Here is a 72,089-nt window from a genome sequence, read left to right as displayed (position 1 = left end):
TGATATGCTACAAATTAATTAAAAAATATATAAACATTTAAAATTCATACTTTTCAAAATTTCACAGTCAATATATATTCCTAAGACATCTATATGTACTCTATATTGCTACCTGCAAGACATCATTTTCATTGCATGGTTGGTGGAAGATGTCATTTGATCCTGGTAAATATATTTATGTATGGGTGTTACACCACATTAATCAATACGACTTACCGAGGGCAAAGAAAACAATACAAATTAGCGATGTATCGGGCCAATGGTTCTTCTTCATAGTAGAGAGATGCGCTATCTGATCTCTGCCATGAAGGCGGTGGCAATAGTCGTAAATGTCACCCGTGTTGAGTGTGTGTTACTTGTGCTTTTGCACCACCGCCAATGCAGTATCAAAAACATTTTTGGTGGGTTTTAATAAAAATAATGTATCGCATACCATAAACAATGAAGATTTCTTGAAATTCCTTTGCAGGATCAACATGTATAATGAGGTAATTATTTTCAATTTTGGTTAAGCATCTAAAGAACCAACTTTAAGGGTGGTTATTAGAGTAGTCATAATATTAATGCTTGGAAGCTTAGGGTCCCGTGCCCACATTGAGATCTGGTACTGCACCTCTGATCCTGGGTTCAAGCCCTAGGGCAGACAAGAGGATTAAGAAGAAAAAAAAAACTCTACCAATCTCCAAGAGATTTTCATGATCTCACATCAGTCAAACACGTGTGTGTTTGCCGCAAGCCATATTCAGCTCACAGAGTTCAAATAGAAACTCACAGAGAACAAATGGTGAAGGTCAAACAAAAAATGCCAAGAGAGTCTTGTGGGCAAGTGTACTCTGGAGTTCAGAGTTGGTGAACATCCATTGATTACGTAAAAGCCCCTTGACCGGCTGATGCACAACCCAGCCACGATTTGCGTTGCTGGCTTATGCAAAAATATTTTAAACATCAACATTTTATTATTATTCATTATCATCAATAACCCCTATTGCCAATCCACTGCTGGATGAAGGCCTCCGCAATCCACCACAAGATTCGGCGACAGTCAGTTAATTACCAGCCAGGTGGCTCAGTGGCAGAACGAGTGGCTTGCAATCATAAGGTTGCGAGTTCAAATCCTGGTTGGGGGTGGACGTAGCCCATTGCGCCTCTCGTGCTGATAAAATGATTTCCACTTTGCAGGGGATATCAACGCTTGTTTTACTACGGATAAACTTTCCATTGTCATAGGGATGAGCAATTTCCACCAGTGGCTCAGGATTGTAAACAGTAGTGCTCGTTTGAGCAATAAATCACCGTAGCTTTGAAAACAGCAAATATAAATTACTAAATAGAAAACTCCAGTAAATTATCAAACACCACACAGCAAGTAAGTGGCCAATTGTAGGGATGCTGAGATTAAGTTTAATTACACTCTACTCGTTTAAAGTCTTGGCAGTAGCAATTAGCATACTTTCCTGATAATTAAGAAGTGAGTCTATTATTGGTCGTGGCCCAGCCTCATTCTCCTTTAGTGAGCAAGGAAGGTTAGAGGGCGAGAGAGAGATTAAGGGGAAGCTATACAAAGCAAATCTTGCTGTTTGCCCGTTTAAATAGTTGTTAGTCAAGCAGTGTTATTACACACATCATTAAATAATTGGACACAGTTTAACGTCTATTCTACATCACGTTTAAATCGTGTGGTATTCATGAAACCAATGAATGTGCTTATTTATTATTGCAGCGGATTTGCAATTGGATAAATTCCAAAACAAATACAGGGATCAAATGTACATTTCTACCAACTTCCTGCACCTTTGTCAATCCATTTCTGGATGAAGACCTCCCAATGCCGTTTTACTCATGGGGGGGGGGGGGGGGGGGTTGTTTGATCATAATTCACCGTGCTGGTCAATGTGGCTCAGTAAGTTGGTGGGGGGTGGGCAGGAGCAGTTCAGGTAGATCACCCGCTCGCTACTGACGTTATCTGCGGCCGGGAATCGAGCTCGGGTCGCCGGGTTCATGGCGCGTTGCGTCAACCACTGTGTGCCACAGCTCCACTGCTGCCCAACGATCAGGATTTTAGACGCAAGCACGCGCAGTTTCAGTCACTGTGCTGGTTCAACCGCAATGCTCAGATAACTTGGGACGACTGCATTGTTCTTAGAATTGAAATGCATGCATTGTTTATGTACAACACCAAAGGGAAGTGCCCCTAGCCACGAGGAACGGTGCTGTTCAGCTGCTCGCATGCTAGTGCTTCTGTAGGTCCGGGCATTTCTCTTGTTTACATTATGCAGCTCTTGCGAGACTGTGGGTTACTGTGTTTCTTAAACAAGCCATTGGACATGCGATTATGATCGTCTTCATCGCATCGTTTAGTTTTAAATACATGGCCGTTTTTATACGATTCACCATGACGTTGCTGCACACGACAATTATGTACTCGAACCCATTGACATTGTGTCACAATGCGCATCATTAAAACGTACATTTCTTAAAGTTGGCATCGCTCTCAACTGACATTCACAATCCTGTAGCTCATACGGTGGTTTGCACGCTGCCCTCTGAACCTGGTGACCCGAGTTCAATTCCCTGCCACAGCTGACATCATTGCCGGGCTGAACCGGCTCTGGCTCCCCTTTCGCCAACCTGCACAAACCAGCATGGTGAAGTATGGTCAAGCAACCCCAGCAGTAGATTAACAAAGTGGATTTATATAATTGTTAAAATTTAAATGTACCGAATCATTTTTTAAGGTTTTTTTTCTCCTTTTTTTCTTGGGGCAGAACTGCCACTGGAGTGTTGGCACCACCTCACCGAAAATGAGAGCTACCATTCGCCAACTGCTTGTTTCGTTTCCAATAAATTGGCTCAGGGGCAGTGATCCCGCCCACCCCACCCTGCCTTGCCCCGCCCACCCCGCCTCGCCCCACCCACCCCACCCTGCCTTGCCCCGCCTCACCCCGCCTCGCCCCGCCCACCCCGCCTTGCCCCACCCCGCCTCGCCCCGCCCACCCCACCCCGCCTCGCCCCGCCCACCCCACCCCGCCTTGCCCCGCCCACCCCACCCCACCGTGCCTTGCCCCGCCCACCCCGCCTGGCCCCGCCCACCGTGCCTTGCCCCGCCCACCCCGCCTCGCCCCGCCCACCCCCACCCCGCCTCGCCCCGCCTACCCCCACCCAGCCTTGCCCCGCCCACCCCCACCCTGCCTTGCCCCGCCCACCCCGCCTCACCCCGCCCACCCCCACCCTGCCTTGCCCCGCCCACCCCCACCCTGCCTTGCCCCGCCCACCCCGCCTCGCCCCGCCTACCCCCACCCTGCCTTGCCCCGCCCACCCCGCCTCACCCCGCCCACCCCCACCCTGCCTTGCCCCGCCCACCCCCACCGTGACTTGCCCCACCCACCCCACCGTGACTTGCCCCAGCCCACCCCACCGTGCCTTGCTCCACTCAGCCCACATGAAATGAATCGTGATAAAAAGGGTCATGACAACTGAATCCTAGGGGGTAGGGTCTGGAGAAGCCAGTAAGTTGCTACTTCGTCATATTCTCTGGATTATAAGGTGCTACAAAAAGTAAGACTCATACAAACGGGTGCCCGGTGTCGATAAGTTCATGCAAAAATATGGTCACACACCTATCGGACTATCTTCTTTTGTCTGGCTGATGTAGACGCAGAACAACTACTACGATTTTACGGCGTCAGGAGCAGCGGAGTGTGTTGCTGTGATGTCTCCTTCATATTTGTGGATCAGGTATCCGCGTCGTTATATGTTCTACGGTATGTTCTGGATGACCACAGTAGCATACTGGAGAGTTTGACGTTTTTTATTTGGGCATCTGCCATGGTTTGTACGGATGCAGTTTAGGACCAAACCCAGGCATCTTCTGCGTTGGGTCTTTCACAAGATGTTGCGTGACTTCAAGCGATGATGAGGGATATTTGGAAACAATTGTAAGGTCCAGGTTGTAGTCGCGTTGCCAGCGAACAGGATGGAAAGCTGCAGATCTTCGACGGAGATCCAGTCGGTGGGGTCTATGCCGTTGGCCTGATCTACTGCATAGCCCCACATTGTACGGTGGCTGTTAAAGTCACCAACGTATAGGGCTGGGATTGGTACACTTGGGGAGTGTTGGCTTTGGCCATTTGAAATTAGGGGCTTTGTCAACGTTGGTTATGTGCAGCTCTATCTTGATGCTGGTGGTGCAGGTGGCTTCTTGTTCAGTTGATTGGAAGGCGTAGAACTCTGTGATGGTGTTCTTCATGTATATGGCCAAGCCATGTTTCGGGTGGTAATGGCTCGTCATGAGGTTGTATCCATGGATGTGGCAGCGACTGGCATGCAGGGCATCCAAGACGAGGGTTTCTTGCAACATCAGGACATCGGTTTTGTGCGTGTTCATTATGTTTGCGAGATACTCGCATTTCGCCCGGGGGAATCACTCAATGTACAGTTGGAGGATCCTTGTCCCAGGGCTTGTTTGGCACGCCATTGTTTGGAACTAGAAGAGGACCCTTGGCGTGGCTTGTGTTGTTGCTCTGGAGACCGGGAGATTGATGATCGGTCACCGCATTGATTGGATTCGTCGTGATTTCTCACTCAACAGAGTGGGCCGCGTGAAGGCGGCCATCTTTCACTGCTATCGGACTATAAGACGTAGTCCACAAATTATGCTTTTTAAAAACTACAGGGAAAAGTGCGTCTTACAATGCAGAGACTACGGTGTATATATGTAGTTTCATATACCTGTGTGTGTGTGTGTGGATATATATATGATCTTGTGCGGCGTTTCACAAATTGGACCATTCCTTTCCAGAGCAAATACCAGAGGGTTAAAACAAATTGGATCTCCTACCCCCTGCTGGCAGAAACAACATCGGCTGCCACAGCAGAACCCGACGCCAATGCGCTTGAAACGTGAAGCACTCGGCCTGACAGTCCATTGAGTTTTTAGCAAAAAAAAATAATATTCCCCCGCTTTGATTTTGACAGACTAAACGCGTCCGCGGGGTCCTCGGAGGCTTAACCATCCTGATGATGCATACCTATACACCGCCTCACTGCCCACGATCATCAATGAACCTCGACAAATGTAGAACAATATGCCGCCTCCTCGTGCTCACAAGAGAACTCTGTGTTGCAGACACGTTCGCATTGACGGATCCTGACGTTGAGGGAAGTTACACTTCCCCTTTACGCTAAGCGAACCACGGCAGAAACATTGACAGACAGCACTTCAGTGGACGGACAACGAGTAAAAGCCTGGAATGTTGATTTGTACAATACATCCTTGAGCATGCGTGTTTGATGATAACGGAAAAAAACAATGCAGTAATGTATTTTCAAGTGGTTTTCTGTAGCAAAATATTTTGGACATGATGGACATTGGCCAAACATCTATTTGATGTTCACGAACTAATTTTAAAATAAAACATCGGCAATTGTAATTCACGTCGTTGGAAAAGTTGCGCATTTTAGATGAAAATATAATTACTAATTAGCTGAATGGAATGAAACACCCCATTTAACAATGTATTGGCTATGTATATGTCAGAGTTCCATGAGGTTGGAACCTAGTGGTAATAGCCTTTCAATAATTATATTAATTCAACATTAAAATATAATTGCTGCCACTGGGATCGTCTTATAGTATCTGATAATATTCAAGCAGTTCAAAAATGCTCTTCCTGGGATGTACAATCGGTGTTTTCTGTGGGTTTTCTTCTTTAAGAGGAAAATGCACAGAGCCGCCTTTGTAATGTGTGAACAGCATGAATTACGTTTGCGCAATATTCAATGTTTTTCTATTAACTTTGGCACCTGAGCAGCGCTGTTAACTTGCAGATAATAATTACACCACATTTTATTTTCCCGATTCTCTGCCTAAGTTACAAAAAGAACAGGGACATATCAAGGGAAGAAGAATATCACTCAATATCAACAAAGGAGCACTACATGTAAATGCACCGACTCAAGTGGTGTATTCTTGTTATCATTATGCAACAAAGCATTAAATATCTCGCGAAGAATTGTAGCTTTCCTAGGACAGTTGCCTCAAGAAGACGACGATCGCGGGAAAACCGGGAGAGGTGGCCACCCTACCCCTGTTCTAAGAATCTTTGGCCATCTTCTTGGTTCTTTCGGTAAAGTCACGTAGAAGGGAAGTAATAAAATAATAAAAATTAAACATAATAAAATAATTCTCACGACGTTTCGGCCACAACGCAAGCAGCCGTCCTCATGTGAAGAACAGGTTTGTCGGGAAGACAGCGTCTGAATGCTGTCTTCCCGACAGACCTGTTCTTCACATGCTTGCGTTGTGGCCGAAACGTCGTGAGAATTATTTTATCATGTTTTATTTTTATTATTTTATTATTTCCCTTCTACGTCATTTTACCGAAAGAACCAAGAAGATGAATCCCTGCAGTCACGAAAGCTTTAAATCGAAATTTAACCTTTGGCCACTCTCCTGCCTTTTGCTTGCCTGCAGCCAAGCTGCAGACTGTGCCCTAAATGATCCACAAAGCTAATTCTAATAAAATAAGATAATCATTTGATATGATCAGTCATTTAAAAGGCAGCATCAAATAGCTGTGCATCAGTTGTGCTTATTAGTTAATTTTCCAAGTGCGGTGGGGGCATCCTGGAGTCATTCATCTTCGTTATTTTATTGAGAGGATGCCAAGTCAATGCAGTTCCTCGAACGGTCAACACGGGGCGGAGCTCCGCAAAGAGCGACTTGGGCACAGCGTGTGATCGGCGATTTGGTCGCACGGGCACGCCGGCTCTGCCAGGGAAGTGGTCAAATCTCACCGGGGGCAGACAGACTTTGACTTTTAAACAACTTTTATTGCCGCCAGCAGCATAAGTACTGGAGGCGATTTCAATATGAAATACACAAAGTCACCAGCAAACAAAAAAAAAACGTTACAAATCCACGCGCTGTGGCGCTGAAAGCACCGCGCACAATACAAATGAAAAGTCACGTGGTGGTGTCATCCCGCACGCCACGGTGACGAGCGAGCGCTTCAGAAGGTGAACACGAGGGTGCCGTCCACGCGGTGCAGAGGGCCTTTCCGGCTCCCCAGCGTTCGAAGAAGACGTGCACATCACCAACGTGTGTGTGGTATGCGTGCTCCAGCCGGAGCTGCGCCTTAAGCAGGCCTCTGAACACTGGAAGCACGGGGGCAGACAGAGAAAGAGGCGCGTGAAGAGTCCCTCAAATTGGGAGGGGCCCCGAGAGGTTCACCTCGTTGCCTGGAAGATCGCTGTTCAGCACCGCGCACCACTGTGGTCATTTCACCTGCCAGCATCAGCTCAGTCCAGGATCCCGAATTGACAGCAGCGGCGGGTTCACAGCAAAGTCGCCCATGAAGCAGCATGCAGGCACCGTGCCGCTAACAACAACGAGGAAAACCGAAGCATATCGCGAGAAGAAAAAAAAAATCTCTCGCAATGCCAGAAGAGGAGCTGAACGGCATTGAGTGGCGTTGTTAAAATGTGCGACCGATGAAAACAATACCAGGACCTCTGTGTCACGCACCAGGAGGACGTTAAGGTTACCCAGGACGGTTCACCCAAAACGGAGGACGATCCTGAGAACGCAATAAACCAGGTGGTGGCAACCCTTGCGCCATCTTCGTTGTTTGATGGCGATCACAGACCCCGGCGTCTCCGTGACGGACCTAATGACCGTCGGGGCTGGAGTGAGTGTGCGCATTCAGCCTGCATGGCGCTCAGATGCATTGTCTTTATCGTAGCTTCTTATTTTCATCTCCCGCAGGAGAAGTTGCTACTGGACGTGAAACCAAAACGCACCGCGGGTCGGTCGGGTGAAAGCTCATCAGCTGTGCGTGCGTGTTGTGTCTGGAGGCCCGCACAAAGCGCCCCGCAGGCTTCTAATTACTACTATAATGAGCCAAGAATGTATGTGTGTCACGCGCGTGACGTCACTACACCCCCTCATTAATATTCATGAGCGGGTGGATTTTTACACTCACGCAGAAGAAGGTCGAGTGGAAATATTTTTTTATTGAAAGTTAATCTAATAAATAATTATACGCAGCAACCAAGTGTATTTGGTGTCTTTATGTATTTATTTCTTCGGCACTTGAGACAAAAGGTAAGTCTAATGAATGCTTCTACATTATGGTAAAATAGACATTTCTCAGTGATTTTCCAGATATTATATCGAATTCCAATTTATTTCAACCCCAGCGACCGAAGAGAATAAAGTATCAGAGCAGTGAATTTGAACAAATTGAAGGTCAGCTATATACAGTGCTACAGTGACATGAAGTGAGGTTTTTATGAAATAGTTTTGAGCAAGCATCACTGCCATTAATGCAGTGCTAGAGTGAAATGCAGTGAAGTGTTCGATGACTTCGTTTTGTGCCAGATTCACTGCCATTAAATTTACACAAGATACAATTATTATACTCTAATAATTGTTTTCGTAAATATTACAACAGCTTCCATCCTAGGACGGGCAAACAAGCTACTTCTGAAATAGTGGCATGGCTGAACAAAACAACGTTTGCAAGCGTTACTCTCCAGCGGGGCAAATCGCACGCCCCATCCGACAAATCAAGCTCGAATACACTCTTGCGTTCGTCCGTTTCGTCGGCCAGCTCTCGGGACGTTGCACGAAGCCGGGGGTGAGGAACCCAGGGCCTCGCGAGCGGCCCTACTGAGCCCGTAGATGTCGCCACATCCGGCCCGCGGCTGCCCGGGGGCCCACTTCGCCCGCTCACGCCGCAGATTAAATGTATCCATCACCGCCTAATATAAATATTTATCCGTGCGCAATCGGGCACTAGGTGGTGATATTGTCAATCCGGCAAACAGCACCGCGTTTCTACAATTTGGCACGCTCGGGTACAGGCGAGCCGAACTCGTGTTCTTATTTTACCGGGTAGCGTTAAGGTGCGGCAAGGTGCGTGTTAATGTGTCATTGCGTAGTTGAAAGTCTCGTTTGGCACTCGGTAGGAGGAAGACACCACCCCAGACCCCTGCACTGGACGCAATCTCCAGGGCCTCCCACACGCGGCGTTCTGCCAGCACGTTTTCTCCAACATTATGGGCCTCTTGAGGACAGGGCGTACGGCAAGGCAATGTCGTGAGAGGCAGTGGAGTTCTTGTTTGACCCTCCTCGGGGTGCAGCGCTCCGCTGCCAATTGGCCAACAGTGGAGAATTGCGATGCTGTGCAGGCACCGACGCCGATAGCATGAAAAAAAACTTTTTTTTTTAAACTGTTGTTGCCCATGCACGATGGTGTCACGTGGTTGGCATGAGCAAAATTTCTCCCACCCACACCGCGGTCCATTTAACCCCCCCACCCCCCCACACTCTTTGCTTGGACCCCCTTTGGGTCTATTGGTCCCAGGTGCAATTGCACCGCCTGTACACTCGATACCTACGCCACTGCCCGTGCAGCACCCATCCCCAACCCTCCCCTCGACGGACACCAAGCCTCGTGTCATAAGAAGACTTATTCAACACGACAGGGAGCGTGGCAAATCAATTTGCCGCGTCGCCGGCGAAGAGTTTGTTGTTGTGCATTAATGTGGTTTGTTCTCTCCTTCGCATCCATAAAGGGCATGTTGTCATGGTTGCCGTTTGTTGGTTCCGAGGCAAATGATTAGAAACGGAGTTGAGTCATGTGGACTCGTGCTGGCTTTGTTATTGAATAGGTGAGGGTGGCAGGCCCCGCTCGGGACCGGGAGAGGATCTGGATGGGTTTTGCATGTGGTAGAACAAATATTGTGCTCCAATTACCATGTGCTTGATGACAGCATGCGTAATTAATGGTCGGTGGAGTAATGGTAAAGTGGCTAGCGCACGATGCTCTGAATATATCTTGAGTTGTACTTCCAGCCACAGCTAACATCAGTGGCGAATGAAACTGGTTCTGCCCCCACGGCTTCATCAATCCACACTGACCAAATATGGTCAGCTCAATCCCACGACCGATGCGCCAAGGCAAGGCTTTCATCTAGCAAGGGGGAATGAGAAAGCGTTGTGAGTTTCAGGAGTTTTTCTGTTTGTTATATAACGGTTAGCACACTGGACTCACAACCCAGAGGGCGCCGGTTCGATCTCCCGGCAAAGCAGTTGACACATTGGGTAAGTTTCTTAAATCCCCCTTGTCCACCCAGTAGTATAATGGGTACACTTCACTTATTTCATCGGTAGTATGAGTTTTATAGAGTCACAAGCGTAGCTACTCCCACCTCTTATAGTTCCAAGACATCTGGCAAGCGTGGAACAGTCGATCAATAGACCCTTTAGAGAGGTTTTATAGAGCTCCCTTTAATAGAGAGGCTCTTCCGCTAGCAGTGGCATAAACAAGAAATCGCGGGGCTGCAGGTTTATCTGTTTACTCCGCAGATCGACACGTGTTGCCGAGGGACATTGCCAACAGTGGAGATTTCAATGCGGTGCATCATGGGTGCTGACACGGAGAGGGGGGGAAAAACATTATTTACATAGGTACAAACGATTCTCTTCCTCGCAACACTGACAACTAACAAATGGGCAACACTCCGCTGCCTAATGGGTTATAAAAGTTAGATGCGGCAGCGCAGTGGTTAGCACGTGGCGCTATGAACCCAGTGACCCGTGTTCACTTCTCGGCAATAACTAACATCAGCGGAAAGTGATATCCGAACCAATTCCTCCATCCTCCTCGCAATTCACCAACCTGCACTGGCCAGAGTAATGAAGAATATAGGCCAGGGGTCGGCAACCAAAATAACAAGAAGAGCCATTTCTTTCCAATTCGGTACAAAATTCAGTATTTCAAGAGCCGCAATGCATCTATGTATACGTACATATCGTCAAGAAGCAGCCCGTAAAGAGCCGCATGCGGCTCCGGAGCCGTAGGTTGCCGACTCCTGATATAGGCAAACAATCCCCGTAACTGACATCCTGGTCACGTCTTAATCGAGCAACGGATTTATAACGGGCTGTACATTATTCATAATTTATACTTAAAAACATTCAACGCAAGCAAAAATAAGCCAATCTATAACGCAGAAAGTCATGACAGCCCAACAAAAAAGAAAAATGCAATTTCACGGACTCACTCCTTATAAATACTGAACCTGTCTCATCTAGCCTGGGCCATTATACCCAGGGAGTATGCAAACCATGCTGTGTTTTGTGGACAAATATGATTTGGATCACGGTGGAGCTGAGTTGTCAGTATACACAATAACTGGTGCGCCACGTGTGCAAACTGCTTCAGGGAAGTAGCATTGAAATGTATGCTTGTGTCCGTCCCATCCATTTGTCCTTGGAAAATCACTTCACCGACAGGAGTGGTGTATGGACACTCGTGCATTGAGTCAAGAGTGTCACTTAAAAATCTCACCTTTTCACTTTAAACGGTACATTTTTCAAGTCAAAGTGATTTCCTGCTTGGAAGGGAGTGGCGGTGACGCTCATCTCCCGTTTGCAGCCTTGACGTAGCGGTGGAAAATAAACATTCCTATGGCAGGACTGAGTCTATCCAAAAGAAAACCACCATCTATTTGCCTACAACTTGGTACTTATTTGATCGATCCTGGAGGGAGGTAGGTAGGTTGGACTTCTTTCGCACCATACGTGGCCAACCGTGCTAATCGCAGGTGCAAGGGGAGGGAAGGACGACAAACTGGGGCTGAGACAACCCCCAACCAGTTTCAGAACTCGCAACCTTCACACCACAAGCTGCTGAGCCACTTGGCCGAATGTATCGTGCAGTAAGCATCGTTCGAGTCAAGCATTTGAATGCTTTATCGTACAAATGTGGCATTACTGGCTTATGTTATTACTCGGCTAGAATATGGACTTCTCTTTAAAATTCGCATTGTTTTTCGAGGACCCCCAGAATACAAAGCAGATTTCGAAGACGGGAAACAACGTGTAACAAAGTCGAAGCGATACGCCCTTATAATTAGAGAGCCACCAGGGGCATGTGGGCTTACTGCCCTACCGCAGAAGGGGGAAACGACTGGGAGCAGTGTGGTTTGCAGGGGTAGGGGGAGAAGATGGGGGAAGGGAAGGGGGGGCTAGAATGTGCTTTTTTCATTTGAGTTAGCGATGGTAGCAATAGCGTAACGTGAATGTACATTTGTTGTTTTGAACAACCCAGGTCCGCCTTTGTGCTGCGGTGGAGTTGGTCTAAATCCTGAGTCCCGCAACCTTTTGCGAGCCCAATTAAAACACCCGATTTTACCACGACTATTTGCAATGTTGTGAGCACTGTTATCAATTCTAGATTTGAAGCTTTCGTGACTGCAAGTATTCATATTCTTAGGTTTTCGGTAAAGTCACGTAGGTTAAACAAATTAAAATTAATACAAGTAAAATAAAATAAAAATCACGACGTTTCGGAAGCTTGTGTTGCCTCCGAAACGTCGTGATTTTTATTTTATTTTACTTTCATTAATTTTAATTTTTTACCTACGTGACGTCACTGTTATCAACATAAAAATGATTTGTTATAATCGTTACAAAGAATCTACATTGCTGTGGAATGCGTTTGCCCTTGTACATTAGGACAGGACATATTTTATTTAAAATTTTTATAACTTTTAACTTGAAAGAGAATTTAAATGTACTATTGTACAAGTGATATTTGAACCGCTCCCTGCTCATGCTCCTCTCGTTCAGCATAGTGAAGTATGGTTACATAACTTCCCTTGACTGACCAGGCATGGGACGACCTTCCTCAGACGTGGATTGACAAAGGGCTGTAGTTTAACATGTACAGCTGCCATTGCGGGGTTCCCTAGGCTGAAAACAAATCATGTGTATTGAGATGTTTGTTGAGTTTTGGGCATAATAGAAATTTCAGTTGTTGTTCTTACAACAGCATTTATAATCCTAATAACTGGAATATTATTACTCCTAAAAGGTACACATTGAAAAATGCAAACCAACAGCATTTACTCAGCAATGCAAGACAGTATGAATTGGGTTTGTTTTCTATTTAGGCTGCACGGAAATTTATATTCGTAAATTCGAGTATCCATCATCACATGTGCGGAAATGTTCTTTTAAAAAAATTTAAGCGACCCAATCTTATAAATATTTTCCTGACAGGGAACTCAGTTTTCAACTAAATTTCTACTCCTAAAACACCAGCGTCAGATAATTGTACAATCATGAAATTTGGAAGAAAAAAATGCATTGTTCCTTCATCTCAACTGCCCGCATGTAACCGACAAAAGACGTTCACATTCATGGGGACACAGCAGCTAAAAAGAATGCAGCGTGTTTCACAAATACAACAGATTGAGAATACCAAAAAGGTCATCCTGAACTGGTAATTTTCCCTGCCACAGCGAGTCTCATGGCAAGCAGATGTGGTCATTAAAATGTACTTTATACAAATGTGCTTTTGCGTCTTTTATGAAGAAGAAACCCACCACAGCATTGTGTATTTTATTTGTGTCAGTTTTGCATTATAATGAAAGGTATACAATTCCAATTGTTTTATTCAAATGTATGAGGGACGTGTTCCCGATTTTCAGATTCATACAGAATTGTATGATTACCGAATTAATCTGAAATTTTTAAAATGGTCCTCCTACGTATGAAAATTATTTTGCATCTGGAAGCAGAACATTACAGGTAATTGCATCATGTATATTGCATCACTTTTGTAATTTTCCCGGCCAAAACGATGCCACGTGGTATCAGATGATATCACCTTTGTTGCACGAATAAACAATGATGATTACCTAATGTCAATTATCCGAATATCTTAAAAGAGATTGTACTTTAAAATCCAAAATCCATCTGTAATGTGTTCCATTTACCTCTTCTCGAACCATTTCAGTTTCCCAGTAAACCAATTCGTTTTATGCTAATTCTGCACACACTATTTTGTTACAGTGACTATTGTAACGGTGAATAAAATATCATTGGACTAGAATAACATACAAAATAATACACAATGCGCAGGCACGCGTGAACCCAATTTTAAATAACAAAACATCGAAAACTGCAGCTTTAAACAGTACCCCACCAGTCCACCACATCATCAGTCATTGGCATGATGATCATCATAGGTACCCTGATGCCCTCTGCTGGAGGCCATGGGGTAGCTTTATGGTCTTGCACCACAGTACGGCAGTGGTGTTCTCATTTTTTATAATTTAACTAGCTGTACTACCCGGCTTCGCCCGGGACATGGATTCACCACACCCGGCCGCCTTTGTCTCCCCAGTGGCGATGTTCACACACCACACCTGTTACTCGTTTGAGGCTGAGTCGACCTAGGGGAGGCCCAGGAGCGGTTGAAATAATCGTCACCGGTGGTGGCTGTGAGCGGGAATCGAACTCGGGTCGCCGGGTTCGTAGCGCAGCGCGCTAACCCCACCCCCCCCCCAAAAAAAGTGTATTTTTATAATGTTTGCATGGTGTACAGTCTGGAAAGTACCCACATTGGAAATTCCAAGTTTGTTGCATGTCGGAAAATACGCTAAACATTTTGAACAGACACACATATTCACAACTTTGCCTTTTACATATATATGGAGATATGCAGTACAGTAATTACGTCCACAGAGACCAACCACTGTCAAGTGTGAGTCACCGTTTGTTGCTCCTCGGCTTATTTCAGCATCTTAATCGTATACGGAATAATAAACAAAACGGTGAGGTATTGATATTTTTTTTAAAATCTCCAAGTCGGTAATTTCTGTATTTTTTTGGAACCAACACCCGAAATGTAACTATACTGCACTTGCTGACATAATTTTCTGAGCGGCATGTGTTGGTTAAATTACCGTTCCAACGTTATGCATTTCTGTGAGTGAATGTGGGGTTGTTATTAGTAGCTTATAACTGGACTAGCTTTACTACTCGGCTTCGCCCGGGACTTGGATTCTTGTCTTGGATGAATACACGGCCGCCACGGAGGGTGGGGGGGGGGCGTGCGTGACGTCAGCAGGCACACTGTGTGACGTCAGCGGGCACACTGTGTGACGTCAGCAGGCACACTGCGTGACGCTGCCGCATGCGGGTGACATCACAGATGTGACGTCTCCGCTCACTTGCCGTGCTGACAATGTACGCATAGGAAACGGGGGGGGGGGGTAAAGCCTCGATAATCATTTGGCCTTCAAATTGGTTAAGATAGTCCGGCGGTGGACTATCTGTTTGCTTAAACACGTTAATATATTAATTAATCCTTGATCGTTTCTGCGTGGATTAAATATCGGCCGTTGTATAGGATTCGGGGGGGGGGGGGGGGAGTGCGTCAGGCGTACGTACGCAGGTGGGGGGAGTAAAACGTCCGCGTGCGTACAGCGAGGGGGGGAGAGGTCAAGTTTTGACAGATTTTTTTGGCTTGGAGGGAGTTTCCTGCCTTCGGAAGACAGGCTGTAGGCACATCCACCAATTTTCAAAGAGACCCGGGTGATTCGGCCACATTCAAAGAAAAACGAGTCTATGACAACATTCCTTACAGCAGTCGTCCCAGCTCGAATTCACATTGGACGTCCCTGGGCCCAATGGTAGGAAACAGCACCACCAGCTGGCCGTTCCTCGGAATGTGACAGAAAGCTGGCCAAGTCACGTAGAAGGGAAATAATAAGATAATAAAATATAAGATAATAAAATAATTCTCACGACGTTTCGGCTACAACGCAAGCAGCCGTCCTCAGGTGAAGAATGAAACACCACCAAGCTTGGAGCGTATATTTAAGCTGGGTTGGGGGGGGAAGAAGAGCGTCTTGACAAAATAATTTGCATATCAAGAGGAATTTAGCATATTTATGGCAAATGCGTAGGAGGTGGGCGGGGGGTTTCAAAGTATATTATGCCCGTGCATTATGCAGGATTAGCAGCAGCAATATGACTTTGAAAACCCCCGCCCACCTCCTACGCATTTCCCATGAATATGCTAAATTCCTCTTGATATGCAAATTATTTTGTCAAGGCGCTCTTCTTCCCCCTCCAACCCAGCTTAAATATACGCTCCGAAGCTTGGTGGTGTTTCATTCTTCACCTGAGGACGGCTGCTTGCGTTGTAGCCGAAACGTCGTGAGAATTATTTTATTATGTTTTATTTTTATTATTTGATTATTTCCCTTCTACGTGACTTTACCGAAAGAACCAAGAAGATTAATCCCTGCAGTCACGAAAGCTTTAAATCGAAAAACGCTGGCCAATCCAGTCCAGTACCACATGGACATCCAGCAGCCACTGTGAAAGGTGGAAGCAGGCCTTGGTACTGGTAGGAACCTCCTGGTTACACCAGCCCACAGGGGATTATTGTGTCCGTCCGTCCGTCGTGCAGGGAGGGGCTGGGTGGGGAGGGAGGGTCTTGTTGGGGAGGGGAGGGTGGGGAGGGGCTGGGTGGGGTGGGGAGAGTGGGGCTGGGTGGAGAGGGGAGGGTGGGGAGGGGCTGGGTGGGGGTGGGTGGGAGGGGTGGGGCTGGGTGGGGAGGGGAGGGGCTAGTCACCCCGTGGTGCCCTTATAGAACTCAACGTTTAACCTACTCACGCCGGCTTGTGTCCGCCCTCACAGTCGGGCATATTTGCGGAATACACCACGCCGCCGTTGACTCTGGCCATTGACCGAGCAACCCAACGTTCCTACCAGCTCCCTCCGCAGGAATGTGTTTAATTTGTTTTGGTGACTCATATCATTCTGGGTACAGGTAATGAGGTCACTGTCATTTTGATTAACCATTTCACCGTTGATGTCGCGGTCTCCTGAGTTCTCATCTGGTTAAACGAAATAAACTTGAACGTGAATACCACGTGGGTCTATCTGGGTCAGTGACTCGGAAAATATCTCACTTTTGGCACGCAACATCCAGTATATATCTCACCAAGGTTATAGCTGCAAGTCACATTCGACCCAGAATATATTCAGCCAAAACATACGCCTTGCGTGGAAGTAACGGTCGTAAACTATTGAACAGCCAATTTTTATTTAAGTGCACCTTCCAATTTGAAGGTGAAACGTCCTTCATTTTCAATGAGACCCATGTAGTGTCACGTGCTCGGTCACCGGTAACCGTTGAACTTTGTGTCACCGAGATACTTGCTGTGCGACTATAGTCAAGGCCGTAATTATAATATTTATTAGGGGGGGGACACATCCCCCCCAATATTCAAATATCCTCAAAATGTCCCTCCCAATATATTGCTATAAAATAGATTTGTTTATATTATTGTGGTTATGGTTGTACTTTATTAATCCCTCATCTCTGCCATTACATACAATGAAACAAGAATAGGTAAAAAAGAAAAAAACAGAGCAATGTAATACACTATTGTAAAACATAAACAAAAAGTCCATCCGATGTGTTAGTGAATTTTTTTTATATTTTAGGCAGGAAATTAGTTTTCAAATTTAGATTTTTTTCTGGGGGGGGGGGGGGGGCCCAGACCCCCTGAAAGATGTAGTCCTCCCCAATGTTGACTCCATGGCTACGGCCTTGACCAAAGTACACGGCGAACGTTCACATCATCGCGACACACCGGGTCGACGTGAAGTGAACGTCGAAGGGTGATTGCGCACGTCGCAATATTGCTTTCAACAATAAATTGTTTTGCCTTCCGGGGGCTTTTAATCCGCCAATTCGACGGTCCCAAACTTGAGTGCTTTTCCAATGCAGGCGAATTTTACGGTGGCTTCTCGTCATTTCCACCTCTCGCACGTATCACCGTGAGGATCAATTGTTTCATTTCGCTATGTAGAACGGTGGGCACAGGAGCCTTGTAACCATGATATTGATGATCATGATCATTTGACGAAACTTGCGAGACTGAACTTTTTCCATTGAGCTTGCAGTCAGAATAAGTAACACCTTTTTATTTTAGATTAGCGGCAGGAAAATGTTTATTTTTCTATTTTACCCTACAAAATGCTAAAGGTTTAGTACGCACAATCGCAATTGTGGATTTATATGCATTATATTAAATACAGAACATAGCATGTTTCTATTGCTTCCCAAAACGGGGGGGGGGGGGGGCACTATGCTGCCATGGCTTTGGGGTAATTCATCAAAGTGCATTAGGTCTTTGAAGCATTCGCTTGAGATGTAAAGAACAAAAATTCAATCAACAAAATGGCCCACAAGGGCTTAAGAGTGATTTTCATCTAATTAGTAACAATTTCAATGGGCTATATTACTTTGCATACTGGATATAGGAGGAACGTGCACTCTTGCATACCTAATAAGCTCTGGCATGACAAGTCAATGCCACCAACGTGATTTTAGCAGCAGCAACCGATTTGGCTTGGAATGAATATCCCGAAGCCACCATAAATGAGGGCATAAAGTCTCTTGCAACGGAATGTTAATACATGCAAAAGTGTGCTGCTGCATTGGCTTTGGCTCAAAAGCCCAAATAATGAAAAGAAAACTGAACACATTTATCAATAACATTGTCCGATAAAGGATAACATGGGAAATGGCCCTTCTTTATAAGAGAGAGTTGGTAAATAAATGTAAATACTAGGCATGTAATGGCACATTGATACGTCGATTAAAAGCAACGCTGACGTCCTGGGATACCTGCAATTAATTGTGCGCGTTAGAATGTAGTATTTACGGTTGTTGTAAATCACACGGAAGATACGGACTCAGTTTACAAATAGGCTAAGAGCACGGGCACAGCTGTACATTCAAGACGAAAGGGTAAAAAATATACCGAATAGAGAGGTCCAAAATTTTTTTAATGGAACTGCGATACTGAATCGTGACAATGTATTGAATCACGGGGGGGGGGGGGTGCGGACGGAGGCTATATATTTTACACACTTAGCACCTAAAAAAGAAATAATTTCTCGCTACAAAATTACATCACAGCTTCACGAGTACTGAGAGTAAACTTGCATTTTGGTGAAGGTGCAGCCCTGCCATTGCTTGCCAATGCCACTGCTTGCGGAAGGGTTTCGACTTGGAGGGGGTGTTGTCCTCCTGTCCCACGCTGTTCAGACGTCTTTGAATCCGGTGGGCGGTAACCCACACTTTAACCCATCACACACGGCCCCTTGCCCATCGACTCGCTCACATGAATGTACGGCGCAAACTCGGCATGAGAGTCCTGTTGTGTAGATCATGATAATATTTTTTGTGTGGTTTTTTGCACAGTGTTGTCATGAACGGCGTGTTCAGTGCGGTACATTACAGAGCTGCCTGGAGGGACATCCACACATCAGCTCCCCGCATGCTCCACCTTCAGTTATTTATACAATCGGAGCAATTGTTTCCACTTCTCCCCGGGTGATACAAGACACCCGCACTCCGACGAAAAGCCAAAGGAAACGTTGGATGAGTCAGAGCAACCAAATCTAGGGGGGTTATTTCACCAATTTTAAATTATTACATGTTCATGCATAACACATTGAATATCAGGGGAACATTTGGAAAACTGTGGACAATTTCTGCATCTTAATAGAGTGTTACGTGATGATTTATGAAATATTTAAAAAGGTAGTTCTGCTGGCTGAGATTCAAGAATCACTTTCAACACCTGCAGTGCAGCCTCTAGAATTGTTTTCCCCATATTAAAAACCTCACAATTTACTATGCAGCACTGTTGAAGGAAATATGATAATTAAAGGCAGCTATAACTTTTTTCGGGATAAAATAATCGTCCGCAGGCTAGCTGGTTCTGCGGGTTATCAAAGGCACTCCTGAGTGTCAAACGACAGCATGAATAATTATTACAATAACCCTTGTCTAAAGGATCGGTGCTGTTGGTGGCTTGGAAAAACATACATTCATTGTTATCGTGAAAAATATCATTTCTCTCAACTGGTAAGATGACCGATGTCCTTTCGGCAGTAAAACGGCAAAGTTTCCAAAGCCACTGATGTGATTTGCAAGTGTCCAAACCCCCGTGATTCTGTAAAAATGCCATGTATCTACAGAACAAAAAAAATTGTCGGTCCTTGCTTGAATACGATGGTGGTGCTGGCCCATTGGGAATTTTAAGCAAAACATTTTTGGGACCCCCCCCCCTCCCAACCCTTTAATTTATAAAACGCACAGTTAGGATTCAGAAAACGCATATATAATAAACATATGACAGAAGAGATGTAGACACCAGATGTATTGAGATGTGATTGGAGATGAAAGGCGAGAGATGAAGATGCATAGATGATAAAAGAGTGGGCTTCGAGAAATAATGGAGGTGAGATCCCAGATGGATATATCAGTTTCAGTTTCATTTATTAGGTATAACCCTGTGAGCCATGCGGCTCTTGACTCGGGTGCAACCGCAAGAAACAAAAACATGAACAAGAAACATCTTAAAGTGACTACACGCAACAGAAAAATCCTAGAAAAAACAACAGAGTCTTCCAGAAAAAACACGTATTTCAACGCTGTGTGCAAAAATCCCAGTGGGATGCAAGTCAAACAATAACAACCATAAGACAATGTAGATTAAAGTTATCAGGCTAACTCTATACTACAACAAACACACATGGATAAAGCAAAAACTTTTCAAAATCACCAAAATGAAGCTATAAAAAACAATGTAACAGTGATCTGTGAATCAAATTTAACAATAAACGATATACATAACATGTGCGACCAAACTTTGCAGCCATAGTTGGCTGCATGAGTCACAGTTAGAGAGTGCAGTGAGATAACATCTTCATGTACTCGGTGGATATTTGGTGCACACATTTATTTGACTCTAAAATCTGGCTTGTTGCTTATTAAATCCTTTATATTAAGTTCACTTGCTTGCTTGTGCGCTTACGACCGTGCAAATCTTCCGGTCGTTTTTTAACCCACTTCCCGTGATCCAATCGAGCTGACATTTTGCACACAGACTCGTTGTGCGTGACAATTTATTTTCGTAAAAAATTTTTCCCAAAATTTTCCAATTTTTAGGAAATATTTTTTTTCATAATTAATTAAAAATACCAATGTGATAAAAATGAAACTCTTACTCAAGAAAAAACAGAAATGAATAATAAAATAAAACCGATGCCACGCATATTATAGTGAAAAACTTTGTTTTTACGGGTTAATTTTTTTTCGTATGCCTTGTGCTACAACGTCTTATAAATGTGTACGGTGCATACATCGTTTTCAGAATTTGTATTTATTAGAAAGAATCTGATGAGCTATAACGCCCCTTTTTTTTTTACAGATTTCCAGTTTTACATGCAATCGCATCATGTTGTAAAAGCTTTATTTTTAACAAAAAAGCCGGACGAACCTATCAATTGCAGCTGTATTTTGTTATTTAAAACAACGTTATACAAGTAGAAAGCCTCACGCACAATTTGCTTAACATCCAAAGTATATTTAGCCACTCGAACTTTGTTTCAAATATCTAACCTTCAAAATACTGGACACAGTAAACGAAAAAATACCCTCGTACTAAGTGCATTAACACTTTTTTTTCTATAAATAATATTCAGCATAATAAGTCATTAAAATACAATTTCTACGTGTTTCTACAATATCTCTTGCATGGCATTTTCATATCACTACTGTACTCGACTTTTCCGTCATTTTCAAAACCTATAAAATGCATTCCCCTGCATGCTAGAAAATTGCTAAAAATTGTCTCTCCGAATGCAGACACTGCCAATCCTGCGCGCTATGAAAACGCCACGTGCAATATACGGAAGGCGAGACCGCGAGTTATTGAAATAACAAAATAACAACACCGCCGAATCATGAAGCGGTCCCCATGACCGTCGTGCAAAAACGCACCTCATTTCTCTCCCCATGAATAAATCACCGAGTGTGCAAATATTTTCATGAATTCGACACAAAAGCTGTCCAAATAAAAGTGTCGTGGGCAACTGTTCAGCCCCAGCTCGGTGGCAAAATAATAAATAAAGCGCGCCTAATGTGCAGCGGCAGCTGTAGAGGTGTCGTCAGCGAAGGTGCATTCGCAAACTTCAGGTTGCCAGGCAGCTGCGCGAGACGGAAGGTGGTGGGGTGGGTGGGGTGGGGGCAAGCAAAACAAAGGATGAAGGCTGATGCCCAGAGGGGGGTTTAACCAAGAGACATTTCTCATTCACTTCCTTCTTAAGACCGCCAGCACCCGAGGCGATGCATTAGCGGGGGGGGGGGGGGCACCACCGGGCGACCGTCGGGCGCGAGCACTCAGGCACGCAGGATGCACGGCGACCTGGAAGAGCATTCCCGGCCAGGTGTTTACCTGCGTCGAGAGCGGCCCCGCGGCAAATGTGTGCCAAACGACTCGTAGCCGAGTTCCCTTCAACGCCGCGCGTTGATGTGCGGCGGCGAGTGAATGCGGGGGGGGGGGGGGGGCTCCCAGGGGCTGGCACCCACACCGATGCATTCGTCACGAGAAGCTGCACGGCCGTGCTGCGGTAGTGGTCGTAGGGGGGGGGGGGGGTGTGCTCCTGATTTATTTTTTATTCATGAAACACAAATTATGAACGCTCAAGGTTAACATTCATGGGACCGCTTTGCTAGTGTCAAAATTATTTTCAAAAAATAAGAATAGGCTTTACCTCTTTTTCCCATCAGTTCAAGGGAAAGATTAGAACATTTCGGAAGATCCGGAAATTGTTTTTTTTGTATTCTGAAAGGAGAAGTGACGGCACTATTATGGCATTACATCAGTTGACATGACATCGAGCGATCTATTGTGAGCCCTAAAACGTGGACATATTCAGCAATGTAAACGATCAGAAAATCCAAAAGTAACGTTTTCAATCAGCGGGTGTAATCCGCCATACAGTTCAGAAACATTGTCATTAACGCAACAACAAAAACTCGAACAAACAACTGAAAAGTGCGCAAAGAAGTATGGAGAGATGGACGTTTTGAATTACAATGAGAGTCACAGAGGACCACATGCAATACGGAACACACACAGGCTGAAGACATGCCCGCTGTTGAGAAAAATAAGTTGGCTTGCAGAGAACACGTCGCTCGGAGGGATGATGGCCAAGAAAAGGTGAATGAGTGTGACAATCAAGGAATGAAACGCATTCGAGGAGATGGAGTAATGAGGGTAAATGGTATGAAATGTAGGTGAAACGAGCACATTGAAGGACAGTACAGTATTCAAACGTGACTCATTCCTTAACAATTTCATACCAGTACCACCTACATGTTTCATACTGTCACTATTAAAGGTTAATTATCTCCTTGCAATCTCATTACGTTATAAGCTAGAGTTGAGTTTTACACGTATCTGATGATTAGGTGCAAATTAAACGTCGTACGCGGGCCACAGATTGAAATATTTCAACACTTAATGACTTCCTTACGTGCATAAATAGATGTTCTGCAAATGCCCTCGTGAGGAAGTGAACGGTTGAAATAAATTGCACACTAATTGGCACAATTTAAAAAGTATCTCTCTTTTTCTTCCGTATATTTTTTGTCTCTTTCTCCCTTCGCTTTCGTGCCTCAGATCACGACTACGGTTGTTATTCAACACCGGGAACGGCGTGCCGTCCGCGTTCTCGTTCTGCTTTTCTATGTTTGCTTTGATTTTAAATATGAATAATATTACACGTTCATAGCATATATATATCTCTCAGAACGGCCACGTAACCAAATTGTATCGACGGTTAAATTTGATTTGAAGCGTGCGAACGTGCGAATAGAGATGTCCAATAGAACGTGGCTCGTTTTACATCTTCAATTCATCAAACGAAGCATAACATGCCAGCAGTGAGGTTGCCAAAGCAACATTCCTGGCAATGCACACGGACGTTTGGCACTCATCATTGGGACAGAGGTCTTTTCAGGTGAAATTCAAGATCACCGGCTGAACTCAACTTTTTACAGCAGTGCGTTCATTTATTACTTGGCCATAGACACGATGTACACGTAGGGGCCGTTTCGTCTAATCCACTGCTGGAGGAAGCCCTCTTCGCACTGTGTCGGCGCGCGTTGGTGCCGTTGGGGGGGTTAAGAAGGGGGAGAAAACAGCAATGATTGTGGCTGCACTGCCCTCTACTGACCGTAACACATCCAGACACCCTGCAGGCAAGACGCCTGGTTAGCTACCTCTCTTTGGAATGTTTCACACTTAAATTCTAAATTAGCAATCTTTGAAATACGTAATCAACCAGGCTATGCGTTAATTGTGTGTTGACCGACTCTCTGTGTTGCATTACATTACATTTCGATATTTTGCTAGGTTATTTAATTTTAGTGGGTCTCTCTCCCGTTCTCCTATTTTCAAGCTTGCGTACCGTACACGCGTTGTCCTACCCATTGACATGCTAATTTTTCTTTGCCCCCTCCCTCTCTCCGCCCCCGCCCCCCTCTCTATATTTAAGGCCTCGTCACAGAGACGATCTCTCTCTTTGTGCCGATACGTGTTCTCTCTCTGTGTATCTTTATGATGTCTGTCTGCTTATATGTCTGTCTATAGTTTTCTGGTTAGATTTTTGTTGCTATTTCTTTTATACCTGATGACGATTGCTTGTGTTGCAATCGAAACGTCGTAGTATGCTATTATTTAATTAATGATTTTATCTTTATACGTGACTTTACCGAAAGAACCAAAGAGTAGCTACCGACGTCTGATGCGGTCGCGTGCATTCTGGGCTATTTGGTCATAGGCCATGGGCACAGCAGCTCGGCAGATTTCAAACATTTGACCATAAGGACAACAACCCAATGTAGTTAACACTACACTGGTTGGTCACGTAAAGCATCAACGGTATATGTTTTTGGAAAATAAACTTTTGATACGGTAATTATTGCTAACTGTTTATTGAAGATACTAAAATAGATTTATGTTTTCTCCAATTGTGTCAGATTACCACCCAGAAAATGATTTCAGAGAACTACTTATAAAGCTATTTCCGTAGGGCATCTAATCCAACCAGGGTGCACACCTTTTATGTCCGCTGCGAAGATGATTGTTGTATGTCAAACAACATTTTTGTTTTATTGCAGATCTAGGAAAAACTACATTTTATGCGGTAAAATATTAACCGTGGCACGCCACAGGAGTGAGAAGAAGTGAGCTGCACTGAGCAGCGTCTGTTATCACAAGTGTCAGGGAGGGTGGAGGGATTCAGGAGTTGCCTGATGTATGAGCGGCTAGAGATGATTTAGATATGATTCTGTACTGAGACCATCAGCTTGCTGGAAACTGAGTGCCCCGGTTTCATCACGGGCCGCGATTCCAGCTCAGTGCTGGCTCGAGTCACCCGACTATCTTCAGTAATCTTTTTTTTAATAATCAGCACGAGTCGCGAGTAGACCTTGGCACGCAACAAATACAGCAGCATACTCTTAGTTCTTTCGGTAAAGTCACGTAGGTAAAAAATGAAATTAAAATTAATTAAACTCAGGTCTTTCGATTTGTACGCTAACCATTGTATCACTGCTTCATTCACCATTTGTATAAATCATTGCACTTCATATATATAGAAAGTAAATATATTTTATTAATTTTAATTTCATTTTTTACCTACGTGACTTTACCGAAAGAACTAAGAGTATGAATCCTTGCAGTCACGAAAGCTTCAAATCTACAGCAGCATAGTTATACTCCACTGTATTTAACCACGATAGTGTGTATTATAATTCTATACCCCGTTCGTTCGACCTATAGCTCTAACAATGTAATGTTTTTTTTTAATCTAATTAAATTGTTTGTATTTACATTATTACGGTTCGGTTACATAGATGGTTGCCGTGTTCATATGGATACATTGGATTTTGTATGTATGCATGTTTTCTTTGCGTACCAAGCCGAGCATGCTTGCGAGTACATGATGGCAATTCCAATGTCCATATCAACGTTTTGCTGTCAATACTAAGATAAATAGACACAGTCCTGCATTCAAATCCCACGTTATGCACTGATATGTTTCCATATTCTCCGTGGACACAGACACAAAAAATACCATGCTGGATGATGAATATATATGAAGACGTTGATTGGTACATTACTTTAAATATGGCTATTGCTACTATTGCTATTTCATTTTTAAATCAGTATATGTAACCACATAGTGTTAGCATACCTCCAGTGTGCTAACATTATGTGCAATCACCCAATGCCGCAATTTTATAAAATGGCCAAGTTTCATAGGTCCTCTCTCACCACCCAGCGACATACATGGGCACATCACAGTGATTCGATCAATAGGAAACATGTGTTGTGGAGCAAAGTGTGGGCAACTCTACATCTTCCAAGGCATCTGGCCAGCATGGAAGAGTAGGCCAAAAACACCCTCTAGATGGGCTCTCGAGTTCCCTCTAGTGGAGGCACTTGAGCAAGCAGTGGTAGAAAAGGAAGAATTGCAGGCCTGTACCTTTACCTCGTATTACGAAACTAAACGCTAAACTTTATTTTTTTACCAGGTAAGGCCCATTTGAGCTATGTAGCTCTTTTTCAGAAACGACCTGGCCACAAATGATAGCTCAACGAAGCGGCTTATCGCGTGTAAATGTATTGCACTCAGATACTCTAAACGCGTGTTGATTATAAATGTGGAGGGGAAAACCGGAAGACCCGGAGAAAAATCTACGCGACAACGGGGATAACACGCAAACTCCAAATATACAGGCGTCAGTGTCGGGATCGAACCCACGACATCCTGCATACCAGGCGAGGTAGTTAACATCTCACCATAGAGGCGCCCACTATTAATAATCACACGTTTCGATTTAAAGCTTTCGTGATTGCAAGGATTCATCTTCTTGGTTCTTTCGGTAAAGTCGCGTAGAAGGGAAGTAATAAAATAATAAAAATAAAACATAATAAAACAATTCTCACGACGTTTCGGCCACAACGCAAGCAGCCGTCCTCAGGTGAAAACCAGGTCTGTCGAGGCGACAGCGTCTGAATGAAACAGCACATGTGCTTGGAGCAGATATATAAGCTGGGTTGGAACGGGGGAAAAGGGGCGCCTTGGCAAAATAATATGCATATCAAGAGGAATTTAGCATATTTATGGGAAATGCAGGTATGTGATTAGTACTACTTATGCCCGTGGATTATGCATGATTAGCAGCATCAAAGGGAAGGGATATGGGAAATGCAGGTATGTGATTTGTACTACTTATGCTCGTGCATTATGCAGGATTAGCAGCATCAAAGGGAGGGGATATGGGAAATGCAGGTATGTGAATAGTACTACTTATGCCCGTGCATTATGCAGGATTAGCATTGCACTTCATATATACAAAGTATACGATGCTTTATGCTTACATTATGTTCATGAATATTTTCCAAATCGATGACTTCATGAGTCTTATCAGCATCAGCCACGATCTAGCCACTGCGGCTGGATGAAGTGCTCCCCAAGCCATCGCCAAAGTCTCTCGATGCGGCGATACATCGAGCTCTTGCGCACGAGCTTATCTTATCGCTCCATCTCCCAGGTGGATGACCTCCTCATCTCATCGCTCCATCTCCACCCCTCCTCGTGTGCCTTCCCTACAGTGAAACATTGATTGCATTTGTAGTCCCGTAAAAGTTGTACGTATCTGATTACCCCAGCCGTCAACCCATACGGTTTACCCCGTATTCTTGTACAGGGAAATTGAGTTTACAGGTCCATACGGCGCACAGCCGTTTCAATACGGGCAACACTATTTTTGTTGTCTATTTGTTTGTGGTTCTCCCCTTGTGATGGGACTTTGTAGGATGAACGTTGAGAATTATAAGGGGCACGGGGTGACCAACAAGGTCTGAGTTGGTCTGTAATAAGGTGGGCACTGATAAGGGCTTGACAGGTTTGTGATACCAAAGTATCGTTTTACATCTGCCTCGTGCGCAAATGGATTATAATACATTTTGCACGGTGAGGATTTAGCTATAATCACAAAAAGTGGGCAAACGTGTATGCTGCAGATATTTTAATAGATCAAGCACAGGATTTTCAACATTAGCACTCTTTAACAGTAATCTTTGCATGTAACACCTGCTATACAAAGGTCTCTAGAGAAATTCAAATGGCTTTTCACAGTTAATTGAGTTAAAATATATGGAGCATTGGGGTGAAATGACAAGGCCTCTGTGAACGGTTGACTGTGCCTTAAGTGAAGGAAAAAAAAGTTAATCATGCGGGTTTTCTTTTTTATACGTTGGGAACAAGTACCCTTTGTCTCCTATCCAGTAACATTGCAAAAAAAAAACACGCACACTTTGATCTAAATCTGGTTGACAAAAACTACAAAAATGTAAAAAATGCATTTTAATAACAATACAGCACGAAGTTGTTAGTGTGCACGAGACAAAGCCATTTCGTGAGCATCCAGTCGGTATCCATCTCCCTGTTAACAGCCCGAAGCGAGTGGTGGAAATTCCAAATTCCTATGGGTGTGGGAGTCGACCCCATAGGAAAACCACTGTTGACTTCTCCACAAAGTGGTACTTGTTTTATTGACCCCCCCTCACAGGGATGATGGGCTGAGTCAACCAACTCCAACCGTTGTGATTTAAACTCACAACTTTTCCAATGCGAGCCGCTTACTCTGCACAATAAACGATGAAGAATTTAAACTAATTAGTGGACGCAAGACATCAAAGGAAGATAATTTAAGTTATTTTGAGATACTATTCAGACAACCAGCATATGCCCCTTGTTGCTAAACGCAACCCAACCCCAATTATTATTTTTCTTCTTCTTCTTACGCTGTTGAGATCACCGGAATGCTAACTTTGAACTCCGTGACCAGACTCTTTGGTTCAGTCGGTAAAGTCACGTAGATAGAAAATTTAATAGATCACGACGTTTCGATCGCGACACAAGCAACCGTCATCACTTGCTGACGCAAGTGAGGGATTATGCCACACACTGCCTTTCAGCGTGACCCGGCTTGCAAACATCCCGCTAGGAACAGACCCACTCGTCCTACAAGTGGCGATGTGACCTGCATCTGGATGTTTGCCTGCGAGACCATGTTGCAAGGGACTGGAAGCACAGACGCACTTCTAAAGAGCGCATTTGTCCATCTAATTAATGTCACAAACATAAATTGTCCTTCAAGCTGTGGGTCTGGCAGCGTGTTGGCTGTCCCGACCCTGGTGTGTGGTTATCCCCTAAGGCTGTGAAGGCCGGAATAAAAAAGAGAGAGAGAGAGAACCTCCTACTAGTGTCTGTGAATTAGTACACTACACAAGCATGAACGTGCTCATAATCGGACATCCTTCCACCAGCAGTGACATGAGCAAGTAATACCATCGCTGCAGCTGTTTCTATGCCAATTAGAGTTTGCCTGGCAGACCCCTGACGTCAATCAGTCGTCTCTCAAATCCAGTCCTCGTGACCACCCTCCCCCCACCCACACAGAATTCAGCTTTTTGCGACGACTAAGCATCAGGTGCATGCAGTGTGCACTGGCTTAATTTTCAATAGCAAAGGTCAGGAATTTCAAAAATGTGAAACGTGGGCTTGAGAAGCGGTTGAATTAGCAATGAGTACGGCTCCTCGCGCGCACACACACACACGAAATAAATGTTCAAAATACAGGGTGATCCGTTTATAGATATCCCACTGATTTATGAATCCTCTTGCTTGCTTCTCATCAGTTGACTGAATAATGCGAGAGCGACGTCTCCATATCTTCCACGTGGGAGTCTGACAAATATTGAAGTCATGCATTGAGATTGAAGGGAGACGTGTAGCGGTTGTCATATGTTCACGCTGATTTATCCCGATTATTTTAGGATGGGTATCTGTAAATGGATCACCCCGTATAAATGCAAATATTACATTAAATTGGGGTTGCACATAAAATGCATAATGACGTCAACTGTTTGCAGCCTAATTACTATTAATAATCACCATGCTTGCACTGGCGTGATTTTTATTTTTTATATATAAATATACGTAATTTTCCATAATAATGATATCCATCTGTGCAGAATCGCGATCACAACACAGCCAAAGAATATTTTAAGAGGGAAACGAGTGTTCAAACGCCAACGCAAAATGTTGCTGATTTACCCCGAATACCCTACCACGTCCCAAGCTACCCCCAAATCAGCGCCGACTCGGACACTGTGTATATGTAAAATACGCGAACCAAACCTCCAAAAATATCCCACGTTAAATTTCGATTTAAAGCTTTTGTGACTGCAGGGATTCATCTTCTTGGTTCTTTCGGTAAAGTCACGTAGAAGGGAAGTAATAAAATAATAAAAATAAAACATAATAAAATTATTATTTTATTGCATTCTTAGGATTTTTCGGTAAAGTCACGTAGGTAAAAAATTAAAATAAATAAAAGTAAAATAAAAATCACGACGTTTTGGAGGCAACACAAGCTTCCGTCTTCAGGTTGCCTCCGAAACGTCGTGATTTTTATTTTATTTTTATTTTACTTTTATTTATTTTAATTTTTTACCTACGTGACTTTACCGAAAAAACCTAAGAATATGAATCCTTGCAGTCACAAAAGCTTCAAATCTAGAATTATTTTATCATGTTTCATTTTTATTATTTTATTGCTTTTTTATTACTTAAAACATAATAAAAATAAAACATAATAAGATAATTATTTTATTGTGTTATTATAAAATAATTATTTTATTATGTTTAATAATTATTTTATTGTGTTTTATTTTTATTATTTTATTACGTCCCTTCTACGTGACTTTACCGAAAGAACCAAGAAGATGATGTCCCACGTTGTCAGAGTGACATTTAAAAATCGCACTCGCAAAGCCCCTGCGTGGCCTTCGCACGAGGCTGAACGGAGCTGCAAACGTGCAGCCAACATCGGGCCAAAGGCATTCTTGCGATACGACCAGCGGGCTAAGCTATCGAGTGCACAATGCGGTGCAACTGCCACAGCTAACAGCAGCGGTGAGCAGCATCCACATCAGTCCTTGGGTCACCGCCACCACCATCCTGCTCTGCCCGGCATTGTTAAACAACCCAAGAGACCGATACGACATTGGCAGCCGAGAGGGGAGATAAGAATCTTGGTCATTTTATAAAACTGCAGCATTGGGTCATTGAACACATTCCTGCGGAGGGAGCTGGTAGGAACGTTGGGTTGCTCGGTCAATGGCCAGGGTCAACGGCGGCGTGGTGTATTCCGCAAATATGCCCGACTGTGAGGGCGGGCACAAGCCGGCGTGAGTAGGTTAAACGTTGAGTTTTATAAGGGCACCACGGGGTGACCAGCCCCTCCCCACCCAGCCCCACCCCTCCCACCGCCCACCCAGCCCCACCCAGCCCCTCCCCACCAGCTTCTCCCCACCCAGTCCCTCCCCACCCTCCCCACCCAGCCCCTCCCCACCCTCCCCTCCTCACCCAGCCCCTCCCTCCCCACCCAGCCCCTCCCTGCACGACGGACGGACACAATAATCCCCTGTAATATAGTGTTAGCACACTGGAGGTATGCTAAGCTTATGCTGTTACATATAATGATGTTTTAAAAAAATGCAAACAGCAGTAGTAGCAATAGCACACTTTAATTAACTCTTGATACATACTAACCATCCAATTAGATTTTTTTTTTCAACTGTGTCCGCGGCGAATATGGAGATATTTCAGTGCATAACGTGGGATTTGAATGCAGGACTGTGTCTCTGGGTGCGTGTTTGGACACATTTTATCAAAATTCAAAAGGTGTTCATACTCTTAGTTCTTTCGGTAAAGTCACGTAGGTAAAAAATGAAATAAAAATTAATAAAAATAAAACAATAAAATCACGACGTTTCGGAGGCAACACAAGTCTCCGTCATCAGGTGGGACCGTCACAGCCAGATTTTCTGCATCAAGTGAGGCAAGGATTCAAGATGTATTTAAGGGCTTGCATCTTGAATCCTTGCCTCACTTGATGCAGCAAATCTGGCTGTGACGGTCCCACCTGATGACGGAGACTTGTGTTGCCTCCGAAACGTCGTGATTTTATTGTTTTATTTTTATTAATTTCATTTTTTACCTACGTGACTTTAACGAAAGAACTAAGAGTATGAATCCTTGCAGTCACGAAAGCTTCAAATCTAGAATCAAAAGGTGTTGCCCTGCAATTTCTCGCTCAAACCACTGCTGGCAGAGGAGCCTCCAGTGAAGAGAGCTCTCGAGAACCCCTCTTCGAGGGTAGTTTTGGCCTACTCTTTTACACCGGCCGAATGTCTCGTAAGTGGTGGTAGTACTCACACTTTACCCCATCACATTCAATCTTCCGATTCACGAAACTGTGCTGGACCCGGTTGTTTTTTTTTTTTGCCGAGTGGACAAAGGCATGGAGGGAATTTTAGAAACTCGCTCAATGGTTCACTGCCTCGCGGGGCGAATGAACCTGTGACCTCTGTCGAGATTGACCTCTGAAGTCCAGCGGTGCTAACCATTGCCCCGTGGCATCGTTCCCATATATGATACACAGGTAAATAAAACAAAAACTTTAGTCCATTTGACGAATGTGCCTTCACACATAAAACGTATTCCACTGACAGATTTGCAGTGAATTTTCCACCCTTCTAATTGTAAAGTCGATTACAAAAATGTCTTTGCCCGTTCAAAGCCCCCAGTACAATATAATTAGTTTGCGCATTCACGCTCGCTCTGATTGACAAAGGCATAGGGAATTAAACTGCCTGCACTCAAGCATGTGGTCATGACTGCGCTCTGCACCGCCAATGCAAATTCGAGTCTCGGGTTACGTGCATTAGGCTCCACATTACTTTCACTGTAGCCTTTGGTCCAAAAAAGAGAAAATTAAAAGCTTTGGACTGATCATTCACGGTGGAGCCGCAGTGGAGTGGTGAGCGAGCTGCATGATGAATCCTGATGTGACCGCAGTTTGATTTCTTGTTAGGGGAAGCAAACCTTGGACCATCTCCCGAGATGCCCTACAGCGTCACAATGCACTCGTCAAGATTTGGCAATGCCAATACCGGAAGCGGTGGCCTGTGGCGATATAGGTTGGATAGGAGACACAAATTAAGAAGAAGTTTGATTTGTGGAGACAGCTAACAGCAGTGACAGATATCGTCAGAACCGGTCCTGCCCTCCACCCCCCCAACCGTACACCAACCCATACCAACCAGCTTGGTGAAGTATGGTCAAACAACCCCAACGATTGCCATGGAGTTGGGACGTCTTCATCCGCTGGTGGATTGAGAGTGGCTGGAATTTATTTCGATTCGTTTTGTTATTGACAATTAAACCGAAACCTACAAAGTGTATGTTTGTGTTTCATCGGCTGTAGTTAGGTGCCCAACTCAGAAATAGCTCAATGTATTCTCAAGTGAAGTGTTTATAGTAACATCAATTATGCAAGTAATAAATGGTACATTTATAGAATTACACTCATGGTTTGCGCTACAAACCCTATTGATAGGGCAGTTTTGTCACGACTCCCACACTACGATCAAACGCGATTGTTCCCGACCCTGATAGTGGTAGCGCCGTGTGCACAAACGCCGGTGGAGAAGTGCCTCTATTGGGTCGATGAAGTTCATTGTGCTACAGGGGACCAGAAGCTGCTGTACTTCCCCCCCCCCACTCCCCCTAAATTGGATTGCCAGGCACGATAGACCGCCAACTATGAAATGCAACAATCCAGACAGCCCTCCAGAAATATTGGCAAACGTCTCGCGCCACGCCATCTCGGTCCCTCTCGTCTTGAGCTCAATCCGTCCCACGTTCCCCTCAAGCCCTTCATTTTCTCTCTCTCTCTCTTAGAAGCAGCGTTCACTTCGGTGGGGTGGGACGCCTCTCCCCTCTCCTCTGCTCATTTGCGAGATTCAACGGCTTCATATTCAACGGCTTTATTTGCACAACGCAAGCGCCAAATTAACTACGGGCGTGTTTCTCCAAAGGCTGCGTTTTTTCATCTCGGGGGCTTCTTGGAAACAAGCTCATTACGAATGTAACCAATTGTACGTGACATTTCGATGTAAATATATTTTTTTCTCGACAGATTTCAGCATCAGCTGTCGTCGCGTGCTCAGACACGACATTGCGGGTCCGTTGACGATCAAGACTGCGCTTTAACTGCACCGCCAATACGATCACCGGGAATGACCAAGCCAAAAGACAACTTCGCAGCGAACGTATAGCAATCGTACATAGCGCACCGCATCATCTTTCCACGTCAGATATCTTGTCGAACGTGCGATACGCGCGCGCGCGAGCCGCACACGCTTTCAAAAAGGAGGGGGGGGGGAATCGATGGCATCACTAAACTCGTCGCGACATCACGGCAATGCGTCCGTCGGAGGCAACTTTTCCGAGGGACGCGTGGACGGCAGTGACCGGCGGCGGGACGAGGTGGCTCTGTCGCCGGGCGCCCTCTCCGTGTGCGCTCTCCTGTCGCTCATCGACATCGTCACGCTCTTCGGCAACGCGGCGGTGCTGCTGTGCCCCTTGGTGGAGCGGCGTCTGCGCACGGTCACCTACATGTTCATCATGTCCCTGGCCACCGCCGACCTGCTGGTCGCCTGCCTCGTCATGCCGTTCAGGTGAGTGGCGTCGTGCGCTCGTGCGGCAGCCACACGCGGCACAGCGCGACGTCTGTGCCCTCCAGCGAGGCGCTACACCGCGAGAGGTTCACGCGACCCAGGAGACAATTTAACGCGCCGTCGATTGCTAAGCACGCGATGCATGCGTCGAAACGCGTGTGTTGAAGATCGATGCTTTCCGGACTTTGTCCAGCAGTGGATTGCTCATGGCTGATGATGATGATGATGTGTTGCATGCCACTGGATACAGGTTTACCTGCGGCCACTGTTGGCCGTTTTGTGTGTCACATTTGTTCAACAAAAGAATGGATATTTAATTAAACTACTAGCAGCTGTAGAATGTATTCCACAAGGTAAGAATAACCCATTGAGACGTCAGTTCTATTTTGCTATGGCAACCTGGGTTGCCGAGTGACTGAACAGACTCAGTAAGGGGGCGAATCATTACACTCCTACTACCCCGAAGTACCCTTCAGGCAGAATATATTTACAAAAATTCACGCAAGGAGACATTGCATCGTAACCATAACTCACTCGAGAGAGAGAAAGGGCTAACCATTATCACGATACAATGTGCAGGCGAGCCTGGCTAAAGCACTACTTATTTCATTATATCCGGTACCATTTTCAATACGCACACCTTACAAATGCTACGCAGTTTGTATGAAGGTTTTGAAGGAGGCTTTATCTGCGTGCGTGGGTTTGTTTGTATCCGTGTATGTGGACGCAGCATCATATACGAAGTCACGGGCGTTTGGATTTTCGGAGAGCTCTTTTGCAAAGTGTGGATTTCTTTTGACGTGATGTTCTGCACAGCCTCCATCGTGACCCTCTGCTTCATCAGCTTGGACAGATACTGTTCCGTGGCCACTCCAAACCACTACCCAACGCGCATGTCTGGGAAAAGGTCAGCATGCTCAGCACCTTATTGGCGCGCGAAGTGCAAATGCACCACGCTTTTTCGCACGCTCTTGAAGCCTCGCGCGATTCGAGAAACGCGTCGACTCCGCTCAGTCGCGACTCTTCACAGCGCCGTGATGTTGCTGGCCACTTGGAATGTTTGGCCTTTGAGCTTGTGCTCAGCAACCGCAATAGTGATAGCAACAGAAAGCGCTTACTGCATAAAGATTGGAGATATTTTTTTTGTGTGTCCGAAATAACGAGACACTTCTAACCCCACGATTATGGGTATGTTTCTTTTTTTATTTCTAACTACGTGACTTTACCAAAAGAACCAAAGAGTACAGCAATTTTATTAGACGCATAATCAGCATGATCTAAGTTATTTATACATTTTTCTTTAGATGTGTGTAAACACGTTGCTGCGACACATGCGAGAAAACACCACCCCTTACGATTGCTGGGTGCCAAAACATCTCCGTATAATCGGTGATACGCATAGTGTCTTAGACAGAGCGTGTTCTAGATTGGTGCTTCACTTGCTCAAATCGCCTGCGCTAATATCAACGCGGATCAGAGGAGTCACATTCCCAGATGCCGCGGGTTCTTTGCCAACCATTAGAACAGCTGCAAGGTGTCTTTGGACACTGCCGAACTTTACAAACATTTCCTTCGTCCCTCTGGCCTCGTTTGTCCGACAAACCACCGTCATTCACCCCCCCCCCTCCCCAGGTGCATCGCGATGACCGTATCCATCTGGGTGTACTCGCTGCTCATCTCCTTCCTGCCAGTCACGCAGGGCTGGAACGAGATTCCGGGCGTACGATTCGACGCGCGCCGCGAGTGCCTTTTCATCACCAACTGGGCGTTCGTGCTTGTCGCCTCGACGCTGGCCTTCTACCTGCCCTTCCTGGCCATGTGCACCATGTATTTCTTCGTGTACCGCGCGTCGCGCCTCAAGGCGGCGCGCATCGCCTCCCAGACGCTCGACATCCACTACCACCCCAAGAGCCAGCGGCCCAACAACCCTCAGCTGGAGAACAAGGCCACGCGCACCATGACCATCATCATCTCGGCCTTCGTCATGTGCTGGCTGCCCTACTTCGTCTTCAACGTGGCGATGAACGCGTACGGCTCCAAGCACGACAGGGTGGTGGTCACGATGTTTAAAGTCATGACGTGGCTCGGGTACTGCAACTCGGCCATCAATCCCGTGCTCTACGCCTTCCTCAACCGTGACTTCCAGCACGCGCTCAAGACGCTCTTTCTGTGCAGCCGCATGGGGTCAAGGGTTGGCAAGATTGGAGAAGACATGGTGTCCATGGTGACGATATCCAAGACGCTGGCGACGGAGCAGGAAGAGCCATGAGCGGGGAGTGAGAGAGGCGAGGGGGCCGTCAAACCTGCACAGAAAGAGTACAAACAACAATCAAATCAAAAGCCAGGTCACTCGCCCATTGTCCGTTTGTTAAATTGTATTTTATCGAAAGTTCCCCCCTGTGTCCGATTGTGAAGTGTTTTTTTCTTCCCTTCTTAAATTGATACCGCTGAAATAAATAACAGCGTGTAACATTATTGATGTTTTGAAAGAGTAGCACAGCGTTTCACCACCGTTATTGTGATTCGTGAATGTAAATGCCAATATATATTCCATTGGTACCTTATTTGACAGTAAATAATATGATAATTGTTTTTTTTACCCTTTTATCTGGCAACAAAACTGACACCTTTTTTACGAGGAGTCATATTTGCATAGACCACGATACCTGCAGTCATAATGCAAACAAAAAACATAACTCTGATAATGTATGCACTGTCCTTGAAGTTGATTGGTCCACACCCGAGACAGCTTTCCTTAAAGCCTAGTCTCACATGGTGTTGGACCAGATGACGCCAAAAGGCGCACAACTCAAAGACAATGCACCATCAGACTATGAGAGCACGGGCAAGCATTTACACCATTGGTACCTCATTTGCCAGTAATAAATATAATTGTTTTTTTTACCAATTATCACCCTTTTTTCTGGCAACAAAAAGGTGTCAGTTTTGTTGCCAGATAAAAGGGTAAAAAAACAATTATGACAATATTTTTTTTTTAATAGAAAAAAAAGCGTAAAAAATATATTTCACTGATTTTTGTCACTGCCAGACGAGGGCCTGCCCATGCCACGTGTAGTCATGAGGATATTTTTTGACCGTACTTCACAACGCTGGTCAATGGGAGACTTTGAGTGTGGGAACTCGGTGCCGGTTCAGATATTACTCGCCACTGATCATGCTCGAAGCCATGGCTAATGAGTTCATAACTCAGTGTGCAAACCACTGGGCCCTGCTCCACCCCTTCTGATATTTAATTGAACATGTTGGCATGCTCAACCGTTCATTAATAATTCATTTTACTTTTGGATTGCTGCGACTTTAGTCGTTGGTGAACACACAGAGGAAGCTCGTGGAATCCAGCAGGGGTCACCAAAAGCTATCACAAACGTCCAACCAGTGACCCAGTGTCTTTTTCAATAAAGAAAAAGTGTTTACGATTTTTTTAAACAACGGTACAGAAGTAGAGTGCACAATTAGTGAGTGACTGGCGCACATGTGAAACGCCTCTGTGTCCCCCCATGTTTGATCTAGGAGGCCGAAACAGAAAGAAAAGAGGGGAAAGAGGAAGGGAGAGATAAGGATACGGGAAGAATAGAAGGAAAAGAGGAAAATTAGAGGCACATATTGGGAAACAGAATTACGAAACGTAACTTAAAGACAACTTAAACTCGACACATGGAAGCCACTAGGATTGTCCGTGTGACTCAATAATTATATTTATCATCAATCAGACTGCTTACGGCGAGGAAACAAGATAACAAATACTAAACATTCGCTTGTCAAACAAATGTGAGAAGAGCAATTAAATCAAGCGTCAAGGTGAACCTTTATCTATGTTAGCTCGTGGTATTCAAAAGCCTTGTGCTGGATGACAGTGGCTGGTAATTACCACGCGGTATGCACCCGCACATGAAAGCACCTTTCGTCAATCCACTTCTGGATGAGGTTCTCCCCACACCTGTGTAGGTTAATGAAGGTGGGGAGGGAGGGGGGCAAAGACACGAGAGCATAGAAGCACAGTATAGGTTTCCCTCGCTTTATGCGGTTCGGTTTCGTGCGATTTAGCATTTTTGCAGCTCACCTATTTCTACTCAAAATTCGCGATATGCTGGTTTGAATTGTACTCATGTCGCGATGCGGTCGGGCGTGGGATAACATTGTGTGTGTACTGGAGGCGCTGCTCGGCAAGCCAGCCAGCCAGCTGTCTCGTGCTGTCTTCGCTTTGTGCGCCCCCCTTTTTTGGAACGAATCTACCGCACAGAGCGAGAAGAAGCCTACCCAGAAATGACGCAAGCCCACAAAGCAACACAACGGAGCTGTGCATGCGTGTCAGCCGCCCAGGCCAAGCACTGCCCAGGCTCGACTGCGATTATGCCGATGGTTCAAAATCCTCTCTTGCCGCATTGACTTCACAGGACTCTTACGCTGGTGTAACGGTTAGCACACTGGACCGGGCAATCCAGAAGTTCGCCAGTTCAACCTCCTCGTGCTGCGGTTAAAACGTGGGCAAGCCGATTCAATTCCCACCCCTCTGTCCCGCACAGCTGGAATGGATGGGCACCACCCGTCATGTGTCGCGGGTTTTCCAAACCTACTCCAAGCTCAAGCAGCCGTCCCTTCTACGTGACTTTACCGAAAGAACCAAGAATATGAATCCATGCAGTCACGAAAGCTTTAAATTATCAGAGGTGTGTTTTTGTTTGTATTCCGACTGCAGGTATTGTGGTCAATGCAAACATGACTCCTTGTAAAAAAAAGGTGTCAGTTTTGTTGCCAGATAAAAGGGTAAAAAAACAATTATCACTACTAAATTAAATTAAATAATAGAATACGACGTTTCGATTGCAACACAAGCAATCATCATCAGGTATAATGAAATAGCGACATAAAATCTAACCAGAAAACTATAAAATTAAGATTGAATTATCACTACTCCAAGTTATCTGGTCAGAGCGAGAGAGTAGACCAAATACCCCCCCCTACCTCCTCGTAGAGGGACTCTTCTCGACCAGCGGTTCCCAACCTTCTCCGAGTGTGCGGACCCCTTTTCAACCTTCCAAACATTTCTCGAAACCACCGCACGCTACAACTAGTTTTTTTTTGGAATCGTACACAAAAAAGAATCGTACATTTCCTCGGTGAGGACGTTACTATTATTATTTTCTTCTTCTTTTTTTCCACGGACCCCCCCCACCCTCCTCCTCCCCACACCCCGTAGCAGCCTCGCGAACCACCAGGGGGTCGACGAGGCTTACCACAGACTGGGAACCGCAGCTCTCGAGCTCCGAACAGAGGCCCTTTCGCTTGCAGTGGCGTGAGCGAGCAATCCGCAGGGCTTCTTCGCCTCTTCACTTTCCACTCATCGACATGTCAATTGCGGTGCTCTCAATGCTCAGTCCTGCGAATCACCGCAACTTTACCTGCAAAGCACTACCAAATCACCACGAATTGACTACAAGGTACCCCAAAGGGCCCCCTCCCTCCCTGCCAGCACCTTCCCTTCTCCCCGATGCCCTCACCGCATGTTCCATGCGTCACGCTAAACTACTGCGATGTGGAGCTCGGCTCTGGAATTTATCCAAAGGGATGGGAACCGAGAAGCTGTAATCTCCGCGGGGCGTTAATGTTTTAACATTTACTGTTACACAAAAAAAATAGTTTAAGTGTAAACTCTTACGGGGCTCGTTACTCGGCATTTAATGATTCACCTCCGTTCACAAGCCAGGGTTCATGGTTAGACTCCAGAACGCATTGTGTCATCTTGCTTGTCCGGCCTTGTTTGAACTGTCGGTCTGATCTGTAGCTAACATGCTTTAACGTATAATTTGTTATTTCTCATTCATGCCATGAGCCTAAAGGTAACATTTAAATGCATCTTGCCAATAATTTGCATACAGTACATATTAAATAATTGATGCATGCACAATTCTATACTTGTATCGTACACATGCCAATCGACGCATCATTGCGTGCCTACTCATCACCCTACTGGGTAACAGTTAGGCATATACGCTTACAGTTATCTTCTGCCATGAGACGAGATTAAAGGTTATGCTTCGGGTTATGGGCAAGGTCCAGAGCCAGGGTTGGGACCACCCCAGCCCTAAAACCAGACTCAAGCCTAATCCTGAGCATTTCCAGTGACCAGTAAGTGTACAGGCGGTGCAACTGCATTGGACCCCATGGGCCAAAACAGCAAAGGTGCCAGGCTGCAAATCAATTGGGTCGGGTAGACAAATAACCATGTTCAATCCTTTGCACCACGGCTCACACTATGCTACTGGGCATCGCCTTAAACTTAATTATCGAAACAGGGTTTTTGGTTAGGGCGAGGACTACAGTAAACCATAACTCTAAACGCAAACCTAATTTTCAGCCTCGGGTTTAGTGTTAGGATTTGTGTTAGGTTTTTTTAATATATATAATTGTTTTAAGTCAAAGTTAATTGCGTGATAAAATGAACGTAGAGATGGTGCTCATTTTCCTGTTGATAGCCTGGAGTCGCCAGTGGTGGAAATTCCTCATTCCTATGGAGGGGACGAGTTTATTCACAGGACAACTGTGAGCAGCATTGCTCCATCTCTGAGTCATCTGGCTGGGTAAGGCTAGGCCTGGGAATCATTACCATTCTTACAACAACAACAAGAACTATGAATATTCTTACAATAACAATACTTCTCAGAAGTAGATTTAAACACCCATTTTTACGTGGGGCTCGTCACTGTATCATCAAAGCGGAGTGTTGAATTAAAGTAAATCTGTAGTCATGCGGTGTATGAGAAGTAGGTCAGTGCATCGCGTAGGAGAGGGTTCTGCATCACATCAGCGCTGACGCTGCCTTTCAGATATTTTTTTTTCGTTCCGAGACAGTGATACATTCCCGGACTCCTCAAAATGACAGCAAAGGGCTGCTGATAGAGTACGACTGATTGGCAGAAGTGGAGGGTGTGTGCGTGCGTGCGCGTGCTGTTTTTAATTTCTAGAAATGTTGGGCGAAAGCCACTGTAGGGGCAGCATGGGGACATGGGAATCAAGAGAGAGAGAAAGAGGAATCAAACCCGGGAGGCACGCCACCGATCACCGAGGATTGATGGCGCGTTGCTTGAGTATACGCGAAGGTCTTCCAGAGCTATAAATATTGATTCGCTTTAATTACTCCCGTCAGGTTGATGACTTTGTGCGTGCTCAATGCGTGCGACCAACGCAGTTTCACTTCGCTTCGTACAACGCCGTCGTCGCGAGCGCAATCTCTCACGACGCATCATTAGTCTCAGTCTCTACAGCTGAAGAGGAGAGAGAGGAGTAGGGAATTTCGCAAAGCTACGCTTATTAGCGGGGCGTAAAATGTGCAGGTTGGCCCGTTAATGTATAATATATATTCGTCAGCTTGCGATTTGGGCATTGATGCGCACTTAGAAGGAATTCATGCTTTCAATTTGTATGTCATTGTGCAAAGGGCTTGTACGACTCGAAATATAGGATCACAGAGCATGGCCAAGTATTGCGTTGTCTGTGGTTCCCGCGCATCTGAATCACTCACTCGGAATGTACAATAAAAACTGTGCCCATTACTACTTGTTACTTTTATGATGTTTTCGAAAATATTTTTAAAACAAAAGTGACGGTGAAATGAGGGAGATTTTGTTTTACCACACATAGGCATTAGCGAATCTGTTTTTTTTAATATATAAAGAAAAAAATGTTAAATGTATGTGTTTTAGCCATTAAACATAAAATAGTAAGTGCAGTAATTTGCTTAATTATTTTTTTCAAAGTGTCAAGAGTGAACTCAATTAACCATGAACAGGGAAACTGAAGCTGCTGCCCAAATTTTTTTGTATCGCTCCCACTTGCCAACATTCAGTCGATCACAAACGCACGCTCGCTAAAGAGTGAATACAATCCTCGTGGAGAATTCGATCCAGATGCTGGTATCTGGAGATGAATTATCATCGGACTTTGCAGCTTAAATAAAACACATCAATTTCTAAGAGTGGTATCCTATCAGCCCGAAGCTTTCTCCAGTCGACACATTGACTTGACAATAAAGCAATCGTGCTCAAAATAAAATACTGCTTTACACACGATGCACGGGTTTCACAAACTTTGCCCAAGCATTTTCCACGATTCTATGTGTCAGTCAAAAATACGATTAATTTTTATATGTACGAAAAATACGGTAAAAAACAAGGTCAAATAACATAAATCATATCTGTTCCACATGGAGGCAGTTCTTGATCAATTACATAACGCTGGCAATTCATTTCTGTAAGTGTACTTATGACCAGCCTCTGACCTCCCTTCAGTAGTTGATTTTTTTGGACCAAAGCTCCGTAGTAGCAGTAATAACAATAAACATTAAAGATGTTTGAGCCAAAGTGTGTAATTCAACCGTTGCCATAACGAATGGTGGGCTAAGAAGATGTGGTGGGAGGGACTCTTAAAGTGGGCCACACACATAAAAGATTGAGCCCACCCATGGCATGGGTATAGATAGGGATGGGTGTTGCCCACATACCATTGGCTATTTCTGGAAAATATTACGTCCACCCCTTTCTCTCTGCACTCTCCTCTCTTCTCCTAATGCACTCCCACCTAGGGTGCTGTTTCACCTTAATGCCATGTGTTTTATTGCAAGTATTTGTGAACTTTATCAAAGGACACAAAACAAATGCCACTGTCTGCATCGGTGGCGTGGCGTTGACAAGGGTGATGTATGGGCCCCACTCAGGTCACCCTGACACCATGGAAGAGAATGCACTTAGCTGCACGCAAACACTAATGTTGCCCCCATGAACTTTGCGCATGACCCTTGGTTTTTGTGAAACTTAAACTAAACCATTTTTAGTTTTTACCAGGTAAGGCCCACTGAGCTATATAGTAGCTCTTTTTCAGAAGGAACCTGGCTATCACAAATGATAGCTCAACGAAGTTGCCCATCACGTGGACATTTATATTGGCCAAATACTCTAAACGCATGTTCGCAAAATGTGGAGGGGACAAAAAAAAAACGGTGGACACGGAGAAAATCTACGCAACCACGGGGAGAACACGCAGACTCCAAATATACATGTGTTAGAGCCGGGATCGAACTCACGACCTCCTACAGGGGAGGGAAAGTAATTTTGCCTAACTGTTGGTTGTCGCTGCTAAAACATTGTTTTTGTTTGAATTTGTTGTCTGCGGCTGCATTCATGGGGTTGTCGTTTCCTGAGTTGCTTGAGGCGCTTCTTGTGCGTGTGTATATAAATATGCATCATAAGTTATTATAAGCACTGCCCGCACTTCTTGCGTGGGATCTAACTTCACCGCATCCTTGTCTGTGCTCACGTGATGATTTGGGTGTTAAGTGCGATTATGTCACCACGGCGTCACACAGCCATGTAGGATGATGTCACCACGACGTCATACAGACCTGTATGGTGATGTCATCACGACGTCACACAGACCAATAGGATGATGTCACCACGACGTCACACAGACCTGTAGGATGATGTCACCACTACGTCACACAGACCAATAGGATGATGTCACCACAACGTCACACAGACCTGTAGGATGATGTCACCACGACGTCACACAGACCTGTAGGATGATGTCACCACGGCGTCACACAGACCTGTAAGATGATGTCACCAAGACGTCACATAGACCTATAGGATGATGTCACCACGACGTCACATAGACCTATAGGATGATGTCACCACGACGTCACACAGACCTGTAGGATGATGTCACCACGACGTCACACAGACCTGTAGGGTGATGTCACCACGACGTCACACAGACCTGTAGGGTGATGTCACCACGACGTCACATAGACCTATAGGATGATGTCACCACGACGTCACACAGACCTATAGGATGATGTCACCACGACGTCACACAGACCTATAGGATGATGTCACCACGACGTCACACAGACCTATAGGATGATGTCACCACGACGTCACACAGACCTGTAGGATGATGTCACCACGACGTCACACAGACCTGTAGGGTGATGTCAGCGCGTCGAAGCTTTAAGCGACGATGTCGTTGTGCGGAAAGGGTTAAAATACAATTCAATGGGGATTCACACGTCCAGACAACTCTTCTAATAGAATGCGAGTCACCTTTCCGGAAGATGTTGTCTCCCATTGGTTTGTATTGGGCATTATGACACCAGATATCAGGGGCTGAATGCTCATTTGGAGAGGTGATCATTTTGGGGGGGGAATGTCGCCAAGAATGTTTTCATGTTCGTTTCGTACGACGAACCGTTTGAGAGATCCAGAGCGCATTCTGTAAACTATTAGCAGTACGGGTTGACATTTAGGGAGGCAATTAAGCAATGTTCTCAAATTCAGCCCTTCGTGAATCTACTGCTGGATGAAAGCCTCATCGTGATATGTCAGTGACGGAAATTGTTTGACCAGTGTTATCTGTAGGCTGGTCAGTGCTGGTTGGAAGTTGTAAAGAGAGGCAGGACTGGCTCAGATATACGACCAACTGATGTTAGGAATTGAACTCGGATCACTAGATTAATAACGCAGTGTGCTAACTACTGTACCACCACTCCCCCCTGTCCCCAATGATTAGCCAATTACTCACAGGATACAAACTTAATGTACTGGAAAGAAAGATGATTGAGCCCATCCCGACCTGGACTGCTGCTCTCTCAGTGTGTCCACTCACACAGGTTATAAGAGGGCCTCATTTAATGCATGAGGAGCTTCAAATGAAGTCACTCTATAAATATGTTCCTTCAAAGCCAATCTTTTTTGTTCACAGGCAAGGCTGTTTCCATTTGTATAGACGTCATTGGCACGGACGCCTCGCACGGCCAGTCAGAATTAATCAGGGCATTATGTTAGGACATTCAAATGGCTAGCCATGAAATTAATTGTTTAAACGAATGTATGATTGAAACGTATAGAATGGGTAAAACTCTTGAGACGCATTGTCAATTATCATAATTTTGCTACAATATGGCGTGATTTCTCGAGAAAATGCCAATGTGTATGACCGAGTCACGACGTGAACAGTCGATTGAATCAAGAAGTTTCATTGGGTAAAGTAACATTTTTACACAGGTTCATACCATATGCCATGTGCAGGTGATCCATTGCAATTACTTTCACCAAACCCTTTAACAGCAAAATCCACACTTAACTGGAAGGAGATGCCAATTACGAGTGAAGCTAAAGGCGCAGCCTGGCAATTTCTCGCTCAAAACACTGCTGGCAGAAAGGTCTCCACGAGATGGAGTTCTAGAGGATGTTTGGTCTACTCTTCCATGCTGGCCGTACATCTTGGAAGAGGTGGGAGTGCCCTTTATCCTACCAGATGCAGCCAGCTGGTCGACTAATTGTGGTGGATCAATGTATATTGCTATTGGGGTCAGGTGGTTGGGTGGGGCGATTTAATGAACATGCCCATTGTTTTAATACACTGTCGATGGACGACCTTTGGCCCACTCGGGTAATACGATTGTTACCCGGTGTTCATTGTGGCACAAGTGGACTGACTGAAGACCGAAGCATTTTATAAGCAGGCAAAGGCAAAATCCCTGCTACGTGAGCTGCAAAACACGTGGAGGGCAAAGGGGTGCAGCGAACGCAGTCGAGGCATGTCCGCGTGGCACCCTGTGCGACTGTGGGAAGATGGATGGGATTAGTCAAGGCGTGAGGATGAGTAGAAACAGGCACATATTTGAACCACCCCTGACTCACGGAGCGAGGGGGCCCGTTTCTACAGCACGTGAGGGCAAACAGAGGGTTCCCGGAATAGTGCAAAATGTGACTGGTGGTGTGCTATCGAAAAGCCAAAACTTGCAGCAATTAATGAGAAGCAATAGATGGGCAAATACTGTGTGGGATGAAATAGTTTTAAATTACAGGTAAAAAATATTTATCTTTTCTCCAGAAAATGTAATCTGGGAAGTGTTCGTTTCTAAACTTCCATTAAACAATATATAGGGCTTATCTGTGTATCCCAACCAGGGCATGCCACAGGGGCATTTGACATTTTCCTTGAAACCACGAAGTTATCAGGGAGTACTGAGCTCTGTGGAACTTCTTTAATACAAAGTGGAGCGCCACTGTCGTAATTTCCAGTACCTGTGCATTTTAAAAATATAATGAATCAGAATAAAACATCTTTATTTAGACTACAGGAGGAATCCGATGAGCTATGAATCTTTTTTTTTCACAGATGTTCAGTATGGGCGGGTCAGCAATGAAGATGACCCTGGTTCCAAATTCCCAAAGACATGCAAGATTGCATGAATGATCAAGCGATAACATTTCCTACGGAGAGATTTTCAAATTCATCGGTACTCAACTCAATGAATAAATGCTCAAGTTGGCGACAATACAATGCAATATTGTTTGCACCACACGTGTGATAAATTTAATGAGCAACTTGGCTACAAAGGGAAAAAATGCATAGCCTGTTGCGTGTACAACATCTCCCATAAACCCCACACCCCGCACTCCGGCTGACATCGTGAGATTGACAGCTCACACTTTTTGGTGCCATTAATTTATCTGGGTTGCCCCCCCCCCTCTCAAAAAAGGTACAGTATAATTAAAGCTGTCCTTGTGATATGCGCCTGGGTATGCGATAAGTGAAGGAATTAATTTCACACACAACGCAGCATTTGTTCCCAGTATTGCAGTGGCAGAGTTTGCCAATAACCATCTGTTGATAACCAGGCCTGTAACCTCTGTGACACACACACCACAATATAGAGTTTAACTCCAAAGTGAGGTTGTGGTGGGAAGACGAAGAAGAATAAAAAAAACATTCCCCTTCGTAATTACGTTAAAAGTGTCAGCCGCATAAAAGGTTTTGTAAAACACGTAAGCACATTTTCTGCAAATATGACAAAAAAAATCTTCCGTCAAGCCTCCAGAGACCGTCGGGGCAATGAAGACCGGGACGTCGCAAGACGAGGTGGCATGGACAGCACCACGCCCGGCCGCCTTTGTCTCCCCCGGTTCTGATGTTTACAGCCTGTAACAGGCACCCATGTCAAGCCAAGCCAATTTAGAAGAGGCACAAGAGCGGGTTAGTCAATAGCCACCGATGTTGGCCATCGTCGGGAATAGAAATCGGGCAGCCATGTTTGGAGAGCAGTGTGCTAGCCACTAGGCCACTGCTCCCCATACGTTTTTGCCCACACACACACACACATAGACACAGACCCCCACATCAAAGTTTCAACGTAAAAAAACGATGTACATGCTAAGGAAAATGCCGCACTTACCCAGTGAAAAATAAATCATGTTGTATTGCATGTTGTTAACGTTGGTGCTTTTAACACAGCGAATATTGTGTTGCAATACTGCCATTTTAAGTTTGCAAAGGGCACAGATGACACTCATCAGAAAATTTAAGATGACATTTTTACAACATACCTAAAAATGTAGTGTGTTGCCCAGGCACTGATTGATTGGCCACTCGTCCATTTGAGAAAAAAATATCTCGTCGAGTGACATGAGCCTCGTTTAAAAATCAGCATTAGGAGAGTGTCATGTGCGTCACGCGTAATTCCATCCGTGGGATGGGCTGTCCATTTCATATGAATAGGTAAACAAAGCACAATGAGTGTACACAATTTTGTACAAGAGAACAAATGATGTGGGTCAGTGTGAACGTGAAAGGTAAAGGTGGAGCCCTGCAACTCCCTGCACTCGGCACTGCTGTATGTATGGATGTTGAACTTTGTGTTCACACCGCACGTAGCCAACCGTGCTAATCGGATGCGTTGATGGAAAGGCCCCCACTCGAGAAAGCTCTGGACAGCCAATAAATGATGATTTGCCTGCTCTACTCTGCTCGAAAGACATTTGGAAGATGTGGGATTAGCCATAAACATAACCCCACCACGCCACCTGCCCATCGACTAGCAATGGTGCATCCATTTATATTTCTCAGTGGACAGAAACGGCGGGGTGGGGGAGGGTTAAGAAACGTCCACGATTTTGACTGCCGCGCCAGGAGTTCGAATCGGCAACGTCTGGATTGCAAGTCTGGTGAGCAAAGCCACTTAACAAAAATGGCAGAGAGTTGAGTTAATTCCCTTTAATTTGACAGTGACCTCACCATTTGTGTTGGTTATTTAAACCGCTCCATCAACCTGCCGTTGCAACAATCGCAGGAACGTCCAATAATTGGGGACTCCACGGCCGGGAAACTGGTGTACAAAAATCCGTGGGAAAGCCTTCTGTTACAAGCTAACAGGTTTCAGGTGTATGATCGGGTGATGACATTTGTGGCTCGCTGCCAGCGAGTCACCGCTGACGGATGAAGGGCAAGAGAAGGCAGCGGTGACAAAATGACATTCTGTGGAGCTGGCGGCACCTTTCAGGCTACGCGTCGCATAAAGAGCTCGCGGATCTCGGCCGCTTCTCAGATCAAGGCAATTGCGCTCGGCCGGGTGGGCGAACGCCAAGCCTTGGTGGCGTGTGCCTGTCATCTGGACGCTCTCCGAACGTTGTGGGACGGTGGGCTTTTTTTTTTTTGCTCGAGGATGGGAGAATTGCGTCCACTGTAATTTTCGGTGGCATCTTTCTGAAACACCGAGGAGCACCTTGGCATGGAGTCCTGGGTAAAAAAGGGAAAAAAATGTTTTCTTTATTAACATGCCAACATGGGTAGAATTTTTTTCCCTTTATTAAAATGCCAAACGCAACATCACAGAAAGCTTTCACAATTTCAAAATTTCATATGATGACCTTCGAGTTATTTTGCAATGTGTTATTATATACAGGTTGATAATTTAAGATTAAAATTCAAGATATTTGAATATTCCATAAAGGTTATATTACAAAGAAAAGTGAAAGTGATTTTCTGCTCAAATAAGCTTTGAGGCGGTGTTCATTTTCGATTTACAACCCTCGAGCCAGTGGTGGAAATTCTGTATTCCTATGGTAGGATCGAGTACATCCATGAAATAACCACTGTGGGCTTCCCCACCAAGTGGTATTCGTTTTATGATCCCCAGAGCGGTGTTTCAAGTTTCATTAATTAGGTATAGCCCTGTGAGCCATGCGGCTCTTGAGTCGGGTGCAACCGCAACAAACAAAATATGAACAGAGACCATCTTAAAGCGACGAGGCGCAACAGAAACATCCTGGATAAACCAACAAATCTTCCAGAAAAAAAACCCACCGTATTACAACGCTGTGTGCAAAAATCCCAGTGCGATGCAAGTCAAACAATAACAACCATTAGACAATTTGATTTAAAGCTTTCGTGACTGCAGGGATTCATATTCTTGGTTCTATCGGTAAAGTAACGTAGAAGGGAAATAATAAAATAATAATAATATAAAACATTGTTTTTTATTTTTATGTGACGTTACCGAAAGAACCAAGAATAACCATTAGACAATATAGATGTAATGGTGGATTGAGTGAAATACCGGACCACGGCTTGAAGTTTCAACCTTCCGATTGCGATCAGCCCACTCTATCACCAAGCCACCTGGCCAAATAAATCCAAGGCATTTTCAATATTCCCGTTCTCCAATGTGCAGCTGCTTAGGGAGGCCAGAAAAAAAATCCCAGATGAAGCACCGCAGAGTAAAACCCGATTCTATGAATCAAGGGCCCGACAACAATTTGCAGCTCGCATTTCAGGAATCAAATCTAAACGAGATGAAAAATCACGCGTGTCAGCCAACTTCCAAATTGAATCGCTCTCGGAGCATAAATTACGCTCGCTTTTAATGGAGTCGCTTTTTATATATATATTTTTTTATAAACGGCTGCCTGTTATGATAGCGCTGATGTAACGCGGTCTCCCACATCTGGACATCCACAACCGGTCATGGGTCAGCGCTCAACCCTGATCTCCCACGAGTTGTATTTTTCCACAAAAACACAGCCCCCTTTACAGTACGAGCAGATACGCTCCCACCACCACCACCTCCCCCACCCCCCCACGGAGGCCAAACGTCTCCACTGGCGACCCGCTGCTGCTGTGGCGTGAACAAAGGGACAAATCCCGAATCGTGTCGAGATTGACGACCGATTACTTTTTCTTTGCCTTCCTATTTTTGCCGGAGAGCCCCGTCACTCGATGCGACAACGAAACTTTTGCATCATCGCGTTCAAAGCGCGCGTTACGAAGCACGTAGCATCGTCGTCATCATCAGCAGTCACATTGCATCGTTACATGTTCTGGAAAAGGTACATCCTTCGAATAACTTTCTCGAATCATTGCACTTTGCGTAGTGTATACACGTGCCCTCTCTGTGTACCCGAACGGTTTGTTCAATAAAAAAACACTTTTGGAAAATAACTTACTCGTGACACGGCTGGCATTGGTGGGCATCTGCAAGAGGTGGCGGGGGGAGGGTGGTGGTTTAGACAGCCCCTCTAGAAGGGTATGTTGGCCTGACATCCACATTGGGCAGACGTCTTGCAAGGGGTGAAAGTACTTACACTTTACCCCCACCGTGCATGACCTGACAATTGACTACCGTGTACCCACCTACACTACTGTGCAGACAGAGGTGGAAAAATGTGTACGCATGTATGTATGTCGAATTTATTTCGCACCGCACGTAGCCAACCGTGCTAGGGGGAAGGAAGAAACGTTCCCGTTCTTTCAAATGCCCCGCTGGAATAACGAACAGGCGACCTCTGGATTGCACAACGGCAGATTCCACTTTCGAGTAACGGGAAACACAATCTTCGTTTTCCCACGGACACATTGCTCTGGTCTTGTCAGACCTTGGTTTCAGGCTGGCTCGTACTCGTATGGGAGACTGCATGAATATGCTATGTTTTAACACGTAGGCTTTCGCGACCAATATAATCCACGATAAAGGTTTTTTTGGGGGTTAGATCGCGTAAATATATAAATGTGTCGTTAACCCCGCCACCACCTGACAGCTGTACTAGTAACGAGATACACACACAACACACCGGTGTGTTGTACTAGCAACGAATTGCCATGTTCTGTTTACGTGACAAACCTTACTAATTGGCTGTGTCGGGTGGTGGCGGGTTTAACGACACATTAATATATGTATGCGATCTAACCCCAAAAAACTGTATTATGGATGCCCTGTTTTGTTGGCTCGGTCTGCAAAGGTGGCCAGGAAGATTGATGTACGGCAAAATATTATTGAATCCGTCTATGCGGAGGTTCGTGTGTTTATGCCCTCTTTTTTCGTGGATTTTCTCTACGTACTCAAGTTTCCTTCCACGTGAGAAACAAGTGAGATTAGGAACTTATCCTTTCCTGAAAGAGTCTTGAGACCTGATCTCTATCGCCTAGGTAAGTAAAGATTATTATTATTACCACCACTTCATCACCACTTTATCAAAGTGGTGGTGATAATCATAATGGTCCTTTTTACTTTATTTACCTAGGAGATAAAGGTCAGGTCTTAATACTCTTTTAGGAGATAATATGAACTTTCATAAAGTGGAGGCGATAATATCAATAAATTACATTTCATATATCCAGTTTATTTATAAACACACAAGAGCCCATAGAAAAATCTTTGGCGAGCAAACTAGAGCTTAACAGATTGTGCATACCACCATATAGCAGGTGGACATGGAGGAGGCCCACACCTGTAATCCACCAGCACTTTGGAAGCAAGCGTTGGTGGATCACCCAATTTTTTTTAAATATCCTAAAAAGCAGTGCGCTGCGACGTGGTCGGGAGATGGTCGCACGGATTGTGGGCCAATATATTGAGGCTTTTGAGTGCGCAAGTTTTTTCTCAGGGTATGTAGGTTTCCTCCCACACACACACACACTCACTCTCTTTAATGGAATTGGCCAAACATTCCAAAACAGGACTCTATTGAAAGAGTTGAGACTTACAGCGGCTTTCTTGCGTAATTAATGGCATTACGTGGCGTTATCTATATTTGCCTGCCCTTCGTCAATCGACTGTTGGAGGAAGGCCTCCTTGTGCAATGTGCATCATGGGCGTTGTTCGACTTTACTTCACCGTGCTGGTCAGTGCGGGTTAGTCAAGGGGGTACAGGGATTCAAGGGGATGCCACGGTGGCGAGATGTTAACTCCCTCGCCTGGCATACAGGAGGTTGTGGGTTCGATCCCGACCCTGACACCTGTGTATGTGGAGTTTGCATGTTCTCCCCGTGGTCACGTGGATTTTTCTCCGGGTTCTCCGGTTTTTCCCTCCACATTTAGAAACGTGCGTTTAGAGTATTTGGCTGCTATAAATGTGCACATGATAAGCCACTTCGTTGAGCAATCATTTGTGGCCAGGTTGCTCATGAAAAAGAGCTACATAGCTCAGTAGGCCTTACCTGTAAACATAAAACATAGTTTAGTTTTTAAGTACCACTCAGCATTGACGCCAAATGGATGTTCACGATATATATAAAAATACACATATTCAGCATTTGCATTGGTGAAAATCACTGTAAACACGAGCCCATCCACAGATTTTCCATTCGAGCTCACAGAAGTTGCTGGGGCAAGTGCTGTTGAGCAAGCTGCTATTTTAAGGCCAGCATGGCACACGAGGGGTGGTGGAACTGGATTCTTCTGCCCAGTGCTGATGTTCATATCCCGCACCAGGCACTCATTTAAGGCTGAGTCGAGCTTGGGGAGAGGCTAGGGAGCAATTTACATGTTTGCCATTCATCATTGGCTGTGGCTAAGAATCAAACCCAACCCGCCGGGTTTCTGACTCAGTGGCACTAAACCGCTTTGCCATCACTACAACAAAGACAAAGATCCCCCCCCCAATATAGCCTTAACAGACTATTAGGGCAAGTGCTCTTTGCAGGCACCTATCAAGGCCAGTACGGCACATGAGGGGGTGGGTAGCCAGCACCACGCCCGGCTGCCTTTGTCTCCCCAGTTGCGATGTGTACACATCGCACCAGGTACTCATTTGAGGCTAAGTTGACCTCGGGGAGGTCCGAGACAGGTTCAAATATTTGTCACTGGTGTTGGCCGTGAGCGGGGATCGAACTCGGGTCCCCGGGTTCGTAGCACAGTGTACTAACTGTTGCACCACCGCTATACACACACACAGCACTAACAGTTATTGGTGGAAAAAACATGGCATACCCACAAGCATCCGCACAGAAACGCAGGCACAAACAGAACCGACCTGTATATTTTTTTTGGGGGGGGGGGGGTAAAAGTGGGTTCACCGAGAAGATGATGCTGGGGCACATGGCCCCCAATGTGGAGCAGTCGCCGATTGGTCAGATGGCTAGAGGCCCCATCGCCGAGTGAAGGTGCGGACCGCCCACTTAACTAATAAATGATGCCAAGGGACGCATCCTCCACAGAAAACACGGAGTAACGAAGGGCAGTGCTTATGCACTGTAACCTGATCGGACAACCAAAGAGACGCCGCAGGCAAAGAATTTTGCGGGGTAAGTATATTACACAATTATACGTGTAGGCGGTTATTATTTATTACGTACGGATTAATACAAAAATATTGTTTTTTTTTAAGTGCCAGTTGGCCAATTTGTTTTCAGAAGTGGAATGATAAGCTACGACTGTTTGCTTAAGTTAGCTTAATTTGCAGGCAACTGTTATCTTTATTTTAAAAAGCTAATTTTGAAACAATGGCAGCGTGAACAAAGAAATAAATGTTCCCATGTAATCGCAGCAAAAAAAGAGAGAAAATTCCACTGCGTAACCACCGCACTTGTATATTGTAAACAGTTCTGCCAAGTCACTGCAAAAGAGAAGAACGGGACAGCGGAGGAAGCACAGAAGCCTCTCGAAACTGCAAGTAACGACTTTCCGAAGCGTGTTAAGGTGACGTGTTCCACGAGAGATCTCACATTCGCACCGGAGTTGCGGAAATTGTGAAATTGCCGACGCCACAGCAGCCCGAGCAGTGGTTCTGCTGCTTTGTGATGTCGTCGTTGTTAATATTCAGCGGAACTAAATCTGACCTAGAAAAGTGCATACGCAGCACTTAAAAGTGAGGCATTTAAAAAAATGTTAATTCTTATTTTACCATACCAAGAAACTTGTGTTTTTGTTTAAATTATGTATAGCTTGCAAATGCACTCTATATAGATATATATAAAGTCTCAAATGCGTCAGGGACGACTGAAAAATGTTTGCAAAATGCATTTTCAGACAGTTGGAATTGGCTACTTCCTGAATTACCAAGCAATCTGCATTACATTAGCAGTAGCTTGCTTTAACGTTCAGGCCTGTTTGACTTATCAATAGCCTCTGAACATACTTGAGTATAAGTGATTTTCCCCAATATTTTTTTTGCAAGTGTGCTCGAACATGATAACCAAGTTGCTGTCAACGCTCTAAGATATCGCGTACACCAACCCTCAGGACTAACCCATCATCGCGGGGACATTGGTGGGGCAGTCGAGTGGAAGATGGATCAGCGGACAGCGGCTGTTACTTACCTGGCGTTTCCTCTCCTTGTGGCCACCCTGACGGGAGCCGAGATGATCTACCATCGCAGGGATCACTCAGACATCAGCACTAACCACATTTCCGAGCCGGTGAAATCAGCGGATTCTGCAGAGGTATATCTCTAACCGGGAATGGTTTCTTTGGGAGGGGGGGGGGGGCGGTTGAGGTGGGGGGGGGGGGCTGTTGGGGATTTGTAGAGAATGGGGTGGGCAGGATGACCCCACACAAATGCCAATGGGGAAATCCCTGCAGCAACAAGGGGGCGGAGGGGTGTGCGGCTGGTAAAGATTGCTCGTGTTTAATGCCGGTGTCGTTTGGCAGCACTACCTGTCCAAGTACGGATGGATAGAGGAGGTGAACTGGGAAGAAGTCCCTTACCACGACGTGCCAGTGCCCACGAACGACGACCCGGCGCCGAGAGACACCGTGGAGCTGATAGAAGAGGCGGACTCCTCACTCCGCTCCGAGGGCGGCGACGCGGCACCCCACGGCGAACCCACGCAGAGCCCCGCTTTCGCCCTCGCCCTCGAGCACTTCCAGGAGGCAAACGGCCTCCCCGTCACGGGCGTCCTGGACGAGGCCACCAAGGAGGCCATGAACAGGCCACGCTGCGGCGTTCCCGACCAGCCGGAAGATCTCGACTCCGCCGCCACCGCCACCAACGACACCGCCAACGACACCGCCAACGGGACCGCACGGAACGACTCGGCGGTGGCGGCGGAGGGGCAGCCCTCGACCTCCTCCTCTCCGAGCGCAGGAGAGGAGGTCAAGGGCAGGAAGAGGAGGTCCTTGCAGAGGTTCGTGGACAGGGCCCGCTCCAAGAGGGCCAGGGACGAGGGGGGTACGGGGCGAGCGGTGCAGGTGTTCTCCAAGCGGCAGCTCAAGTGGAGGCTCATCGGGGAGGGGTACAGCCAGCAGCTGAGCGTGGACGATCAGAGGGCCATCTTGCGCCTGGCTTTCCGCATGTGGAGCGAGGTCACCCCGCTGGAATTCATCGAGGACCTCACCACCCCCACGGCCGAGCTCGACGTCAAGTTAGGCTTCGGCAGAGGTGAGCGACGGATACGCGGCTGAGCGACTGAGTCGATAACTGAGTGAGTCGCTCTTGTGCCCCCCACATTGAGCTGCATGTACATTTCCAGGAAGGTTGCCCGACCCAAGTCCCTTCAAGCGCATTTCGGCAGTAGTGGTCAAGGATGGCGATATTTTTACTGATGAGGGTGAAATTGATATATCCAGTTGCTTCGTTATCCTACTGCATAAATACAACCTTGGTGCTTTTGAGATGATGGCTACAATGATAAAAAAAATATCATGAAGTGGCAATCTGCAGAATCTGCACAAGGATGACGATGTCGTCTTGACATGCCAAGCATGCTGTCGTTTCATGTTTTTGCCGTTGAATGCACCTTTTAACGTGCTGAATAATTGTTTCGCACATATTCATAACCCATTGTAACAGCATCGCAAAAGTTGTAACAAAAAAACCTAAAATATATTGAAAAAAAACACCGTTCTTATTATATCATATGAAGAAAGTTCATTGCTTAGAAGCGAGCCGAGCTACCATATTATTTATAGGGCGGCGTCGATGATGAGGCGTTGAGTGTTTCAGTGCGTGCGCATTTCTGCCAGCACATTCTCATATTTTTTAATATATATATATGACAGGACTTCATCCAGAAGTGGATTGACCATGGCCGATATTGATTACATTGTAGCATAGCTTACATGGCCTTAGATGTAACGATACGGCTCAATGCATTGTGCGACCTATTGGCTGCGTGCACACGGCTGTATAACACGCGTTTGGGGCTTCGTTCCTGTATAAAAAAAGCATATAAAATATAAATAAAATATGGGTAATGATGATGATCATTACGTTATTTGGCTGGCATCTTTCATTAAATAGACGTTTTCCTTAACGTCAGCCCAATGAACATACCAACGTTAGACCAACGTTGGCATTGTGGTTATAACCGTTGGCCCAACGTCCCACGTTTTGCTGCGAGAGTGTTGGGCAAATGTCCGTTCCACAGTTATCATTCCTGAAGGGTGGCAGAGCTAGAGACCGCATCCATTGGAGTAAAAGTCGAGAGAAAGCGTCTTATAATCCGGAAGGTGCGCGCGTGTGTGTGCGTGTGTGTAACAAGACAACAAGTTTGAGATGCGTCTTATTACGGTACAGTGGTAGGTTAACAACACACGGAGCCACGCGTGGATGCCAATTCACTTTCTTAAGGCTGCATTTGAGATTACTATTCGCTGGTATAAACCGACTTAAGATATTTAACTTTTACGTGGAGATACGAAATGAAGCTTTCATTACGTGGTTATTTAATCACCATAAATGCTTCAACGTAGACGCGTCAGGTAGCAGGTATTTATTCATTTATTTGCACTACATTGCGTTTTCTCTCAACATGGCACCATCATGCAGGGGAGTGCTCTTGCCCATAACATCTGACAACCCCAGCAATGTTTGCTCAAGCAGCTCGACTGCCGATGAGTTCCTTGAGGTCAAAACCGGTTACACGGTTTGCCCCCTGAGATACACAGCGAGGCCACGAATCCGATTGAGCGCGCGGCAGTTTCATGTGAAGAGAGACGAAACGATGTGGACTCTTGCTGTTACCTTCGTGACTGGAGCGGTGGCGCAGTGGTTAGCGCACCCTGCGCCATGAACCCGAGCACGGCTAACTCAAGTGGCGAGTGAACTTTAAACGCGTCCTAGGAACCCTCCCTGCCCAGCCCCACCGCTTCTTCACACATCCCCACTAACGAACGTGGTGAAGTATGGTCAAACAACCCCCCCCCACTTATACAACTGATTTGGTAATATTGGCTTGGCAGTGGTACACAAGTAAATATAACAGAACAGCTCGCGTTTGTCAATCAGACCTCCTTAATCGCACAAATGTATGTGCTGTGAAGGGGATCGTTGCCCGAAACGTCACTCGTTATATATTTTTCATGTTGAAGGCCACGTTGGTATTAAACGCGCTTTACACACCCACCGCTGGGCCTCCACATGCCGTGCGGGTCCCATGGGCGGAGTTATTGGACCGTACCCCGAACAGCGCGGGTTGATGAAGCCGGGCAGCATGGAAGTTTGGGTACAACCGATTGCTTCCTCTCCGCCTCACTCCATCCCCGCACCCCTATCATAAAGTCGCCCAATCCAAGCCGTCACTATCCCCGGCTCGACAAACCCCGCTCGGTTTCTTCTGAGACCACCGCGGGCGGATTTGGTCCGAGGCGCCAAATTGCGTAAACCGTGACCAGGATTCCGTGTGCACGTGCCTCGGCACCCACTCTCCAGGGCGTCACCTGGGCTGCTCCCAGGTGTTTGACGGCAGCGGGCAGGAGTTCGCCCACGCGTGGCACCTCGGAGACGTCCACTTTGACGACGACGAACATTTCACGAAGCCCCGGAGCGAAGAAGGCATCAGTCTGCTGAAGGTGAACGCCGATCAGATAAAGCGCAACGGGTTTTTTTATTGTGTTGATCGTTTTTGTTTTAAATCGTGGGGCGCGGCAGTGTAGCGGTTAGTGCTAAGAAGCCGGCGACCCGAGTTCGATTCCTGCTCACGGCCAACACCAGTGGCGATTTTCTGAACCGGTTCTGGGCCTCCCCTAGGTCGACTCAGCCTCAAAAGACTACCTAGTGCGGTGTGTAAACATCGACACTGGGGAGACAAAGGCGGCCGAGTGTGATACTAGGCACCCACCCCTTCGTGTACCGTTCCGGCCTTAATAGGTGCTCGCTAACAGCACTTGCCCCAACAGTCTGTTCAGGCTATAAGGGGGTCTTTTTTGTCTTAAATCGCCCAGCGAAATAATTTAACGTTACTCTGCGATGTGTCGTTCAGGTGGTTACCGCGCGTTGCCTGACGTTTCGCGTATCGTCACCAAGCGCAGGAAACTCTATTCCAAGGAACTGAATTTAATATCCTGCATTGGAATGCAATTTAGATTTGAAGCGTTCGTGACTGCAGGAATCCATACTCTTTGGTTCTTTCGGTAAAGTCACGTAGGTAGAAATAAAGTAAAATAAAACAAATCACGACGTTTCGATCGCAACACAAGTGCCTGATGGCGACCGCTCGTGTTGCGATCGAAACGTCGTGATTTGTTTTATTTTATTTTATTTCTAACTACGTGACTTTCTTCTTCTTGGTTCTTTCGGTAAAGTCACGTAGAAGGGAAGTAATAAAATAATAAAAATAAAACATAATAAAACAATTCTCACGACGTTGCGGCTACAACGCAAGCAGCCGTCTTCAGGTGAAGAATGAGACACTGCCAAGCTAGGAGCTTATATATAAGCTGAGTTGGAGGTGGAAGAAGAAGAGAGCCTTAACAAAAGAATGTGCATATCAAGAGGAATTTAGCATATTCATGGCAAATGCGTAGGAGGTGGGCGGGGGGGTTTCAAAGTCATATTATGCCCATGCATTATGTAGGATCAGCAGCACCAAAGGGAGGGGGGGGGTAGCATTAACAACCGACAGAACCAAAGAGTATGGAATGCAATTATCAGTTTCTGAAGATCCTACTCAGCACTTAGCGTTGTATTATGTGGCGGGGGGGGGGGGGGAGCTGTTTAGGTAACCGAATTGGATATTATTTTATTCCAAAAGCATTATTTTATTGCGCATACACATAGTATACATCACACTCCAAGGGGACAACTGGAGAAAGACGCAGACACAGGCTCATTTTTATTGAATAGCAAGTTTTGTCGTGAGTGTAAATATAAGAGAGAGAGAAGGCCATGGCGAGTGCACGAGTGGGTGGTGCTAAGGGGAGCGGATCCTTTGTCAATTGTGTGAAGGGCAATGGAGCAAGTTGATGAAAAAACAACCCAATATCCTCAGGGAATTGGAAATTATTAATTGCAAGTGACTGTTCAAGTTACTCCGAGCATGCTCGCAATACCAGACCGTGGAGCAAAACGTCCAACGCGATGCTGAACAAATGCCCGGTAACAACACGCACAGGAAGATAGCCACAGAGTACAATCCCCGCAAACCCCAAGCAAGAATATTCTAATGCTACTTAGAACTCGTGAGCTATTTTGGGGAGGTCTGGATGGGTGGGATGGGGTGGAGCAGTGGGGGGGGGGGTAATAACAATTTGCGTGCGCGCGTGTCTCACAAAGGTCGCCGTTCATGAAATTGGACACGTGCTCGGCTTACCGCACATTTACCGGAGCGGATCTGTCATGCAGCCAAATTATATCCCGAAGGATTCCGGATTCGAACTGGATTGGAACGACAGGAAAGCAATCCAGCGTCTCTATGGTGAGTAGTGTACGCGTCGGCCGATGCGCGTGCATCCTTCGTTGATGCCCCTTGTTGCCGACATCACGCACACCGCGACGCGTCGAGTAAATGATAAACAATGATTCTCTTATCCCATTAGCGTCATCACACTGACGAAGGTCACAGCAGTGGGTGCGCGCGCGCGCGTGCACAGGTGACTGGCAGTAATCTGTTAACAAAGTCAAGAAGTGCCGCATTGCGAGAGAGATTGCATCAGTCCAGTGGAATGGGGACATGGAAGGGCAGTAATCGTACAAAGTCGGCCACCGACGTTAATGATCGTCCAACATTTTAATTGAGTGTGATTGTAGATAGCGAACGTCAGCGAATGGTGCATTCTTGGTACAACAACATCGTAGTGAAATGCTGTAATCACAATTGATGATTGCAGCATCGTGTACACTCAGTCTGTTACTGGCAGTCCACACTGCTGGATGAGGGCCGTATCGGTCATGGCGATTGTTTTGACCATACATCGCCCCACTGCTCAGTGCGTGTTTGTGAAGACGGGAGGCATAGGCGGTGGAGGATAGTGCAGTACAACGATGGGTGTCGCTGCACCGCCTTCGACTAACAGCGTAGCTCCGCAGCAGACTGAGCCGATAAGTGCCACGTCTCTTGCACACGTCGCATGCAAGACCACCGTTGAACCGCTTGCCGAGCAATACCAGTGTGGTGAATGGTCGTCGACCAACTCAAGCACTACCCAGGCTGAACGCTGCTTAGCTTGCCAGTTCTCACGAGATGCGATGCATTCCGCGTGATTTTGGTCATGGGCGGTTGTGGTATATTAAGTGCAATATCTGGAAGTGTTTCAACACTCGTGAAATCGTTCCGCTCTTTTTAAGTGTTCCAACGAAGAAGGGAGGCAGTAAATGCATTTGCTCTGTCCGTCCGTCCGTCTGTTTGTCACGTTATCTCTCGTAAAGATAACACAATATAAAAAAAAACACATGCCAGTTGCGCTGCTATTCGAAAACCGGCCAAATGTATCAAAGTACTGCTCAAAACGTGGCATAAAAAACCAGCGCTAAAAGATTTGTGGCTTGGAAATCAGTGTGACGTCACATGTCCTGCGCGGCGTGACGTCACATCACGCGGTTATAAACGTTAGGACGGGGGGGGGGGCGGGGGCGGGGCACGTTGTAAAAGCGTTTCAAAGTCACATGCGTGTGCATGATTTGTCCTTTCTTGCTCGCTCTTTCTTTCTTTTTGTTCTGTCCGTCCGCTCTAGGTGTTTGCGAAGGTTCATTCAACGCCGTGTTTGACTGGATACGCGAAGAGAGAAACAGGGACGGGCAATTAATTCGTCGTCGTTTCAACACCTATTTCTTCAGACGCCAGTGGTACTGGATGTACGAGAACGCCAAGAACAAGACGCGCTCGGGAGACCCAGCGCCCATTGCACGCGGCTGGAAGTCCATCCCAGATAGCGTTGACGCGTACGTGCACGTGTCCGGCCTTAGCAGGGACGAGGCGTATTTCTTTAAAGGTGCGAAAGCCCCATGGGGCCTGTTTACACTGGGTCACAAGGTCACCCCGTAGGTGGCTGTGGAGTTCTATTTAGCGAATGCAAAGACCCTCTAAGCCAAGCGGTTGCTTCCGGTTCTGCCGTGTCGAGGGTGAGTCGGCGTCTGCTGAGTTTGTGGATTTGGGCAGACTTCTAGGATGCGGTTGGCATGGTTTGCTCCACCTCGCAGGGACATTGGGGGCTTGCTCGTGTGGCACCCATTGGTGGAGGTTGGCGAGGCATGGCCCGTGACCAATCCTGAACCTGTTGAGGATGGAGTGAAAGAGGCGATTGAACTGTCCTTGATTATTTTTTTCTGGGTAAAAGGTAAAAGTGCGGCCCTGTAAATTACTTGCTCACGCCACTGCTGCCGGACAATCGTCCTCAAGAGGGAGCACGAGAAAATCCCTCTCTCGAGAGAGAGAGAGAGTAGTCGGCCTACTCTAACACACTGGCCAGACGTCTTTGAAGAGGTTGTATGGGTGCATGCTCATTTATTAATTTATTTGTATTGTCCAGATCCGTACTCTGGTTTTCTCCCACGTGAATGTATGTTGAGCTTCTTTCGCACCGTACGTAGCCAACCATGCTAATCGGGGGTGCTGGGGGAATGACCACAAACTGAACGCCAACATCAGTTCTAAATAAATGAGTTTTCAATTTAATTAAATGAGTTTTCAATCTAAAAATGAGTTTTCCGTCACTAATATATGTAACCAATAATTAAGGGAATTTAACAAATATCCCAGTGCAGCACAGGACCCTGCATGCTGTTAGCCGTGGCTCAGAAGGAATCGAACTCAGGTTGCCAAAATTCACGGCACAATGCGCTAACCACTTTGACCACCGCTCCCCTAACTTCACTTTCCCTCTAAATCGCCTGCGCTGATATCGGCAGAAAACTGATAGCCATGGCATGGGCTGCTGAGGTTATGAAGGGATGTGATTGGGAACTTTTGGACCGGAAGAGCTGGTGGGAGTGGAGAGCGACGGAATCGGTGGGATTTGACCCGCGCCTGTGCTGCTTATCGAGGCGCTCAGCCGCACACGTGCTCTGAATGCTAGGTGCGCAAGAGAAGTCCACTCATCTGGATGATTGGCAACGCAGACAAAATAAAAGTTCACTCCTCTCCCCTCCTCCCCTCCCCTTCCTGCCACCCTTTGCCCATAATGTTCCTATTGCTACGTTCATAAGACATGTCTATCTAAAGCCGTCTACTGTGTGTCCAAGCGAAAACAATAAGAACATCCCTCTCGGCACGTTTGCAGTCTAGGCTCATGTTAACCGGCAGCATATTTGAGCGTGTTAACTTTGGGCCAGTTTCGACGTTTTTGGATCTCATGAACAAGTCACGCTTGCTTAGCAAATACTCCGGGTTTACCAGCTGTTATGGGTGACAATGTTCGAGGTCAGATATCACTCGCCACTGATGTTAACCGTGGCTGGGAATCGAGCGAAGCTGATCGCTCGGTATTGGGAGCTCAGTGCACCAATCGCTGAGCAGTAATCCAGTTTATGAAGAAAAAAACCCGTCGTGAAATAACTCACGCGTTATCGACATATTAAATCTCGCCTTTAAAGCGCAACTTCACGAAGTCTAATCAACGTGTGTGTTTTCATCCGTTCAGGAACGCAGTACTGGAGGTACGACAATCAGAACGACTGTGTGTACACAGAGGATCCGCAGGGTCTGCCTTACCCGAGACCAATTTCAGAGAAGTTCCCAAACGTCCCGCACCCTATCGACACGGCTTTCTTCGACGGCAGAGATCAGAACATATACTTCTTTAAGGCGAATAATGTGAGTGTCCCTGTTTATTTGGATGTATTCCTATCGCAACACGTGGGTCTTGGTGCCAGCCGGATGTGCCACGGCTTGCCTCGTCTTGCAAAATCCCCCCTCGCCTATTCAATTTAACGGTCGATTACACTGGTCAACACACTTTTTCTGGCATAAGGTATTCCAACGGGTTTAAGGTAATTCTGGGGTGCTGATTCCAAATCTGGCATCAGTTTTTGTCTATCACATCAGGTTTTTGAGATATCAAAACTTGCATTTTCAATAAAAACTGCAGAAGAAAAATATTAAATAAATGTTGATATCTACATAATATTTTATTATAAACACACTATCCTAAAAATACAGCACCATATTTGAACACTAAAGCAGTCACTGACTCGCAACAACTTGCAATCATAAGTGACAGAGTTAATTTCGGGTAAAATCAATGAAAATGGGGTATGCCGATAGCATAAGATGAGATGTGATAGAGCAAATCTGAGATCAGATTTGGAATCAGCACCCTGAAATTAGTCTAAAACAGCTGCAAAAGTCCAGGCCAGAAAAAAATGTTTTTTTTTTTACCAGTGTTATTTTATTTTGCCAGTCGTCGTGGTTCACATAGGGGGCGCGAGTTAGGCGCCGTCAAATTGTTGGCAGTTCATCGAACGTCCACCGCTGATGGCGATTCGCTACATTTAAGAGGCTTAAACACCCACCGGAGATCCAGAAGGCCTGTAAGGGGGGCAGCACAGCAAGGCAAATAACGGCAGATGCTTCTGCGTGCGAGTGGCGACTCAAGGGACGAGGGGTAAAACGGGGGCACAACTAAGTAACGAGGGGGGCGTACGTACAATCGCAGAAATATTACAGCAGCATGGTGTCACTTTATGAAAAGTAAGAAGAGGTTTCACGCCTTTTTGGCAATAAAAGAGGTGTTAAGATGTTCAAACACCAAATAAAAACCTTTTGCGAGTAAACAAGTGTGCGTTAACCATACACAGTACTTGTGGTGAACATGCAAACAAACATGCTCTGAAAATGTCTGCATTGTCTTTGAAACTGTGTCAGACCAGAGAACGCCAAAAGGCGAACAGTGCATAGACAATGCCACACGTATCAGAGCATGCATAGCTCGGGATGAGAAGCTAAATTATGGGACCTGTTTTCCAGTATCAAAGTATGAAAAGTAAGAACACGTTTTACCATTGTCTGGTAATAAAATCTCTAAACACCTGTTTTATTGCCAGAAAGGGTGAAACGTATTCTTATTTTTCACATATCGATACTGCCAAAATGGTCCCACAGGTTTCACTTTATAAACACTGTTGACGAAGGCAAGAGGAATTCATCGCAACTGTCCTTCCCGAGTCATGGCTCAAGGAACCCGAGTACGGAGCCCGTGGCGTTGCTAGATACAAAGGGGCATCGGATAGGATGGAGTGAGCTGGAGCCGCTAACCTGGAGAACTTCAGGCCTGGGAACTTAAGAATGGGAAGAGTCCACACCTACGACGAGTACGGTTGCCCACGTGCTGTACGAAAGAAGTTAAACTTGCATGCATACAAGTGTCCCTTTTGAAAGACACCACTGCTTGACACAGACGTTTTCGCCTGCGACAAGTCACGGCGTTCAACAATTGATACAGAGGTGTACAATAGAAACGATCGTACGATATCCCCCTCCCCCCTATTGAAAGATTTTTCTACCCGCTAAGCCTCGGCAAGGTAATGTAATTGACCCTTTTACCGGGTAAAAGGGTAAAGGTAAAGCTGTCGACATGCCAAGGAGTAAGGTAAAGGGTAGGGTAAAGGTAGCGCAAAGTATTACCCAGTAAATACCTTGTTTACCGCTCGCTAAAAGCTCCGTGGCACAGTCCGTGGCCTCCATTTAAAATTTGAATCATCGAGAGTATTCTATACGAGCTTTACTACCCAGCTTCGCCCGAGACTTGAATTCTTGTCTTGGATTAATACACGGCCTACGCGGAGGGTGGGGGGGGGATGTGTGACGTCAGCAGGCACACTGCGTGACGCTGCCGCATGCGGGTGACATCACAGATGTGACGTCACCACTCACTTGCCGTGCAAATTATATCCATTATTGCCCACCCCCCCCCCCAAAATGCCAAAATCTATTTTTATACTTTATGCATTGTGTACAGTCTGGAAGCTACCCTCATGCCAAATTTCAAGTTTGTTGCATGTCGGGAAGTATGCTAAACATTTCGAACAGACACACATTCACAAATTTCCCGTTTACATATAGATGAATAAAGCGCTCTACCTAGCATTTACCTGTCATAAACCTTTTTCATGTGTAGTACCCCAGTAATTACCCTGTAATCGGGTAGTTTGTATGGGATAAGGGTAAAAGGTAGGGTAAAGGTAGGCTCGTTGCTTTTGACCTTTTACCTTACCTTGCCGAGGCCTACTACCCGCACTCCAGCGATGCGAACGGCACCGTGACAATCCCCTCCGACGAGACGCTGACGCTGCATTTTCCCCGCGCGTGCCCCAGGTCACGGCGTTCAGCGTGAACACCCAGCAGAAGGTGAGCGGCTACCCCAAGCGAGTGACGGACGTCTTCCCGGCCGTGGTCGCGGGCGACCACCCCGGGGGCAACCTGGACGCGGTGTACTACTCGTACTCGCACATGGCCATCTTCTTCTTCAAGGGCGGCTACTTCTGGAAGGTGGTGGACGACCGCGACCGCCAGGCCAACCCGGCGCTGCCGTACAACGGGCTGTTGGCACGCCGGCGCGTGTCTGACCATTGGTTCGACATCTGCGACGTCCACCAGACGATGCTGCTGAGCAACCGCAACTGAGGGGCAGTGGCGGGGAGGATCGGGTAACTGTACTAGACGGCCCAGTTTGGCTGAGAGCATGGGAATTGTAAGTGTTGATGATGTTGTTGTTGTTATCAGCCTGGAACAACTTCCCACTGCTTGACAAAGGCCTCCCCCCATCTTCATCCGTTCCATCCTTCCCCCAGTTGCTACTCTCCAGTCGTGGCCTCAGAACTCTGAGATGTCATCTCACTCATCGCTGTCTCACTCTGCTTCTCCTTCCATCGCTTGGCCTCCACTCTGGAATGAATTTCGTCTCTCATCTCTCGTCAGCTGCTCTCACGTATGCGTGCTGCCCATTTCCACTCGATTTATTTCGCTTTAGCAACATAATCGGTGACCCCCCCTGTTCTGTAATTTATTCATTCCTTATCCTCTACTCTTCGACCAACTCTTAAAATACTATTTTCCATAGAATCAGAATCTTTTCTTATCTTGGAGAAATCCGATGAGCTATGAAGCTCTTCACATATGTCCAGTAGGGGCGGGTCAGAAATCTACAACAACGAACAATACACAAACTATCGGAGTGCAGAGCATACATCTTTAGCGAACTTATAGTTTGTTTTTACTTGTTTATGAGCATACGACCCTGTCTACAAATTTGGCAACTAAAACTGGAAATGTACACGTTGGTTTGGAGGGAGTCCTTTACGTGGAAGGAAAATAGAAACATACGTGGGTTGTTTTATTTTTATGGTCCAATTCATCTAAGCCACACAGACCACTCGGGTTTGGCTAATTATGGCCACTCAAAGTGCAGTTTGTCGGTCTGTACAAATCCCAGATAATTCCGATGGCAAACATCTCGCACCACGCCACCTCGTGACTGGACTGCGCATAATGCCCGTACCTCGCTAGATGCGGCACACAGATGCCCATGCAGGAGTTATAGGTTATCTGGAATTTATACATTTAATAATGAAATAGTTTTAACATATATATCAGAGCCCTGAGTACATCTCTAGAGCTCCCTCTCGTGGAAATCCTTTCACCAGCCGTGACATGAGCAAACAATTGCAGGACTGCACATTTACCTCCAAACACTGGAACCAGTGCACCTTACTTGAGCCCAGGTAAGATGACCTTATCTGCTCTATACAGGGCCGGCCCGAGGCATAAGCGAACTAAGCGGCTGCTTGGGGCCCCCTGGCCACCTTCTAGCACAGATGAGTCTGCGTGGTGGGAGGGGGGCCCCCAAATCAAATTCTGCTTAGGGCCCCCAAGAGGCTCGGGCCGGCACTGGCTCTATATATCCAGCAAAACATACACTGCCCACACACAACTCTCCTTCTGCCACGTATGTCCACCTATTATCAATTGAGCAGGCAACCAACCTACCGAGAGACTGACGTGGCCTGAACTCTGCAGTACAATTCCACCCGTCCAGTCTCACACCACCACCACGTGGTCAATCTAATCTGTCCTCGTCGTGCACTGGCGCCGCCTGCTGGAGGCGTAAGGGCACGTCACCGTCTCGAGTACACAAACTCATGGTGCGTTGTTGCGGTGCTGTGTTGGTAAAAGCGTATACGAGTACGAGCAGAACTCCATCATGCATCTCCACGTAATTTGTTTTAGTCCGTTGGCCTATTTATTGGGATATCCAAACCAATATAGTCCTTGGGCCAGAGCAAAAATTGGTACGAATAATGAGACAGAACGTTAATGATTCAAATGAATTAACTTGGGTGAATTGATAACCTATGCATTTCAAATGATTATCATACAATTCCTTGTTATTGGCCTCATAAATAAATTTGAACCGCTAATATTATGCCACATGTGGTACCGACATGTGATATATCTGGTCAGGGCTCGTGGACTGATCTTATCCAAGTGGCATTTGTTTAAGCGAGCAAACGCTGGACCTGTTTCGACCCTGTTGTTCTCTTCAGCAGGGTCGGGCTCGTGAAACGAATGCTGCTGGGTTGCCAGGTGTTATCGGAAAGAGTGCTCAACAATAGTTACACTGTTCAACGCAAAAAAGCAAACTGTTTTTTAGGATCCCTTGTTGCGTTGTTGCCGGAGCATTATGGGTAACGCATATATGAGCAGAATTCCGTTTTGTGTTTCTACATACACAATTTTTTGTTTTAGTCCATCGCCCTGTTGGCTTTCGAGACAAATATTATCCAGCAGCATTTGTTTAAATAAGCAAAGTCTGGGCTGATTTTCGACCTCATCACCCTCGTGGTTCTCCCTTCCCTGCCACAAAGAATATTGACTCCGAAGAGACACAGCAATCCGATTCCTGCTTGCCAAATGACTCTTGCCAAATTCACGCACCAAGGCAGGATAGCTGCGTCGATATTATGTAACCCAATACGTTTCACTTGACACGGGCAGCCCTGAAAAATCTCAACTTTCATCTCATATGCGGCTTTGCCTTTTTGTATTCTAACTGCCAATCTGATACAGGACTTTTGGTAGCAACTTTTGCACTTAGTAATTCATAACCAATATGTTGCTTGAGCTTCTAATATCGTAGCCAAATATTACGTACACTCTAAAAATGTATCAGTTAGAGTTGAGGCACAAACTCGGCAAACGATTATTGGAGACGTGTCGAATTTTCAGGTCATGCTCGAATGGCTACTGCCTGAATTATTAGACATTCCGCATGACATTTTCAAGCAATTTTGATGAACTCTAAAATTATAGGTCTATCTAAACAACCTAAAGCATTCCATGTTATTTTCTTGACTTTTCTTTTTAAAGAGTGCAACAACAAAAAACTGCCGAGTACGTAATCCGTAGTGTCTGCCAAATTCTGCGGACAATTTAAATGCCACGCGCGTAACAAAGGGAACTCTAGCTCTAGTTTTCTCTGCTATTCTTTGCAAGTTGTACACGACAAACGCAGTTAAATACGGGCGTGTTAGGCCATTAACAGCATATGCACCGCTGCCTTCTCACTGCTTTTTATAATCACCAAATGCCCTTCGATTGACCAGAAATTGACTCGGGACGAGGAGATGTCTCAAGGTGGAATTTTCAGAATTTTGAGATTTGTAACTTTTGCGATGCTGACGATACAGGAAGGTTACTCTTTTGTTGAGAGGGTGCTTGCTTTGCAGTATACGTATTTAAGCTGTAATTTGACTGTGAGCTCTGAAACAAGTGCTCTCGCTGTGGAATGACATATCATAATAAAGAAAAAATATATAGCTTTCTATACAAATAAACTTTTGTTCTAACCATCGATGAATACAGCGTTTTTTGTTCCACTCCGACATTTACACAACGGCACTGAGCGTGCGCACAGCCCGTGCTGAGTTGCCTCGTGCCGTACAGGAATAACGACCACTGGGGGTCCCCTTCGAACGATTGAAATGAGATTAGATGTAAGGCATTTAAGTGCCCAATGAAGCAAATGATGACGATATTTCACATGGATATGGACCATATGGGGATGGGAGTCCGTTGCGCCCACAACTTTTGAGACTTGGAAACATTTATTTGTTTAGGCTGGTTTCCAGATTATTTCGGATTGGGGGGGGGGCAGTACAGCTGTTGTGTGGGGGTCACCATAGAACAGTATAACCCACAAAAGAGAATGACCTTGGGTTGGACAAAGCGACATTGTGGTGGCAACGAGCCCAACCCGGCACCCGCCTAGCGCTGGCCCTGTGTGTGTTTCGTACCTCATGTGCCCCTTGGCTATAGATGCCCCCTCAAAGTTCAATATCTCCCCCCAAGTGCCTGGTGTCCCATGAGTGAAAATATCCTGCACGCACACGGGTCGAGACACGTTAAATGTGACCCGAGAAAAGACACCGTGGAATTTTACCCAGCTAGCATTTAAATGTATTTATTCTCATAAGATGAGGAATTATTAATACATCTGATGCATGTCAACTGTTTGACATGCCCACTACATTCCGTTCGGGGTGACTCAAATATTGACAGCGTCTAGGAAAAACGTGATAATGCACAGAATGTCATTGTCCAGAAAGTAGGCTTTTGTTGCAGATTCCGTGGTTAGGAAAACAAAAAGTGAATTGCAGATGCATTGCGTGGCCATCTATGAGAATGTTGAATAATTAATACGACGAAAAGTGGATTGTGAAGTGTATCGATTGAAGCTATCATGGGTTATTTGTAATATATGTGTGCGTTATTATGTTTATAGACAGCCTTTTAATTATCGCCGACCTCTTGAATGATAAGGTGGTAGGAATGGCTATTTCTTAATTTTCATAGTTTGAATGACATCGTTAGGCAGTATTGATCAATTCGCAATGGTTTAATAACAGCTAATCAGGTCTTGCACCAGCAATGAATTGGCTGATGATGATGATGACAGATGCCTGACCCTCTCGAGTGTCGAGAGGAGCATTTTACAGCAGCAATGCTCAAGCAGATAAACACTCGGCCGGTTTCGACTGTCTGGATCTGTTGCGTTAAAAAAAAATTCCCGCGTTATTCTTTTCTCCAATTCCTAATGTGTATACTCCTGAACAGTGGCGGCTCCTGCAAAATCTCTCAGGGGGGGCAAATGTCTGGATGATTGATAAGGATAAGGTCCACCCATGCAATGGATAAATTAACAGCTTAAGCATGTAAAGGCAACTTCACTTCTTTAATATTAATGAAAAATAAAGTGACTCTTACAATACATCTAGTTTGTTTATATACTCACTATTAAAACAAACCACTCAAGTTTCTTTTATTAAAGATTCCACTAGGTGGCGACAAATTATAATGTTGGATGAAACGTGCTTACGTATGATGACGTAAGCACGTATGATGACGTAAGCACGTTAGGGCGAGCCCTCCCGGAAGCCATAGAGAATGCATTGCAGCGCCCCCGTTCGAAAAAAATGATCTTTGAATGTAAGTCTCTGGGACCACTCGCGGCGATTCTCAGCTGGAAGGAAATCGCCCAAAAAGAGGCGGTACTCCACAGAACGTAGCATGACGCTGATTGGACTATATCCAGAGGCACAGTGACGGCTAGCGTGACTCTGTGGTTGAATGACATTGGTGGTGCGTCGCCCAATCGCCCTAATGAAGAAACCGCCCCTGCTCCTGAATAAAATACGCTCCGGATTCATACGACTCGCTCCCAACTTTTTAGCTTTAAAAATACTCGGTAAAAAGTGCACCCTGTAATCCAGAGGTGTAAAGCGACATCGCGGCTAAAGGTTAAAACAACATCAATATCAATGCAAGACACACAATACGGGCATTCCCAAATTCTCGCTACAGAGCAAACTTGTTTCATTAAACGTGCGTGTGTTTTAATGGCGGTTGCTATAGGGGGCCGTCCACAAATGACGTCACGCACCTAGGGGGGGGTCAGACATTTGTGACGATGTGTGACGAGTGGGGGGGGGGTTGAGAAATGTGACGTCACATCAAAATGCGCAACTTTAAATAAATATAGACAACACGTTCTACTTAATTAAATAGACTTTTTATTTATTCTACAACATCAGAGTGCAGCGCCACATTAAATACGCACTACAATGACAATAGTTTAAAGCGATTTGAAGCATTTTTTTTTTGGGGAGGGGGGCAGAGCTTTGTGAGGTCATATTTGAGGGGGGTCTGACTTTTTGTGACGCCGTGTGACGAAGGGGGGGGGGGTGAAAATCGTCCAAAATCGCGTGACGTCATTTATGGACGGCCCCTAAGCGCTAGTCTGAAAACGCCAACATGACCAGCAACAATCAGCATTGTTGAACGTGTAATTGTCTAGAGTTAAGCTCTTTCTTAAATTTCTAGCAAGGTTATGAAACACTCTGGGAAAAACATGGGCGCAAAGTGCGTCTTATAATCCGGACGATAAGATAAATAGTTTGTGCCCGAAACGAGCAGATTCATATATGAGGCCTATACCAGAACGTGATGGACCGGATAAACATTTT

General features: G+C 45.8%; 2 protein-coding genes across 2 annotated transcripts; both read left to right on the top strand.

Moving 5' to 3' along the window:
* The first annotated feature begins 34,057 nt into the window (after positions 1-34,057).
* Positions 34,058-36,806, top strand: LOC144931264 (histamine H2 receptor-like). The gene is made up of 3 exons (XM_078855070.1): positions 34,058-34,347; positions 35,078-35,254; positions 35,980-36,806. The coding sequence occupies exons 1-3, from the start codon at positions 34,058-34,060 to the stop codon at positions 36,614-36,616; spliced, it is 1,104 nt and encodes a 367-aa protein (XP_078711196.1). The 3' UTR covers positions 36,617-36,806.
* Positions 36,807-54,694: 17,888 nt separating this feature from the next.
* Positions 54,695-66,207, top strand: LOC144931263 (matrix metalloproteinase-21-like). The gene is made up of 7 exons (XM_078855069.1): positions 54,695-54,858; positions 55,067-55,796; positions 58,068-58,207; positions 59,910-60,051; positions 61,307-61,564; positions 63,212-63,384; positions 65,884-66,207. Exons 1-7 carry the CDS (start codon positions 54,706-54,708, stop codon positions 66,190-66,192), a joined length of 1,905 nt encoding a protein of 634 aa, XP_078711195.1. The 5' UTR covers positions 54,695-54,705; the 3' UTR covers positions 66,193-66,207.
* Positions 66,208-72,089: the final 5,882 nt, after the last annotated feature.

Source organism: Lampetra fluviatilis, chromosome 4, assembly GCF_964198595.1.
Source record: "Lampetra fluviatilis chromosome 4, kcLamFluv1.1, whole genome shotgun sequence".
Classification (NCBI taxonomy): Eukaryota; Metazoa; Chordata; class Hyperoartia; order Petromyzontiformes; family Petromyzontidae; genus Lampetra; species Lampetra fluviatilis.
Note: the sequence above shows the minus strand (reverse complement) of the source record. Positions and strands in the feature narration are given on the sequence as shown.

Bases quoted from the DNA above. Each gene is read 5' to 3' on its own strand.
- LOC144931263 (XM_078855069.1), top strand. From the start codon at position 54,706: ATGGATCAGCGGACAGCGGCTGTTACTTACCTGGCGTTTCCTCTCCTT. The intron at 55,797-58,067 runs GTGAGCGACGGA...CCCACTCTCCAG, and splicing joins CAAGTTAGGCTTCGGCAGAG to GGCGTCACCTGGGCTGCTCC. The intron at 60,052-61,306 runs GTGAGTAGTGTA...CGTCCGCTCTAG, and splicing joins AGCAATCCAGCGTCTCTATG to GTGTTTGCGAAGGTTCATTC.
- LOC144931264 (XM_078855070.1), top strand. From the start codon at position 34,058: ATGGCATCACTAAACTCGTCGCGACATCACGGCAATGCGTCCGTCGGA. The intron at 34,348-35,077 runs GTGAGTGGCGTC...ATGTGGACGCAG, and splicing joins TGCCTCGTCATGCCGTTCAG to CATCATATACGAAGTCACGG. The intron at 35,255-35,979 runs GTCAGCATGCTC...CCCCCTCCCCAG, and splicing joins ACGCGCATGTCTGGGAAAAG to GTGCATCGCGATGACCGTAT.